We start from the raw sequence: 72,089 nt of genomic DNA, 5'->3' as shown, positions 1-72,089 counted from the left end.
CATGGTATGAAAAGCAAGATTAAAAGAATATCATAAATATCTTTGTGGCCATATGTACGACATTTCAGATGATACAGGTACATCTCTTGAAAGATACCAATAACCAAATCTGACTAAGGAAAGAATTTTAAAACTTGAGTAGGACTTTTTCTATTACAGAAGTTGAAATTGTTTTTTCTTTAATGTTTATTTATCGAGAGAGAGAGAGAGAGAGAACATGCATGAGCAGGGGAGGGGCAGAGAGAGAGAGGGAGAAAGAATCCCAAGCAGGCTCCAAACTATCAGCACAGAGCCTGATGTAGGACTCGATCTCACGAACCATGAGATCATGACCTGAGCTGAAATCAAGAGTCAGACACTTAACTAACTGAGCCACCCAGGCACCCCAGACATTGAATTTGTAATTTAAGTACCTTCCCACAAATAAAAATTGAGGACCAGATGGCTTCACTGGTGAATTATATACTACATTTAAGAAAAAAATAATATGTGTTCTACAAATATTCGTTTCAGAACAGAGAGTAAGAGGGAACAATCCTCGTTTTCTTGTTTGAGGTCAACATAATTCTGAAATTTCATAAAGACATTATTACCAAAACAGAAAAAAAAACTGCACATCAATATTCCTCATGAACATAAAGGTAGAAATTCCAGACTAGATATTATCAAATTAAATCCAGCAATATTTAAGAAACATGATATATCCTGATCAGGTAAGGTTTATTCTAGAATTCAAGGTTGATTTGGCATGTGAAAAAAACATTAATCTACCTTATCAGATTAACACAAATATGAAAAAAAGTTATATGAACCTACCAACAGATGCAGGAGTTCAACAGAATTCATCATATACTTATGGAAAAAAAAAATTCCCAACAAACTGGGACTAGAAGGGAATTTCTTTGCATAAAAGGCAGCTACAAAAACAAACAAGAAACAACAGCAATCTTTAGCATTAACATCATTCTTACTGGTGAAATACTGAACCTCTTCTTATTTTATTATACAGGATGTCCTAACTGGCACAATAACACATGGGAGAAATAAAAAAGCATAAATATTGGAAAGGACAGAACAAAAGTATTTTTATTTACAGCTGACATGATTATTTATAAAGAAATCCGAAGGTATCTACCAAAAACAAACAAAAAGTAATAAGTAAACTCAACAAGCACACAGATTTCAAAATCAGTACTCAAAAGCTATATTTCTCTGTCTGCCAATAAAAATTTGGAAAATAGTTTTAGATTCTATTAATTAATACCACCAAAAACTGAAGCTCAACTCCTATTTTACTTCATACATAAAAATTTGAAATAGATCATAAATACCAATATATAAGCTAAAACTATGAAACTTCTAGAAGAAAACAAAGGAGAATATCATTAGAAACTAAGTATAGAGAGATTCCTTAGAGACAAGATGAAAAGCATGAATCATAAGAGAGAAAATCCATCAAGCTTTATCAATATTAAAGACTTATCATCAAAAGACACTATTAAAAATACAAAGCTATAAGCCAACACCTCAGAGAACATATTTGCAACACAAATATCTGAAAAAAGGGGGCTTGTATCTATTATATATAAAGAACTCCTATAACCATCATAAAAAGACAACACAACTTTTTTTAATGGACAGGAGACTTGAATGTACACTTCACAAAGCCAGATATATGAAGTACATGAAAAGCCTAACACTTTAATCATCGGGGAAATGCAATTTAATAGCACAATGAGATATCATTTCATAGCCACTATAATGGAAAGTCTGACAATACTAAGTGTTGACAAGGATGAGGGCACTTCATAGAATTCTGGTCTGACTGTAACATCTGACAACAATGTCCTGAAACTGTTTGGCAATGTTTTTACAAAGCTACACGTAAATATTACTCAAAAATGATAGTCTTTGGTATTTATCCAAGGAAAATGAAAACATTTATTCAGAAAATATGTGTACTGGAAGTTCTCATGGCAGCTTTATTCATAGCAAATATTGAAACAACCCAAATGCCCATCTGTGGACAGATAAACATGGGATTTTTGAGATTATACATATACATGTATATATGAATAATCTATTGATATATACAACAACATAGATGAATCTCAAAAATATACATTAATTGAAGGAATACAGATACTGAATAATTTTATTATGTGAATGCCAGAACAGGCACACACAGCCCCAGCACGGTCATGATGAAGTGTAGATGTTACTGGGAAATTTCAGCCACCCAAGTCTTACTAAGTCTCTGCCAAGTTCCCCAGACAGGCTTCCTAGTCCCCGCACCACAGAATAAGTGGGTTGGGCATATGAATCCACCTGTGTAGGACAAGGCTAACAAGGTGGAATCATGCCCCAATTTGTCCTGAATGGTGGGTCCAAGAAATGCATGTCAAAACAAACGCTATACTAGCAAAGCAACTTTTTCCATTTTATTATTTTTTCTCATAATAAGTATAGTCTTTAATCCCCATCCCTGATTTCCCCCATACTCCCACTCACCTCCCCTCCAGTAACAATTCATTTGTTCTCTATAATTGAGTCCGCTTCTTGCTTTGTCTTTTTTTTTCCCTCTTTGTTCATTTTGTTTCTTAAATTCCACTTTTGAGTGAGATCATATGGTATTTGTCTTTCTCTGACTTATTTCACTTAGCATAATACTCTCTAACTCCATCCATGTCATGGCAAATGGCCAGATTTCATTCTTTTTGATTGCTGAATAATATTCTGTTATATATATATATATATATATATATATATATATATATATATATATGCATGCCACATCTTCTTTATCCATTCATCAGTTGATGGACACTTGGGCTGTTTCCATAGTTCGCTTTTGTAAGAAACACTGCTATAAACACAGGAGTGCAAATATTCTTTTGAATTAGTGTTTTTGTATTTTGGGGGTAAAGAGTAGTGTGATTCCTGGATCATAGGTTAGTTCTATTTTTATTTTCATATTTTCCATTATTATGTTTATTTATTTTGAGACAGAGAGAGACAGAGTATGAGCAGGGGAGAGAGAGACAGAGGGAGACACAGAATCTGAAGCAAGCTCCTGGTTCTGAACTGTCAGCACAGAACCCGACGTGGGGCTCGAACCCACGAGCAGCGAGATCATGACCTGGGCCGGAATCGGACACTCAACTGACTGAGCCGCCCAAGTGTCCCAAGGGTAGTTCTATTTTAATGCAAAGCATTTTTTTCAATATATGAAATTAACTGTCAAATTGGTTTCCATACAACACCCAGTGCTCATCCCAAAAGGTGCCCTCCTCACTACCCATCACCCACCCTCCCATCCCTCCCACCCCCCATCAACCCTCAGTTTGTTCTCAGTTTTTAAGAGTCTCTTATGCTTTGGCTCTCTCCCATTCTAACCTTTTTTATTTTTCCTTCCCCTCCCCCATGGGTTTCTGTTAAGTTTCTCAGGATCCACATAAGAGTGAAAACATATGGTATCTGTCTTTCTCTGTATGGCTTATTTCACTTAGCATCACACTCTCCAGTTCCATCCACGTTGCTACAAAGGGCCATATTTCGTTCTTTCTCATCGCCACGTAGTACTCCATTGTGTATATAAACCACAATTTCTTTATCCATTCATCAGTTGATGGACATTTAGGCTCTTGCCATCATTTGGCTATTGTTGAGAGTGCTGCTGTAAACATTGGGGTACAAGTGCCCCTATGCATCAGCACTCCTGTATCCCTTGGGTAAATTCCTAGCAGTGCTATTGCTGGGCCATAGGGTAGGTCTATTTTTAATTTTTTGAGGAACCTCCACACTGTTTTCCTGAGTGGCTGCACCAATTTGCATTCCCACCAACAGTGCAAGAGGGTTCCCGTTTCTCCGCATCCTCTCCAGCATCTATAGTCTCCTGATTTGTTCATTTTGCCACTCTGACTGGTGTGAGGTGGTATCTGAGTGTGATTTTTATTTGTATTTCCCTGACGAGGAGCGACGTTGAGCATCTTTTCATGTGCCTGTTGGCCATCCGGATGTCTTCTTTAGAGAAGTATCTATTCAAAAGCATTTTTTTTTTATGGAATAACTCCCAGAATTCCAGGGGAAGGTCCACCCAGTGGCTCTCACCAACATTAGACCCTGGCTAGGGACTCTAATCTCCCACGTGTCAGTGACAGGCTGGGCCAGGGGCTACAAAAGGTGTCTGATCCGTGCTACATAAGGTGCTGCCCATGAATGCAACTGTGTACAAATGTGTGATCTTGTCTGCCATTTATAATGAGGGAACGTGTATGCAGGACAGGTGTGTGCATCTGTGATGTGTGTGCGCACAGTGCGTATAAGTGTGCATGTGTGTGCTTGCATATACATGTACGTGTGCGCACACATGTGTGTTTGAAACCGATGCTCAGGACTCACAGAAGCAGATGCTGCTTATTCTAGAGTGACACTGAGTGATTCAACCACTAACACGGTGCTTGGCCTCTCTCCTACCACGATCTCCCAAAGACCTCTCGGGTGCTGTGGCCCTCCCTCCATCCTGATGCTGACATATAAGTCCCCCAAGAGCATTGTTTACAGTCTCCACAAGAGCAGTGGGCAAATTTAACCCAGATGGCAGGAAAAATGGACTATTCTCAATAGGTCTGTGGTCTCTGCGAGCTGATGAGCTGACACGCGGGGAGGGGTGGGTGGGTGTTGACTTAAAAATCAAGAGATTTTTATATTTCACGAGGTGTTTGGGTTTTATCAACGTCTCCTCACCCTCTCTGTTCTCGATGTTTCATTACTCTTGCGATCAGTTCTGACAGCCTAAACAGAACTTGATCCGGACAGTTTATTCTTTAAATGAATGATCCTCACATCTTCTGACATCCCTTTCCATCCTGCCTTCAATATGTGCCCTTCAACATCTGGCAGAACCGGTTGTAGCTGCCAGAACGTCCTTAATTCAATAATCAAAACAGGTGCCAAAGAAGTAAATCTCTGACTGTTAATTTTTCAAGTTCTGTTCTCCCTCTCCACCTACCTAAATTGTTCAGAAATGAATGTCAGCTCTCTGCTGGGCCGATTACAGGCCACGGGCAGCCTGTCGGAGACAGAGAGAAAAGGGAGGAAATGCACAGCTGATACCCAGAAGGAGTGTTTTAAAACCTCTTCCCGAAATGAAGCATGCTTTTATTTTATTCTTTGTTTAGAATGAATGAAGGTGAGGGAGGGCTCAGAGCAGGGAGTCGGATTGTCAGAGCGTGCTGAAAGAATGAATCCCCTGTGTCAGAATTACCAGAAAATCTTGCAAATTCTGTAAATTCGGGCCCCACCACAAATGGACTGATTCAAACTTTGGAGTTAGAGAGAGGGAGCAAACATGTGAAGTTAACCAGCCTCCTGGGTGAGTCTAGACCTAGTATAATTGGAGATCAACAGATCTAAAGATTTTTACCACCACCCCCCCAAAAGAAACTAATCAAACCAGGGCCACTTACAAAAGGAATTCAATCAGTCTCCTTTTGTCTCCCCCTTTGAAGAATATAAAACAGCCAAGTGACTTGCTTAAAATTAGAATTGGGGGCCATAAAAGTTTATTCAGTAAAGACAATAAATCCTGAAAAATAAATTCCAGTTTTATTTTACATCCAGTTAGGGGGTGCGTGGAAGGGAATGGAAGGGAAATAATGCAGAAGGAAAGAGAAAGAAAGAGAACAGAGAAGAATTTGCTTTTTGTGAGTAATTTCTATAGGATATTTGCTGCTCTAAACTTTCCACACAGAATAATTCATCCAAGGAAGAGAGAGAGAGGGTGGGGGGGGAAACGGGGAGGATGTGACAGATTGGGGAAGAGGGGACACAGAAAAAGACACAAACAAAAATCCAGATGAAGTCAGAGAAAGACACACAGGAATATCAAGAGAGACGGAGAGAAACCAAGAGCCATAGAGATCCGTTGAGAATGACAGTGCAGGAAAAAGTGGTATCAGTCAGCTCCAGCTGCCATAACAAATACCCCAGGCTGGCGGCTTAAACCACACAAATTAATGCCCCACCCTCCTGGAGCCTGGAAGTCTGGGATTGAGGTGTGGGCAAGAGCTTGTTTGGTTTCTTCCTCTTTCTTAGGCGTGCAGACATCCATCTTCCCCCTCTCTGGTGCCTGCCAATGTCCAAACTTCCTCTCCTTATCGGGACACCAATCATGCTGGATTAAGAACTGCACCCCCCACCCCATCACCCCGTGTGAACTTACTGACGTCTATAAAGAGGCCATTTGCAAATACAGTCACATTCTGAGCTACCAGGGTTGGAACTTTGTCATATCCATTTGGGGAGACACAATTCATGCCGTAACCAATGCTAAGAGACTAAGAGGAAAGTGTAGGATACAGTAGGAGATCCCTAAGACCACCCAAAGAGGGAAAGATGGAAAGGAAACATTTTGAAGTCATTTTTCGCTGCGGTCCCTCTCTTTTGTCTGCTTAGGCAACAGATTTCAGAGTCTTATTTAAGACACATAAAATGGTGTTTAGCTGACTAACGATGTGTTCTTTATAGATTTCCAGCAACTCTCCTCTTTGGCTCCTTGGCCCCATCAAGCTCCAACCATCTGCAATTCTATTATTCTAATTCATGCTTCGCTATTTAATTTATTAAAGGAAAACTTTGTTTATCTGACCATCAAATTCAATATAAAGAGGACATCCCTATCCCCAAGCGGCAACTCACTTAAATTGTAAGGACAGTATTTTAAGGGAATCATCTGACTGTAACCCCCCAAATTTAATATCCAATTGATTTAGCAGTTTTGCTCCAAGCGAGTCCTAAGGAACTCTCTACTATTTTGAAGTTCCCTCTGACTTGTGATATTCTTGTGATTTATAAGAGATATGCCAGAGAACCGTATACTGAGTATCGGGATATTCTTGGTCACGCTAGGCAATGGAGCCATTGATATCATATTGTTAATAATCCTCCAGGGTAGAGAAAAAGAAAACCTGTCCTGTGGTTGGAGGAAGATTAACAGTAAGTGGAAATCTAAGGAACTCTGCCAGTTCCCAGACGCCTCAGCACGGGTTGGGAATGCTAGCTGGAAGAGATCTTAACAGATAAAGTGTGCAGGGCGGGCACTCTCAAACATTAGTGTGTAGAAGGATCTCCTGGGTGGAGGGGTCCTAAAAATGCATATTCCTGGTAGAGATTTTTAATCAGTAAGTACAAAGTGGGGTGCGATCATCTTCATTTTTACTGGAAATCCAGGGGATTTGGCTCAAGTGTTTATCGAATAGTTCGTTAAGAAACACAAGGATGCTGGGAAGGTAGCCTTGGGCTCAGCCAAGCCTGGTCTCTGACCATTACATCCTGTGGCTAAGCACCTCACAATCAGCGCGGTCTGCATAGTGGGGTGTGGATACAGCTCAAAGGCATATTGCAAGGATTATACAAAACTAGGTAAAACAAAGTGTTTAACACAGAGACCTGCAATAAATACCAAGGACTCCAGAGGTGTGCTTGCCCGAATCCTTGTTCAATTAGACAGTTTATTTATTTAAAATATGTAATTGGGGCACCTGGGCGGCTCAGTCGGTTAAGCACCCGACTTCAACTTAGGTCATGATCTCATGGTTCATGAGTTCAAGTCCCGCACTGGGCTTGCTACCATCAGCAGAGAGCCACAGAGCCTGCTTCAGATCTCTCTGCCCTTCCCCACTGGTTTGTTCTCTCCCTCTCTCTCTCTCACGCACACACACACACACACACACACACACACACACACGATAAATAAACTTTCAAAATAAAATAAAACATATAATAAAAGCACATGACCTTCATGTTCAACAGACACAAAAAACTCATGGGGTATTTTCCAAGACTAGAGTCCACCCTGATAGTCTTTAAGGGCACGGCTCTGAGCCAAACACCTCCCCATAGAACTGTAGGCTGGATGCCCTCTGTTGCTCATTTAGTGCCATCTGTATACTATTTTCTTAGCATCCTCAGGAAGTCCACAGTCAGTCTCGGAGATGCCCTCCTGATCTCCACGGTGGACTATCAAGCAATATATTCGTTTTGGCCTGGCCCTCAGGGCCTTGCTGATTCTCTCCTGTGAAAGCAGCTCTACTCCAGTGAAATCACATTCAACGGTTCTCCAAACCACAGATTTCAGAGAAATCTCTTGACCCCAGGGGTCTGAGCAGAGGTATCTGAGAGAAAACGGTCTTTCAAAAAGCAATGATAGATCGGTGGTGTCTTATGTGGGTCACCAGCGGTTGGGGAAGTTCACATGTGACGCACTGCCACTCCCATCATCTTGAGCAGCTCCCGACACCAACAGGGTCATCACCACTCCCTCTACTATTGCTACTATTACTCCTGCTCCTGTAGTAAAATGATTAATATTCAACATCATCGTCACCACAAAAATAATAGCTAACATTAATATGTGCTTCCTGTATGTCAGACACTATGTTAATTGCTTTGTCTATATTCTCCCACTGAATTCTACAACTAAAACGGGGAATTGCTTATCATTCTCTCCATTTCACTGGTAAAAGATAAAAGTTTAAATTTTTTTTATGATTTTTTTATTTTTTGAGAACGAACAGAGCACAAGGAGGGGGAGGGGCAAAGAGAGAGGGAGACACAGAATCCGAAGCGGGCTCCAGCCTCCGAGCTGTCAGCACAGATCCCGACGTGGGGCTCGAACTCATGGACCGCGAGATCATGACCTGAGCCGAAGTCGGATGCTTAACCTACTGAGCCACACCCAGGCACCCCAAAGATGGGAGTTTAAAGGGGATGCGCATCTGGCCACAGGCCTGAGCCAATGCAGGGCAGCGCTGGAGACCCAGCCCGGCTGCATCTTTTGGCTCCCAACTGAATGGCGGGGTTCCCGACTTTGAGTGTGGGACTCCCTCTTTCACACTAAAGACTGAGCAGACCCCCCCACAGCAGTACCTCCATGTTTACTGTCTGCTGAGAAAAGGCACTGCGGCAGAAAGCTATGATGAATGCCACAAATGTTTCAGTGACTTTGCATATTTTGCTAATCACGGAAGCATATGCAAGCGGATAAACACGCCGCCTGTTTTGCCGGAGACGAACCAACACTGACAAGACAGCGCATTGTGGCAGACGAACTCAGGGAAATATTTCAGGAATGCCGGGGTCCCTCTGGAGGCCCGCTGCCCTCAGTCTGAAATGGGCTAACAGGTCCCCTGGCCAGAAATGGACTTTATATATTTTTAATATAATTTTTGTCAAATTGGCTCACATACAGTGTATAAAGTCAGCTCTTCATTTTTAGAGTAGATTCCCATGGTCCATCATTTACACACAACACCCAGTGCTCATCCCAACAACTGCCCATCACTCATTTCCCCCTCTCCCCCTAATCCAACGTTCATGCAAGTTAATGGCAGGCAGTCCCCAAAGGAAGTCCCAGACTTCCGTCCGCTGTCGGTATATCAGTTTACCAAATCACTAGTTCATGTCTCAGAGTCCTAACTACCCACTGTCCCCATCTATGTCTGTCCCATGAAGTTGGAGCATTGCTCTGGAAAAGCATCAGCGAATGACAGCCTGCCGGCCCACCCCAGCCCACCCACCTCCTGTTTTGTAAATAAAAGTTTCCTGGAACACAGGCACGCCCATTCATGTGCAAAATGTCTGTGTTGGCTTTCCCATCACAGTCCAGAGTTGAGTAGTTATAAAAGAGACCACAGGGGTCGACAGAGCTGGAAATATCTCATATATGGCCCCGTACAGAAAAAATATGCTGACCAGTGAAGCTAAGGTGGGTGGGAAATTTGGATTTGCATCATCTGATGTCCTACCAAACATGCTGGAACATTCTGGAGTTTTGTTGCTTTCGATACTCACAACAGTTATCCAGACCTTCCAGAAAAGTTAGGTGGGAGGGGGGCAGAAAGAAGGATAAAAGTAAACTTTCCACGAATGGAAAAGAGGCCTCTCATGCTGCCAGAAGCCTCTATAGGGAACTCTGGGCATACTGTGAAGCCATGAGCCCTTCCGGAAGAAAGCTGTTGTCTCTTCTCTGTGACTTAGAGTAACTGTGCCATGAAAGGACCGTTACATGCTCAATCAGTTGTATGACCTAAGATGACAACCAGAAGTTACATATCATCCTACAATATCAAGGTTTAGCCAGAGACCACAGGGAGGTGAGCAGTGGGAGGACAGCATATGAAAAGAGCCAGTGACTTGGGGTCAGAGACATAGTGTAGGATCTCCAGCAGACCCATCACTTAGCTGTGTGACCTGAGTGAGGGCCTCAGCCTCTCTGAGATTTTCCATTTATGTTGTCTCTTGTCTGGGACGCTCTTGCTGGAACAACAGCACTTCCTAGCTGACAGTGGCCAGCCCCTCCTCATCTTCCAAATATCATCTCAAATGTCACCTCCCTCCTCAGGGAAGTCATCACTACCTGCCACCTGCCATCACCTACCATCCACACCGTCCTTTTCACCACCTGCTCAGAGAACTTAAATACTTGCTTGTTCATGTTTTTATCATCTGCCTTCCCCTACGCAGATTTTTAACTCTGCAAGGACAAGGACCTTTTCTGTCATGTGCACTCCAGTCCCAGAACTGAAAAACATGCCTGGCAGGTGGTCAGGGCTCCAAGAATACTAGTTAAATGAGTGAGTGAATGAATGCACATATGAATGAATGACCTACCTCTCAGGGCTGGCAAGAACATCTTACAAGATAATGCTTTGTGAGGTGTTATACGGATGTAACCAACAAATGGTGATCTGCCCAGTGTCCATCTGAGAATTGAATACACCTGCCCAAGGGAAAAAAGTTCCGAACCAAAATGTTCACTAGTTCTGGAATATGACGATACAAATACTGTTCATCTGCTAGATCTGTTCCTTCCAACAATGCAGAAAGTTCTGGAAGCCCAAGTCATGCAGAGATACACCTCATTTTATTGTGCCTCTCAGATACTGTGTGTTGCATAAATTGAACCTTTGTGGCGACCTCGCGACGAGCTAACCTATCGGCACCATTTTCCCAACACCATTTCCTCACCTCGTGTCTCTGCGTCACACTTTGGGAATTCTCACGATATTTCAAACTTTGCCATTCTTCTATCTCTTATGGTGACCTGTGACCAGTGACTATGACTCACTGAAAGCTCCGTTGACAGTTAAAACTTTTAAGCAATAAGGTAATTTTTAATGAAGGTACACGCGTTGGGTTGTTTGTTTGTTTGTTTGTTTTGACATAATGCTGTTGCATGCTTAACAGACTACAGCAGAGTGTTAGACGTAACTTCTACGTGCACCCGGAAAACAAAAACATACATTGGACTCGCTTTACTGCGACATTCACTTTTTTGCAGTGATCTGTAACCAAACCTGCCATATCTCCAAGGTATACATGTATATATTCAGAGACTTGTCACCACACACACACACACACACACACACACACTAAATTACACTAAATTACCTGCCGATTATCTGTAAGAATGGAAGAGCTAATTGGGAGCAGACATCCTCTCCCAGCTTGGACACAAATGTCCTCACACATAACCTGACTTGTAGAATGGGAGAGAAGTGTGGGCCAAAGGCAAGGCTTCTGTTTCTGTGTTTATGTTCCAAGTTCCTACAATGGACCGTGCCCTTCCTCCCAGCCTGTGGAGCTATACATGTGAGCCCGCTGCTGGTCCCCCCTCCCAGCCCGGCCTTACATCACCCCACTCGTTCTCATGCACTGAGTTTCCTCCAATGGTCCAGTTGTCAGAAAGCCTTTGATGACCTCTACTCATAAAATGGGTCAGAGCCCTCATGGTACACAATTTTCCTGCTTACCAGGGTTCAACATAATAATTCATATAACCTGAACTCATATAACCTGAATGTGTCCCTGCCCCCTCACAGACTTGTTTAAATTTGGACAGATCCCCAATACTATGAGACATGCTAACCCGAATTTCTCCCCTTCGAGTTGTGTAAGTTCCAGGAACCATGCCCCATGCATCACTCTGCTTCTCCCACACCCAGTCTTGGACACTCAGAAGATGTTCTACACTGTATCCACTCTGCACAAGTGAGGGCCCCCCTCTGGTGCACACTAAGCCTCTTACGCCAGCTCCTGGTGTGCATTAGAGAAGACAGAGGGATGCACGTGGAAGCTGTGTCATCATCTCCGTTAATGGCAACAGGCACAGCCATCTCCTGTCCCCACCTGCCCTTCTCCTTTCTCCCGTCTTGTTTCTGCACAGAAATCCTCCCCTTATAGGAAGGGCAGGTCTTCCTATGAGGAAGGCCTTTCTGTCCCAAACCAGAGTCGCGCAGGAAATTGTCTTTTTTTTTTAATGTTTATTTATTTTTGAGAGAGAGAGAGAGAGAGAGAGCGTGAACAGGGGAGGGGCAGAGAGACAGGGAGACACAGAATCTGAAGGACGCTCCATGCTCTGAGCTGTCAGCATGGCTCGAGCTCATGAACCATGAGATCATGACCTGAGCCGAAGTCAGAAGTTTAACCAACTGAGCCATCCACGCGCCCCACGTGGGAAATTTTCTGAGTAAACACAGTGATCGTTAATTTTTTTTTTAATCAAAAAAACTCCTGTCAGAGTTTGCTTTGCCCGGGGACCTTGATGGTGTTGCCAGAAAATGATGGGCAAGGATGCTCCCATTTGGCAAAGAGGCAGTTAGCTGGGCAGGGTGATTGGGAAGAGCATACAGAACACCCACTTGCCTTCCAAAACCTAACGTCAATGCTAAAGGGCCTGAAGTTATCAACCCCCTGGCCTTGTCAATATCTCCAAGCCACATGGGGCAAATTAACTTCTCTTAGCCTCTAAGATTCTAACTCTGATGTCACTTCTGATCACCAACTGAGAACCTGGGACCAATTACAATGTGTGTCAGGAGGTTTCTCCCCACACCACCAACCAGTTCTCAAACGCCAGCTGGGTATCATCCTACAATTCAACTTAACTCTGACACCATCTACCTGGAGATGGCATTTGATCCCGCAGGTGAAGGGCTCGTCCTACAAGATTGCCACCCTGCCCCCACCCTCAGATGCCTGTCACAAGTCCTGGTTATTTGTCACCTGTGCTTCTGATCGACCATCTGCAGATTAGAGATTCCAACAATCCCTCTCCTTGGGTTTGATTAATTTGCCAGACTGGCTCACTCTAAAGTGAGTGGTTTATTACAAAGCCTATAACTCAGGAACAGCCAGATGGCAAGATGTGTAGGGCAAGGTACACGGCAAAGTAAGAGCCCAGAGCTTCCGATACTTTCTCGGACCAAGCCACTCTCCCCCAACCCCCATGTGCCCACCAACCCAGAAGTTGTCTGAACCCCATCTCCTTGGCTATTTCTGGAGGTTTCATCACACAGGCATGGCTGATTAAATCACTGGCCACTGGCAGTTGAACTCAACCTCCAGCCCTTCTCCCCTCCCCAGAGGTTGAGGGGTAGGACTGAATGTTCCAACCCCCCAGTGATGTGCTTTGTTCCCTGGCAACCAGCCCCCATCTTTAGGTGCAACCCCAGAGCCGCCTCATTCACATAACAGGAGACACCTTTATTTCTCTCCTCACTTAGGAAATTCCAAAAGAGCTGGCATTTCGGATAAAGACCACATATATATTTCTGTTCATAAATCACAATATCACAGCCTCTGTTTCCGCATTTGTCAAGTAGGGATAGGGATGCCAACCTTATGAGAATTACGTTCCACTTCCTTTTCCCAGACCCCTCTCCTGCTCTTCGCAAAAAAAAAACAAAAACAAACACACACACACACACACACACACACACAAAACAGATGCTAAAATCATGGAGTGGGAAAAGGCCCTAAGTGTCATGAAAGGTCAGGTGTCCCTTCGGACCTGATTTTCCTTCTCTTTAAAGATGCTTTGTCTCAGCAGAACATGGGGCACCAACTCAGAGCCCAGAAAAAGAGATCACTGCAGATGGCAAAGTGCCTTGCCCCCGCTTCCCCTACGAATTTAAGAGCTATGCCGGCTGCCGTCGTCTCTACCAGAATCCATTCACCCATCTCTGAGTCTGATATGGGCGTCCTAAACCTTCAGTTCAGGCAGCAGCTTGGTGCTTCCCTCTTGCTCCCAGAATACGACTTTCCCCACTTTTTCAAAGAGCTGAGGGAGACCGCGCTAATTGGGGCTGCCTCTCCCCCAGCCCAGCTGGAGAGCTGGGAAAGAGCGTGAGTTTCCTGCCTGTGCCCCAGTCACCTTCCAAACCCCTGGCATCAATGGGATGTGAGCGCTGTTGCTGTCCCTCAGGAAACAGTCTTCCAGCCTCAAGCATGATTTATTAATTTCACTGCTTTGGCGGGGTCATTTATCAAAATTCCCTCAACAGTTCAATTAGGAACGGCCTGCCTCCCAAATTGGGGTTGGTTTTCTCATCTCCCCTAGCCAGCTTGTGGTCTACATCACTGCCCTGACCACCCTTGGTTTGGGGAGCACCACATGAAATAAATCACACCGCCCGCATACCGACTTCACAATTTTTGCTGCACGACAGCACCACCGAGGAGATGGGGCAGATAAATATTTTCCCTGTTGTTCGGTGCCTAATTGTTGCTTCTACAGAACCCAGGGGTGAGACGTCATCCTTCCATCCATCCTACCACCCTAACAGCACCTGTTCCCCACTGCCCTTGGGAAACCAGGGGTGGTGAGACCTTTCTGCTGGCTCAAGCTCCCATCATCCCTCTTGTTGGTTTCTTGTGACTTTGCCTCTCACGTCCATCTCTCTCCCTCAGACCTGGGTTTCCATACGGCAGCAAGAGGCATGACTCCAAAATGCAAATATGATCTCACGGCAATCCTGCTTAAAACCAGCCGTGGCTCCCCACTAACCTGATGAGAAAACCCAAACTCATGGGTTTTCTCATGGCGGTCAACCCCTTGGAGTCTAAACCCACCATATCCGTAGTTCCCAGAACAGGGCATATGGCCCAGAGGACATTCATAGACTGAATAGCCTGGCCGTTGCTCTTCCCAGCCTCACCTCCTCTCTCTTATTCTCAGCAACACCAACTGTTTATATTTATAGTCTCTCCCACAAACCACACTGGTTCCCACCCACTCCCCCTTTCTCATAAAAGTAACCTCCCTGCCTGAAGCATTCCTACCCCCTCATGAGCCAGCATCTGTTCAACCCTGCATTTCCACCCATCACCTCCTTTTGGGAGCTTTCCCTCAACATCCCTCCCCCCGCAACCACCACCATATTGAACTAGAGACCCCTCCTTCCACAACACCCTGAGCAAAACCTGATGAAATAGGATCACAAGAACTGGAGGGAACCATCGTGCCTTACTCCCTTCTGTTTCCCCAGCACCTAACATGTAACCCAGATTCCCAGCACTGGCCGCCAAATCCATCCCGAGCCCCCACAGTACTTCTCCATGTTTCTTAGTTGCCACTTCAATGCTCTGCTTCTGAAGAAATGGTCAAAGACAAGAGTTTCCTCTCAAGCTCTTTCTATTTCTATTTTCCTCCAAAGGGCAGCCTGTGGCTTTCTATGTCATAGATTTCTTTCTCAGAAGAAACATGAAGCATTTCCCCAGAAAACTAAAACCCTTTAAAATGCCCCCACCCCGCCCCTCCGCTGACCACACATGGTGTCAAACATGTTTCATTACCCTCCTACCTCAGAGTGAATGCCCGTCCATTCCTTCCTACCTGTAGGATAGGTAGCCCCCTAGAAAATCTGGATGTCACCTCCAAAGTTCCCCAAACCCCTTCCCCTGGGGGTCTAGGTAAGAGTCTTACATAAACAGGTCTCTGGCTGATAAGTCCCCAAATCCCCACCATGCAAATTAAGCCCCCACTGTGACCCTCATTAGAATAACAACAATACTGAACACTCCCATGGTGTTAGATTTTTAGTTCACTCATGCTTTCAAAAACTATTGAATGTTCCCCAAGCAAGACATTGGTCTTGGCAATGGAGAATCAGCAATTAAACAAGTCAGCAGGTGTGGGCTCATGGGCTGCTATGAACTGGTTTTGAATCCTTGGTCTGGAAGTAACTCGTAACCAACCTTACCCTGACCCTTTCAATCTGTTAGCCAATTCAGATTCTTTGACCTGACCCTGTGTGCCGCCATGTAGACAAAGTTCCTGTGCTTGGATGCTAGTTCCATCCACGGTGGTTAATTTCCCCCGTGCCATCTAGACTAGCCCCATAAGCCCTACTTGACAACACTGACCCTGGCAGTAAGTGAGAAGCGAGCAAATCTCCAAGGAACTATGACATGAATTTCCCGTGATTAAGTAATCAGTTGTGCATTTTCTTTTTAAATCCCCGTGTTCTCTGCTTGAGGGCGGAGGCCACCCATGTCTGTCCTGTCTCCCATCAGAGCCCAGCGCTGCACAACTGGGTCTTCAGCAAACACGTACTGAGTGATGAATAAATAAGCAAAGAAATGCATCCCTACGTTACAGGGTCCTCAGCCCAAGCTAGACTCTGACGCAGCCCTTCTCCACTGTTTTATTCCGTTTTGACCCTGACAGCAAAGATCCCCGGAACTTTATTCATTGCAAAGCAAGCAATCGGGCTGGTGCAAGCAGCAATGGCCTGTGTGTTGGTAATGCCATTGCACGTTGATGGACTTCCACGGTAATTCAACATTATTATGTGTCAAATATAATTTATGGTTTAATACAATGCCAGTTTTATAACTGCATTATTGCTATATATTTACATCTGGAAAAAAATAAATCACACTGAAATTTTCCACTTTGAAGGACTTCATCTGGGATTAACTGCTGTGCCAACCAAGGCTGCGTTTTCTTGAGCTAAAATTTGGGGGTAGCTCCAGGCCTTGAAAAGAACCAAAGTCAGCTCATTGCTTCCAGATTGCATCCATTTTTTTGGAAACGGTTCAGCATGCTTTTGTCTTAAATTTCCCAAACGTGCACTAGACACCTACCCCTTGCTTTTAGGAACTCAGGAGCCCCCGGGAAGTCTGAAACTCTACCCAGTGAGAGAAACCGTCTCTCTTAGTGCTATAAAACATTAAAGAAATGCCCCAAACACTACATAAATGGCCTCTTATCACTTACACTTTTCCATTACCTAGGGTGATATGGTTGTTTTGCTGGTTTTTCAGCCAACAATTTAGCAGAAACTCTTCTATTGCAATAAATATAGATCTATATTATTTTAACACAGGTATTTGATTTACATACATGTTATAATTGATACAAATCCTTACCTCACTCGTAGCCATTTGAGGGTGCTTCTTATCTCTCATCATAAACAACACTGCCAAGAACATCTTCAGACAGTCATTTGCACACTCGTGCAATTTTTATGTCATTGAGGAAAATCCCTAAATAAATTACAGGATCGCAGGATTAAAAACATTTTTTTTTTAATAATGAAGAAAAATAACAACGTTCCCTCCAGCAGCCTTGATGATGGACACAAACGCTTCCACTCAGCTCCTGACACCCACTCAGACGTCACCTCTGCTGATTTCCCTTCTGCTACACCATTAGCAGAATCAAGAGAGGAGACTCACTATCACCGCTCGGCTCCCTCATTACCTTATAAACCTTTTCTGTGCCACTATTACACTACAGTGTAAATTAGACACGTATGCATCCATTCACACTAGTGGATTATAATTGTGTACGACAGGTGTTCAACCTGTCCTGTCCCATTTCTCTATATAATCCCAATGTCAGACACACGAGAGGTATTGTGCACATATGCAGTGAATCAAAATGCAGTTAGGGAATTACTGGAAAGGCTACCAACTTTTAAGTTTTTAATTCATGGTCTTATGGGCTATAGGAAAACCCTCTGAAAAGTTACAAAAGGTCTTAAATGTAGATTCCCCTCTGGAATAATTTCTGTGTGTGTGTGTGTGTGTGTGTGTGTGTGTGTGTGTGTGTGTGTTTCATTACTGGGTGAATTGTATCCTCCCTTCCTTCTCCTTCCTGTTCTCCCTTTTACCAGAGGTGCCTTTGAGAACTGGTCACCTGGCTTCTTGAAATGGGACAGCCACTCACTCTCAGAAGAGAGGAGACTCAGAAGGTTCTCTGTCTTGGAAGGGCTCCCCCCAGGTAGCCTTACACTGTAGGGGGCCCCTGAGATTGCACTTACTGAGCTGCTTGTGTGGGTGGTGGAGACACTGAACCTAGACACGAATTTGCCTTTGCTGAACCCAATGCTTCCGCCAAAACCCCGGTCCCTGGACTTACACAACAAGATCTGGTGCTCAAAGGCAGCTCGCTGGATTTTTTTTTTTAAGTTTATTTATTTATTTTGAGAGAGAGAGAGAGAGTACGTGTGTGTGTGTTTGTGTGTGTGTGTTTGTGTGTGTGTGTGTGTGCACGTGCGCGAGTAGAGCAGTGGCAGAGAGAGAGAGAGAGAGAAAGAGAAAATCCCAAGCAGGCTCCAATGTGGGGCTCGAATTCACGAACCGTGAGATCATGACCTGAGCCGAAATCAAGAGTTGGATGCTTAACTGACTGAGCCCCCACTCACCTGATATGATGATCCAGCTTAATGCTCCTTGGGCTGGACTGCACCACTGAAAAATTTCCACGTCCTGTTCTTCGCAATATCACAGACTTCCTTCTAGAAAGAAATGCACTGTGTCAGTTGGGGCAGGTTGTTATAACAAAAATGCCATAGACTGGATGGCTTGAACAACAGAAATGTATTTCTCACAAGGTGCTGGCAGACCCAGCGTCTGGTGAGAGCCCACAGCCTGGTCTGCAGTTAGCCGTCCTCTTGCTGTACCCACCCATGGTGGGGAGCCTAGAGAGGAAGCGGGCTTTCCGGTCTCTTCTTATAAGGGCACGAACTGCATCATTACCGTCCTCATGACCTGACCACCCCCAAAGGCCCCACCCCCTAATACCATCACACTGAGGGTTAGGATTTCAGCATACAAATTCTGCAGGAACATAAACCTATGGTTTGCAACATGCACTTCGCCAAATATATAATAAAAACCTTCTAGCTGTCCCTTCATGATCTCAACTAGTAAAAAAAAAAAAAAAAAAAAACCCACATCTTTGGGAAGGTAGTTGGCTTCTCCACTTTGCAATAACCATTAAGCCTTTCTTCCCTATCCCAAATGTGCCCTGTTATTATTTCTACCTGTTTTATTGTTGATGATGACCATCAATTAGATGCGATGTAAACAGACCACCTTACTTTGAAACAATATACACAAAAATCTCCCACTGGGAGAAATGCAGAACTTTACTTAGAATCCTGGAACTGGGGAGTCAGAAAAGACAAGAAACCATCTGAAGCAACATCATACGTTTTGCACAAGGAGTCAGGATCAGAGAGGGAAAAGGGTGGGTTTGGGGACACACAGCATCAGCCCAACAGAGGCTGTATCCCAAGTCCCCCTTACAAGGCAGCACTTATGATCCTTCTTTGTCTCATCTCTTTGATAGACATATAATTGCCATAACTAATTGGAAAAGGCATCAGGCTCGCTTTATGATGACACAGGGTGGAAAGGAAACTCGTTGTCACTGCACAATTTATGAGGTCGTTGTTAGATTCATTACTGGAAGATCACTGGGTGTAATTAGTGACCCAAATCCAAGTAGATAAAACAGTTTGGCCCTTGTTTAAAATCTTGTCTTAAAATTGAGTAATTTCCCCTACTCTAGACATAGTGCCTTTGAGGGTCATATTTAATGATCATACATCCCAGTGTGAAGTGACCCCAGGAGAACAAGAGACAACTTTGTAAATTGCACTCTGACTAATTTGCCCATCAGCTGGCATTTTCTCAGCCACCTTCACATTATTTTATGAGACTTTAGTATGATTATTATATTTATTCAATATTTTTCTCTAACTAAAATGTTTTTTGATATACAACTCATGCCTGGGACGTAGCATTTGATCAATAAATGTTTGTTGGAACTCTTTGAACAAAACCATCTGAGTAGTATCTACTCTAACCTTGACAGCAAGGTTGAGTGGTGGTGGATAGAGCAAACTTTAAATTCCCTATTTTGCAAGCAAACATGGATTGAGGACTCCTTGGATTCCTGGATGCTTAAATCCTCATTCTCAGACTTTCGCTCTAGCTTCTAGTCTCCTTTCCTTGTTTCCTCCTGGGTAGAGACATTGAGTTCAGGCTACTGAATCTCAGGAAGAAAAAAAAAAAAAAAAAAACACGTGAAATAGTACTTTCTCTAAAGAAAGAACTAAGATCCCTTGCAGCTGACGTCCTTCTGAACAATGGGAAACTTTCTAAAATAATTTCGATGGTCAAGCCATCTGAAATGAAAGATCCTGACATGGTCTCTCCCCAAAACAATCTACAAGAAAGACTACAAATGGTCTTCTGGAGATGTTGAGGAGACACTGGGGGTAGTCACAGACTTATAAGGTTTTAGAGATGAGGAGAGTTGAGGATCTAGAAGTAGCTCCCATCTTCTCAGGGGTTAGGTGAGAACCCTGAGGTCCAGAGAAGTTCAGCGACTTAGGAAAGTCGCACAGTGAGTTAGTGTCCGAGCCGGATTAGAACCCAGTTGTGGGACATCCTTCGTTAATACACCCTCTCCTCTTCCTCAGATGTATGTCTGGACCAGGGTTTCTCAACCTCAGCACTAATGACATCTGAGGCTGGACCATTCTTTCTTGAGAGAGACCACTCTTTGCACTACAGGATGGTTAGCAGTATCCCTGGCTTGCACCCACTAGATGCCAATGGCACTAGTACCTCAAGCTGTGGCAAGAAAAATGGCCTCCAGACAACACCAAGAGTCCTTTGGCATAGGGGAGAGGGGCAGGTGTTGCAAAACTGCCCCCAGTTGAAAACCACTGGGGCAGCTCCAGATAGGGCTGGACTCCCTAGGGCACTCCCCTTGTCTCTGGCCACCACCTTTCCTTAAGGCCATTCTTCCAAGAGGCCATTGTCTAAGAGTTGCAAAGTAAATCTACTCTGGTTGGTTCCATTGGACTCTTCTAGAAATAACAGAGCTGGTTCACAATAGAGAAATAGCCTGACTACTCACCCAAACAGGGCCTGGTATTTTCAGGTCCAAAACTCACCTGGGAGGGGACCCAAAGGCACCTAAGTCTCCCCATGACCAGATTCTTAAAGGTTCAATGTAGAAGCCAGACGTCAGTGTATTCTTGCATAAGGACAAATAAAAGCCTTCCATGCCTCACCCCTGAATGCTGATTAATGAGTAAAATACTAAATCAGACATTTATTCAACAAACATGGAATCCAAGAGGGACTGATTTCTTAAAGTAATCTTAGATGTTATTTTAGTTTTTTTTTTTTTTTTTAACATTTATTCATTTATGAGAGACAGAGAACACAAGCAGGATAGGGGCAGAGAGAGAAGGAGACACAGAATTAAAGCAGGCTTCAGGCTCCAAGCTGTCAGCACAGAGCCCATTGAGGGGCTCAAACTCACAAGCTGTGAGATCATGACCTGAGCCAAAGTCAGACGCTTAACTGACTGAGCCACCCAGGTGCCCCTCTTAGATGTTATTTTTAAATAACATCTTAGTGATATTGAACTATGACAGCTTGCTATCTCCGTCTTCAGTCTAAAGATCTCCCAATGCATGGCCCCAACATCCCTCCTTTCATTTCTTTACTACATGTGTGTTGAACTCTTATTGGATACAGTAAAGCAATATGGTCATCCACAAGACAGCCATGTTCTTTGACCTCGTGATTCAATCAACTTCGGTCAATGTGACCAGCAAAAGTTCTCAGATCCTCTCATCTTCCCCATCCCCACTGTCTTTATCCTTAACAGCATCATCTCTCACCTGGTATAGATGCCTCCACTCTCCTTCTCCAATCTCCCCTCAAGCCAGGCCCTAAAGAACCAGCACAAAGATTTTTCTGCAGTGTGTTCCTGGAAACATCATTGTTTCCAACCAACAGGTGGCTTCTCGTTGCTTCTATAAAGGCCTGACTTCTAAGATTTAGTACACTTTGTTCCACCATCCTCAAACACCTTTCCCTGCTCTCTGACTCACAACCTTCTAGACTTTGAGGCCGTTTGGCATCACTTGCCCCTCCACTAGTTTCATGAACCCTTCAGGCTTGCTTATGTGTCTTTCCAAATACGGTACCTGGGGCTCACCTCTAATATAACATGCATCACACAGACACATATTCCCCAGGCTGAACACAATGAGTGGCTCTTCCCAAGAAAGCAGATCTATACAGAATCTTTGGTAAAGAACCATGAATTGGTCATCTAAAATAAAGTCCGGGAAATATGAGTTTGTTTTACAAGTGTCCACACCCACCTTTCTATTTCTTCTTTGTTGGGCCCAAGATTTGTCCCTTTCTTAGAAGACCCGACTAGTGAGGCTCTTTGCAGAAGTCAATGTGGAAGGACTTAGCACTCGTTACTACCACTGTCTCCGTCAGGAATTCACCACACGTCAGATGTGGGCCGTTGCTTGCAAGCCATGGTTCCATTCAGGGAAACGAGAGAGCCTAAAAATAGGAAAAGAGGGACCAACTCAGGTTCGAACAAGAATCTCTTGAGCGTCCATTTAGAGCAACAGAGTAGACAGTGTTCTAGTTACCTACATGGGGAAAACCAAAAGGGGGGTGGACTTGAGAGCAGGCGTTAGTCTCCATACACTTTAGCTCTGGCTTATATATATTTTTAAGTGTGTTGTGTTAAATCGCTGATATATGCCTCTGCTGGCTGCCCAAAAGTCTCTGACCAACTGAAGGGTGGAACTCGCAATCCATTCTCCAACCTCACATCCAGTCGTGATGCATCCGTAGTAGTACCCAGACCCAGTGTGCACCGAGGTTTGGAAATAAATTCATTAGGATGCCATGCTCACACATGTCTACTCCACTGTAGTTGGGTCTGGGTTTGCCTGTGGGGACCTCGTATTTATTGTACTCGTCGTTCTGTTTCAGTCTGAGAAATGTCACCCCGGAATGCCTCTTACAAGTTCCTCTTCATAGAATGATAGTCTTTACAAGGGCTCACACTGTACCAGGTGATTATACTTCACAGGAATGCTCATCAATAATATGCTACAGTTCCTTCCCGAACACAGATGTCTGGTAAATATTACATGTTTATCCATACTGAGGGAGGGGAGTAAACAATGAGGGTCCTCATGAGGAGCTCTCCTTGAGAATCACATTCATTTTGGGGCGCTGGGACTAGGGTGCTCAGCAGAGGGGAAGTAGGGAGGAAGAGGTCCATGGCATGGCAGCTCGAGTCCGGTTGGATTCTGACTGCCACTTACTAGCTATATGACATGAAATGAATACACTTATGAACCTTCATTTTCTCATCTATAAATTGGGGATAACAATAGTACCTAGCACACAGTAAGTGCTCAAATGCTAGTTGTGCTTTTCATTAGGAGAGAGGACACGGACTGTCATCTAAGACACTGGGTCTCCTCACTGCATTTTCTGAAGTAAAGATTTCTATGTTTCCCAATTTTGACTTACAGCATGAAGAGGAGAGAGAGAAAGCACCAAAAAGAAATGGCTAATGAGGCCTTCTCTTTATGGAAAAAGGATGAAGATTGGCAAAACACCCTCCCTTTAAAAAAAAAAAAAAAAAAAAAGATGGTGAATCCTAGCTACTCTATTTACTGTGTGGCCTTAGTAAGGATACTGGACCTCTCTTATCTCTAGTTTCCTTGCTTTTAAATGGAGGATGAAAATATCTACTTCACAGGAATGAGATGGAGATTCAACAAGAGCACAGATTCAACACAATGCAGGCACAGAATAGTGTGCAAATAAATTGTAGAGAAAATGTAGGATTCTACAATCCTGACCCACGGTAGCCCTGTCTGCTATGTGATAAAAGAGAAAGCAAATATACATTCTGTAAAAGAGGAAGGATGGATGGATGGATGGATGGATAGATAGACAGACAGACAGATTCTTATCAGGTAGAGATGCTTTCCCTTCCCCTCCCTCTCTCTCTCTAAATACACACACACACACAGGATGGATGGATGGATGAAGAGATGGATAGACAGAGAGAGAGAGACAATAGAAGGGTGAGGAGAGATGTTATCTGTATCTGCATAACAAATTATCCTAAAACGTAGTGGCTTAACACAACAATCATTTGTTTTCTCCATCTTTGTCAGTCAGGAATCAGAGTGCGATTCACCTGGGTGCCTCTGCCTCAAGATCTCTCACGAGGCTTCAATCAATGTGTTGGCTTGGGCTGCAATCTCATCCGAAGGCCCAACCAAGGGAGGATCCACTCCCAAACTCTCTAACATGGTTGCTGCCAGGACTCGGTCTGTTATGGATTGTTGGACTGAGGCCATGAGCTCCTTGTTGGCTGTTAGCTAGGCCCACCACCAGTTCCTAGCCACCCGGCCCTCTCCACAGAGCAGCTGAGAGCCTGGCAGGCTGTCTCCATCCCAGTGGACAAGGGACAGACTATGAAAAAACATGGGATGGAAGCCAGTCTGTGTGTAAACTGTTCTTAGCAGTAACAGTCCCTCCCTTCTGCCCTATTCCACTGGTGAGTCACAAGGTCCAGTACATACTCAAGGAGAGGGAGATCAGTGGGGAACAACTTAATGGCTGCTCACTACTATCCCAGGGAATATGAAAAAGCCTCCATTACTCTATCAAAGCCCCTGGACCCACCTGTTGACAGGGGGCAGCTCATTCTTCTGTATCTTCCCATTTTAAATGCATATTTGACTTTTTCCCACCCATGCTCATTTCCTGTGCTTTTGGGTGAGGTCTGTGAGGCAGGATCGGGACGGTGTGCTTGGCGGAAAATAAAGGAAGGGAGTGAGCTTTGAATGATTAGCAAGGGAGAGGCAAGCCCTTAGCTGTCCTTATAATACCTGAGCATTTCACATTGCACATTTTCTCCATGCACAGCTGCAAGACAGAGTTACCACTTTGGAAAATTAAATTTCATAGAAAGTTGGCCATGGTTCCACTTCTCTCTCCCTATGGAAGCAAAAGATGGAAAGATCTCTGACTTGTCACAACTGCCAAATCATTTTGGGGCAATATTCTGAAGGAGTCCGAGTCCCTTCTCTGGAGAGATTCCCTAATAGAAGGCCTTAAAAGCAGCTGAAATGAGGTTAAAAGCTTTTGAGAGTAAGTGATAAAATATCCACGTGATCTGTATAAGACGGAAATAAAGACACACACAGAGAGACACAAACAAATAGACAGAAATTAGATGCTTCTCAGAAATTAGGGAGGATGCATTCTAGAGGAAACAGTCTCCTGCTGAAGAGAGGATTTAGTATCCTGACCTGCCAGCAGCCGTGTTGGATGGATTACTCCATTAGTTTATTGGAATGCTCATAAAATAAAGGTTAGCCCCATCCTAAGGATATCTTCCACCTTTTCCAAACCATACTATCAAGTTGTATTAGCTCCTTGGGTTAAGCCACCATAACAAAGAGAATGTGTGCTAATGTGACTTGCCCGGAGTTAAGCTCATTTAAAAATCTAGAATACCATGGAGAAAGTTCCCCAGGCTAAGATAAGTTTAATGAGTCTAAATCCCAGCAATGAACTCACCTCCAAAGTTTCTGAAATACTTAGCCCTGGGAAGGGCATCATTTGTTTATTCGATGCAGAAAGTCCAGCCTCCACCACCATCTCAGTAATTTGGGTGCTTGAGAATTAAAAGACAGAAAGAAGAATTTGTATTAACTTTCTCAGTGCTGTGTGATTGGAAGGTGAGCCTCCATATACACTCAAAGATACTTATACACCCATTCCGCCCAATGCAGAGGGTTGGAGAGCTTTGTCTTTCAGCTTCGTGTACAGCCAGTGTTCTGATCAGCCCATCGTCACTCCCTCCCTTTTGTAACAGTGCCCAAATCTTTCAGGAACCACACTTTGGATATCCCACATTGTCCTTGGGAAGTTGTTAATCATGGCATCCTTTCCTGCCCTTCCCCAACTAAAGGGTGGTCATGTGACTCAGGCTGACCAGTTGGAGGACTCCTTCATCCAGATAGGGTTTGGATCCAGAAAGAGCATAACTCAGATCAATTAGTCTTCTTTAAATTTTGATGTGTGGGTAGTGTGGGCAGAAAGTTCTTTCCTTTTGGATTTTGAGCCAAGAGAATGTAATATTATGGCTATCAGCAACCCTTTTTACTGCCATGTGAGGAGGGGAAGCCTGAAAAAATAGCCACAGAACACTGAAATGAAAAAATCAGAGCCCCGAGGAATATTGTCTAAGCCACCGTACAGCCCCAGACTTCCCAAATAATGGTCAGAGATTTGTGTCACTAGCCATGAAAAGCATCCTGACCAAGGCTATGATAAATACTGGAGCCATTATAAAGCGTTAAGCACTGACGATACCAAGAAAAAGGCCATAGTATTTTGTCCTGAACGTGTCCTCAGTCAAGGATTTATGGTGAGTGGTTCAAAACATGAACACCAGAATCAAACAGACCTGCATTTGAATTCCAGTTTCACCATTTCCTACTTCTGTGTCAGTGGTAGGCAGAATTCTAAGGTAGCCTGGAGATTTATCCTGCACTCACCCTGGGTACATGCTTTGCATTAGACCCTTCCCCTTTATGTGGGCAGGGCACGTGAATATGAGGAGGTCTCGCTCCAATGATTAGGTCACATTATATGGCAGAGGTGAGGGGATTTTGAAGGTTCAGTTGAGATTCTAAGTCAATTGGCTTTGAGCTCATCAAAAGGGATTGTCCTGGTGAGCCTGGCCTAATCAGGTGAGGTTGTCTTAAAAAGAGATTGGACCCTTCTGTAGAGAGAGGCATTCTCTTGCCTGCCTTAAACAATCAAGAGCTATGCTTTGAACTGCTTACAAGGAGAGGCTGCCTCTGGGAGGCCTAGACCCAGACTATAAAGAACAAGATTCTTCCAACATTTCAGTAGAGTTTGGAAGGGAACCCTGAGACACAGATACAAGAATGCAGCCCTGATCAACACTTCAATGGCAAACTTCTAAAACCCTACTTGGAGAACCCAGCTAAGCCTTTCCCAGATTCTTGACCCACAGAAACTGTAAAATAATAAATGTGTGTTGTGTTAAACCATGAAATTTGTAATGTGTGTTATGCGGCAGTAGAAAAGCAATACAATGCCTGCTCAAAATGAAGCTTTCTGACCCTGAATTTCTTGGTCTAATAAATGATAATTGTAGAAACACCTACTTTTATTGGCTCTTGTCAATATTAATTGGCAATTCCTATGTAATTCACTGCTTGATCTATGGTTCAATACCTATTAATTGCTAGCTTACCTCCTCACATGTTAAGTGTGTGTGCCCATAAGGGGTACTTCCATCACCAAACACCCAAACATCAGGAAGGTCATCAATCTGTAAGGTCATCCTATCTATCTTCTTGCTTTTATAGCAAGGGAAGCAAGGTCCAGAAAGGGACAGTGACTGGCCCCAGACCACAAACCTTGTTAGTACCTTCAATAAGGACTTCTGGCTCTCAGCCAGGTTCTGCCTGAGTTGCCCCCCTTCCAAAAAAGGAGGCTCTTTTGCCATACTTGACACAAACATTCCTATAAGGTCAAATTGTTTGAAGGACCCAAAGCTTTTATCTCCTGTATTTTGTTATCTATTGCTATGCAACAAGTTATCCTAAAACTTAGAACTGAAGAATGGAAACATTTATTTTGACTTATTTAAATTTTAGCTATTTAACATACAGGACAATACTGGATTCAGGAGTAGAATTCAGTGATTCATCACTTACATTCAACACCCAGTGCTCATCACAACAAGTGCCCTCCTTAGTACCCATCACCCACTGAACACATCTCCCACCCACCTCCTTCCATCAGCCCTCATTAAGAGTCCCTTGTGGTTTCTTTGCCCCCCACCCCATCCCATATGTTCCTCTGCTTTGTGTCTTAAATTCCACATAGGAGTGAAATCATATGGTATCTTTCTTTCTCTGGCTGACTTATTTTGCTTAGCATAATACATTCTAGCTCCATCCACATGATGGCAAATGGCAAGATGTCATTCTTTTCGGTGACTGGTAATACTCTATAACATTCCACGGAGTAATATTTGACTGATGAACGGATAAAGAGGATGTGGTGTATGTATAGACAGTAAACACATATTATCTCATTGTTTCTGAGGGTCAAGAAGCTTGGTGTAGCTTACCTGGCTGCCTCTAGTTGAGATGTCACATGGGGTTGCCCCTAACCCGTGGACAGGGGCGACACTCATCCGAAGGCCTGACTGAGGCTGGTGTCCATGTCAAGCTCACTCACCTGCTGGAAAGGGGCTCCAGTTCCTTGCCACATGGGTCTCTTCAGGAAGCTGCTTGCAAGCCAGAAGCCAGTTTCTCTCTGAGCGAGGGATCTGAGACAGAGAGCATTACCACGATGAAAGCTGAGACATCTTTTAGAAATTAACGTTGAAGTAACGCATCATCACCTCCGCTGAGTGCCACTGGCCACAAAGATCAACCGTAGTACAAAGTGAGAGGGCGCTCCACCAGCGTGTCATTGCAGGAGATGCCATCAATGGGGGCCGTCTCAGGGGCTGGCTTCACGTCTCTCTGTAATGCCTAAATAGCCACACCACTGCCGGGGGAGATGGGATGACTTCGTCCCAGCCCTTGTGGTTAATGGAAATATAAATACCGTGACAGTGGAACCCCTGCCAAATAGCACATGAAAATGGCATTTGAAAAGTGCAATTAGTACTCTTTTTTCCCGAGAAGGTCTGCTCTGTTTAATGATCTACATATCAGTGCGTTCCAAGCAGAGGTATTAAATGTCTTAGAATACATTACAACATTACAGCATCTTCAAAAGATATCAGCAAAATGACCATTACTTGAATTGGCTATAAGCAAAGCTTCAGAAGGTCCAGGTGGCCTTGAAATGCAGAGCCGCACTGTGGCAAGAGGGAAGGGCTATGGAAGTCTAGCTTCTAGAAGTCTACATCCCTTGTTATTAACAGGCTCTGCACTCACGTTGTGACCACAGCCCAGCTCCCAGGCTCCCCCAGCGGACGCCTGTGCGCTGTACAGATGAAACGTTGTTTTGCAAGAACGGAATGATCACAGGTGGGGTATGGGCAGGCTTGCCCCAATATGGTGACCTCGGTGTGGACATTTCATCACATCCCTGACTTTGTCCCCCTGTCTGTTCTGCAAACTGGCCAGGTAAATTGTCCTGAAATGTAAATCTACTCATGTCACCTCCCTGCTTTTTAAAAAGATTTTGGAGGTGTCTCCTGGCTTCTGGGGAGGGGGACGTATGAAATACGTAGCTAAAAAAAACAAATTCTGGCTCTAATGCTTCTCTCCATCCTTCTCTGGGTGACAGTTACCCTGAAGTCTCTCGATGTCCACGCTCCTTTTGCCTCTGGACCTTCCCCACTACTCCTGCTTGGTGGCCCACTCCACCCTGCTCCCCACCCCACCTTCACCTTCCTGAACCCCACACCTCCCCTTACTCAGTCCCATGACAGCTTACACTCTCCCTCAGAGAACTTGCAACAATAGCAGATAAGCATTTAATTGTATTGTTAGTTATTTGTTATCTGTTCCCTGCTTTTAAACTACAGCCGCCCTGAGAGGGGGAATAGTATCTGTCTTGCCCCACTGCTGTATCCCCAGTGCCCAGGACAGTGCCTGGCACATGTAGATGCCCCAAAATATTTGTTAAATGAATAAAAATGGAGAAACACAAGCTAGATCAGTTATTACCAACTACCGCCCATGGACAAAACCCAGTCTACCACCATTTTTACAAATAAAATTTTATTAGAACACAGCCATACCCACTTGTGTTTGCCCATCTTCTGTGGCTGCTTGCTTTTCCTTCCTTGCTTTTCCTTCCTTCCTTCCTTCCTTCCTTCCTTCCTTCCTTCCTTCCTCCCTCCCTCCCTCTTTCTTTCTTTCTTTCTTTCTTTCTTTCTTTCTTTCTTTCTCTTTCTTTCTTTCTTTCTTTCTTTTGAGAGCTCAAGCAGGGGAGGGGCAGAGGGAGAGGAAGAGAGAGAATCCAAAGTAGGCTCACGCTGTCAGCACAGAGCCCGACATGGGACTCGGACCCATGACTGTGAGAACATGACCTGAGCCGAAAACAAGAGTCAGATGCTTAACCGACTGAGCCACCCATTCATTCTGTGGCTGCTTTCGTGCTACAAAGGCAGAGATGAGGAACTGCCCCAAAATCATCTGGTCCGTGAGGCAAAAATATTTACAATCTCACCCTCTGCAGAAAAGTCTGCTGACTGCCAGACTAGATTCCAATCTCTCAAGAGGTAACAAGAAAACCGGAAAGTTTTATGAGGAATAAATGCAATTTCCTCCCAGGCCCATCCTCCATCCAACAAGATGGTGTAGATGGGAATGGAGCTGTGTTTTGGAAACTTCAGGAACTCAAGGTGTGGAGTGCCTGAAAGGAAGCTCTTGGACAGGGCCCGGGAGGCACTACTGATCATGCTGCAGTTAGAACCGAACATAATGAGCCAAGGCATTGATTGAGGCATAAGTGACGGCAAATACAAACGTGATGACCAGAGGTGACAGTGTTCATGGTCAAAGTCAGAGGCTGAGCTCTGGCGTTGTCACAAGCACCATGGAGGAGGAAGGGCCTTGGCTTCTTGTCATTCTTGGTCTTAATCGGCTGTAATGGATGTGTCACCTTCCAGGGCCAGGTGGACCCACGGCACGCTGTGATTGATCATCGGTGCCATCTGAGTTTCTCAGCAACCTCGGCCTATTCGTTCTGTACTAAATGGACAAGGGCTCATTGACATCCATGAATGAATTCATCGATGTGCGGAGCAAAGTGTCAACCCAATGGGGCAAGGTAGACCAAGAGGCATTTGAGAGCTCAGGTAAGCAGCTGGGGTCTGGGCAATGGCATGGAGAGTCCAGCCTGGGCTGGAAACTACTGGCAGGGACTATAATGTGCACAAATACATTGTGGAGGGGCAAAGACCATGAGAACAGTACCAGGGAAGAGTTGGCACTTGGGGCAAGGCCTCTAAAAACAAGGTCTGTGGAATGTCAGCCTTAGGCTCACAGAGCTTATAAAAACTGAGACTTCTGGAACCATTCCATATCCACTGAACCAGAATCTCTTGGGGGAATCTGGAAATCTATATTTTTAACAAAGATCCCAGGTGATTTTTGTGCCCCTGAGAATTTGAAATCTACTGAACTAAGACGGTAAGATTCCTGTCTACTTTGGTTCATACTACCTAGACTCATAGCCAATGGGTGAGGAAGGAGGAGGAGGTAAGTAAACACTTCTCGTTGGAACAAAAGGGGTAATTCTGGGATCTTACACTAAAGAACACAAGTTTTCTTATGTACTCCTCTTGCAAAGCCATGATGTGCTTGAATGAGCTGATCTGGCCATCTTTGGTCCACTCAAAAGCATTACCTTACTTAACTATTGCACCAACCCTGAGTCAGTGATAGTCTTTCCTGAGAAGGCTAGACTAAAGCAGGGAAATAATATGCAAGAATCAATAGCTGGTAATGACAGAGCTGGCCTCCCCTCTTCCCTTCCTCCCTCCTTCCCTTCCTCCCTCTTCTCCTTCTTTCCTTCCTTCATCAGAGTGGGTCAACAGAATGTCTTAGGTCTGATCACTAGGAGGCAGACTGTGAACCAAGGATTCAAGTGCAAGTAATTCCTCAAGGAAGGGGTCCAGGAGCAACCAATAAGGAAGTGGAGACGTTAGCACAGGGAAGAGAAAACAGGTAACCAAGGGCAGTTACAGGTGAAGCTCCAAATGCACCCTGAACCCACGGCCATCTCTGGGCTGAAAATTATCTCCAGGCCTTGATGCAAAGCCACCAGACTTTTGTACTTGCCCACCAGTCATTGGCAGCTGCCGTTGGGGTGAGAGGCAAAACTCCCAGACATCTCCAGCTTTCAGAATAAAATCTTAAGAAATACCAGCATCCAAGGACATTGTTCCAGAAGTCAACCATTTTGGAGCAATTTCACACTTCCCAGCCTGAAGCTCCGTCCCAGCCCTTGTCTGTGTTCATGTTGGTGTCAGGGCCCCCAGAATGACATCTATCATAGGACTTGTAATGACATTAAAGTAGAGAAAACTTATGGGCCAACAAGGGCATCTTTTATCACCCCACATCCTTTCTCTTCCTTTTGCCAAGGCTGTGTTTTTTTTCCTGTAAGCAGGAAGGTTTGAATGCCCACCAGCTGCATACAAATTCTCCCTGTGTTCCTTGCTTAATCTACCTTCAGCTCAATTTTTTTTTAGGAACTTCCTGCTGACTCCCCATCACCTTCTTGCTTCAAGTTTTTTAGGGCCTTGATGGAAACTCTGGTCTGCAAAAATTATTCACCTTGGGGTTGTCAAATACAAAATGCACCAGACAATTAACGAGAAGATTTCATGTAGGCTACTACAATAGGAAGATAATTCAGTAATAAGGATGTCTCAGTGGAAAGGAAGAGCGTTTGAGGTGGGTTTGGAAGTCATTTGGCGGGAGGGTTGGAAGGCATTTCACAAGTCTTGGGGGAATCATGAAAAGGTATAGAGACCCTCATATCTGGGTCACTGAGGAAAGCGGAGGTGGGTCTTATGTTGGAATATGTAAGAGGGAGGGCGGTACTTTGTGATAAGCCATTTCCCTGGAAAACAAAAACATAAGGATGTTTTTTTTTCTAATTTTTTTTTATGTTTATTTATTTTTGAGACAGAGGGAGAGACAGTGCGCGAGCAGGGTAGGGGCAGAGAGAGAGGGAGACACAGAATCCGAAGCGGGCTCCAGGCTCTGAGCTGTCAGCACAGAGCCCGACACGGGGCTTGAACTCACAGACTGCAAGATCATGACCTGAGACGGTCAGACGCTCAGCCGACTGAGCCACCCAGGCGCCCCAAGATAAGGATGTTTCTTAAGCCTCACTGTTTTGGGGCACCTGGGTGGCTCAGTCAGTTAAGCTAACTCAGCTCAGTTAGTTTAGCTAACTCAGCCAGCTAAATCTCCAAGGCATGTTGAAGAGAGGGAGTTTCTGTGATTCACGGACACCTGAGCCAAAGCTCTGTCCTTTGAGAGGAGCTGGGGTCATCACTTGATATTTTCCCCCAGACTCCTGTCTTTGTGAGGATGACCTCCCCAAAGTTCAATAGCTTTGGGCTTGGTTACTACTGGTCTACCTCACAGCTACAGAAGACCGTGGCTAAAGGGAAAGTAACCCAGCACAGGAAGAGAGAAAGCACATGCACAAAGTCAAGCGCGGCCACCGTGCAGAACAGCTGCTGAAATCAGGCGGCCACGAGCTTGGACTCTGACTTCCCTAAGCAGAAACCGTGACTTCTCACATATGGCGGGTCCGTGCCCTCTTACAACTTCTCAGCAATTCCTCTTACAATTCCTTTGCAAGGAATGCCTCTGTTATCTGTAGGGTAAAATGGTAGGAAAAGAATGAACGCTGGACCCAACTTAGTGTAACAGGCATACAGCCACCCTCCACTTGCCAGGGAATGGGTGCCGTTGACCTGCTCCTGCGGCCCGGTCTTCATCATCCTATTGTTTGTCTCCTGCCCATTCAGGGTCACAAACTCAGCTTCCTAATCCAACAGCATGGACTTGTATAGCAGTCTAGATTTTACCCCACATTTCATCACACTTGATCCTCACAGTGAGGGAGGGAGCATCTATCCCACTGTACCTATTTTTTTGAAGTTTGCTTATCTTGAGAGAGAGCGTGCAAGTGGGGGAGGGGCAGAGAAAAAGAGAGAGGGAAAGAGAGAGAGAGAGAGAGAGAGAGAGAGAGAGAGAGAGAGAGAATCCCAAGCAGTTCCGCACCATCAGTGCGGAGCCTGACGCAGGGCTCAAACCCACAAACTGTGAGACCACTACCCCAGCCAAAATCGGACGCTCAACAGACCAAGCCACCCAGAAGCCCCTCCACTACATCTATTTTTAAAGAAGAAGCCAAGAATGGAAAACGACTTGCCCAGTGTCACACTGCTGGTAAGTAGCAGAGTTAGAGAAACCCTAGTCTCCTGGGTGACATTCCCGACATCGTTTCTCATCTCTGCCAAGTTCCTCCCCTGCGTTATTTGCATTAATAAGTGGGACTTGGAGACAGAAACAATCTTTTCCCTAATCGTGGACTTCAGCTACTCCTCGAGAGATGTATTCTATGTTTCCCCAATTACTTCACCTCTGGAGACAAAGAATATGCTCCATTGGGGTTTTTCTAACCAGGATGATGCTCTTATCTGGCAAGGATACTGCCCACGGAGAGATCTTTCCATTTCCCCCAAAGGTTAGAGAGACGGAGAGAGAGAGAGAGAGAGAGAGAAGCCTTTTAATTCTGTTTTCATTTAAATAGCCACGGGAATTGGGAACTCAAGATAACCAATCAGTTATTTGCTAGTGGAATTTTCCTGGTAAGGAGAGAGAGCACTTAGACCCAAAATGTATACATTTCTTCCAAAATGTCATTCAACATCTATCTCTTTCCCAGATAGTGACAAACGTTCCGTGTTCCTGTCAAAATGCCAGCTTTCAGCACCAGCCTTAATAATAAAAGCCAGATCCAAAATCCAACAGAGAAATTGCAACTTTGCCAGCAAAGAGTTTATCATCCCATTTTATTTTAAGGTGCCAGGGTTACTTTTTTTTTTTTTTTTAATTTCCTTTCTGTTTTCTCTTAATTAAAAAAAAATCATCAGTCTATTCCTTTCATTTCATGTCCTTCCTGAGAACCTTTCACTAATACATGTTTTTTTTTCCCTAAAATATGATTGTGGGATGTCTCAAAATAATTTGCTTAAAAAATACCCACACAGACATCACTCGCGGTTCTAATTTGGCTAAAGCTGTTAACAACTGTGTGACACTAAATAATAAACAGTATGTAAAAACAGAGAATTGCCCTTATTTATTTTGCAAGACTGATTTTCCCCTGATTTTTCTTTCCTCTCCTTCACCAGCAGCCCCACACCGAACACACACACATCCATCTGAGGAGACAGGGGGAACTTATAGCCCAGAAGCATGGCCAGGTTATCCTGTAAGTAGGTATCCTGTGAATAAGATACAGATTTTTCCACCTTGTACTTGCACATCTCTGCAGACACTCTGGGGATCACAGTAATGAGATGCACTAGCCTGAATCCAAGGGAGGGCCTCAGGATACAGTGAGGACCCAGAAAGGTCAGGAACACTAACCGTAGGGGCTGAGATGTTGGGGGAAAGAGACCTCTACAGAGGACTTACTACGGGATTGTTATGTCCTATGCACCATCCTGAATGCTTTACACAAATTCACCCATTATAGCCCCCCACAAACCACCATGAGATGGCTATTAATGTTATCCCCATTCTACAGATAGGAAAACTGAGGCTGATGGAGGGCAAGGGACTTTCCAAAGTCATCCAGCCATAGGTGACAGAGCCAGGAATTCATCTGGGGTAATCTGACTCCACAGTGCAAGCTCTGAAGGGTCCAGAAGGCTCCAGAACATTCTGTGCACATTGCATTGTCATTCAGAGACCTCTGCTCTCTCCCTGTCATCCTGAGGCAGCCTCCTAGCCCCACCAGGACTCCAGAAATCCAGAAATCGTGCTCTGGAGAGACATCTGAGCCATGGTCGGGGCTGCCTCACCCCTCCTTCTTCCCCCATCAGACATCAATGACGAAGGGCTGTCTCTGGGACTGGGGCCACAACTCTCTTCCTGTGGCTCCTTTTGGTCACCGAGCCCTGCTGTCCTGTTTCTTGGCAACTTTGCCTCTTTGTAGTGTCCAAGTGTTAATTGCTTAACACCAGAGATTGTGCAGCTGTTGTCATGGTACCTCCTTGGCCCCTTCCCACCATCATCTAAGACACACACAGCAATTCCGGCCTCCAGAAATCTCCCACCTGGGCCCATCTGTGGTTCCTTTGGCCCAGCCCCAAACTCACTCTTTGGCCATCTTTCCTACCAAACACGGCCCCACCTAGGGTCGGAAACATGTTTATGATGCCTGGGCCAGGAACCACACTCTGCAATTTGTAAGCAGTGCGCTCAGTTGCCCCCAACCACCCTTTGATGTGAGGACTGTCATTATCCCTCCTCTACAGATGGAGAAATGGACCGGAGGTAAGTGACAGAGCAAGGACCTGACCCCAGCAGTAACAGACTAACGAGCCCATGTTCTTACCACGATGCTAAACAAATAGTTACAGCAGTGTTAATAATAACAGGGACAAAATAAGCTTCTGAAAAAGAGGGAAAAATCCACAAAATTCATTCAACTCTCTGCGAGCAGGTAAACTCCAAGAGGGAAGGGGACTTGTCTCAGATACCAGAACAGGATTCAGCGCACGGCAGATGTTTCGTCAAGAGCTTTGAATAAATGCATGAATGAATGGTGTGTGGACTCACCTGGTTCCTTTGTTCTTTCAACACACAGACCACGTGTCAGGCTGGAGGCTAGAAGCTGGGGTTACAGAGATGAGCAGAGTATGTTTCCATCCCGCAAAGAGCTCAGGGTCCAATGTCGGGGACAGGCACATCTGGTACAGGTTCCTGGGCGAGAAGGAAGCCCAGAGAGATATTCACCTTATATATCTACGTCACCACACCAGGCTCTTTGCAATCACAACAGGCCAGGTCTCCCACTCAAGCTGTGGGTAGCAAAGGTCGTCATTCCCCTGAGGAAGTTTATCCTTCCTGTCATCACGGACTGAGGGGCAAAGACGGACTCCAGGAACCCCAAAGCACAGGGTCCCGCATCCGAGGATGCTGTACCGGGTTCATCTGTAGGGCGAATAGCTGTATGCGTCAGATGTAATGAATCTGGTAGACTGCTGCTTACAGGCAGCCCAAAATTATTCAATGGCTAGCGCAGGGAGCAGCTGATAAACAGCCAGACTGTGAGAGTATGTCAGGGCTTTGCCACCTTACAAATTACATAAGAATGGGCAAATTAGCATAGATGAGGAATCGACACACACAGTCCCTGGATCTTTCTTTTCCTGCAAGTACCTGCACGGGAAGAACTTAGAATAGGCAACAGGCCATCCTCTTCTGGAATATGCTGGAATACGGAGGAAGGTGGCTGAAAGCGGGCACCTCCAGTTTACAAATTATTGGAAAGGGGAGATGCTGCCTGGGTTGGAGGTGGGGCGGTGGGGGCAAAAGAGGTACTCGGTGCCGTGAGCCCCAACATAGCCCTTATCATTAGCCTTGGACTCAGACATCTCTTCACTGAGATGTCTGCTCACTCACCTGTTCAACACATAGTTATGTTTTCTGAGCACTTCCTGGGTCCCATGCACTGTTCTCCATGTCTGGGGCACAGGAGTAAATGCCTCTGGGGACTTACATTCTGCTGGGGGAGACAGATAATAAAAATAAAAATAAACAGGGGAGCCTGGGTGGCTGAGTCGGTTAGGGGTACGACTTTGGCTCAGGTCATGATCTCGCGGTTCATGAGTTTAAGCCCCGGGTCGGGCCCTGTGTTGACAGCTCAGACTGGAGCCTGCTTCGGATTCTGTGTCTCCCTCGCTCTGCCCCTCCCTGACTTGTGCATGTGATCGCTCTCTTGCTCTCTCTCTCAAAAAATGAATAAACATTTAAAAATTTTTTTAAATAATGAAACAAAACAAAAATAAACATATAACAAAAGCAAGACCAGCAGGGGGCGATACACACTGTGTAGAAAGCTAAAAAGGATGCTGGGATAGAAGTCACAGGACGGAGGTGGGATGCCATTCTGATTAGAGGGTTCAGGGAAGTGACTTGTGGGGGTGACGTGTGAGCTGAGAGCTCACCCTCCCGACCTGCACTGTCCACACGGGTAGCCACTGAGCGCTTGAACTATGGCCAGTCCGAAGAGAGCTTGCCATCAGCATAGAGTCCACACCAGACTTCAAAGACCTAGTACAAAAGAAAGAGGTAAAATATGTAATTAATCCTTTTTACAATATTGATCAGATGTTATGATGATAATATTTGGGGCAATGGGGATTAAAGAAAATTAATTTCCTATTTCTTTTTATTTTTTAACATGGCTACCAAAAAATTTAAAATTTCCCACGGGGCATCCATTCATGGATGGCACTGCATTTCCAATGGATGGCTCTGCTCCCGACAGAAAGAAAGGAAAAACAAGAGCAAAGGTTCTAAGCGTTGGGGCAGTGGGACATGTCTTTGTCCTCGATCTACCACTCGTTGGCTATGTGAACTTGGGAGGTTCAGAGCATCCTTGGTGCTGAAAGGCGTGTTAATCACACTTTCCTCCTGTGGGCAATGGCAGGAATGCATGAGATAAGGAGTTTACATTAAGGATTTCTTCTCGACTGCCTGCCATGTGGGAATGGAACAGAGCAGGTATGTTGGTGGCCCATGTGGCCATGGACATAACCCTTCCCTTCTGGAGATTCAGGAGAGCAAGGCTGAAATAATCTACTGGGCTTTCCTGGCTGTCAGCCTTCCTCTGCCTCCACCATCTGTCTGTCCCGAGACCCCAGCACAGGCCCTGGGCCTCGCCTCCAATCCCAGCACCCCCTTTTTCAGCCACTGTGGTTCTTTCTAGGTGTGAGCTCACTGGAAAAAACAAGAGCCAATTTTCATCACAGAAACTTGGGAGATTTTACTATCATATCGATGTCTGGCTAGGAGCAGAATGAGCTTGTCCAGCCTCACTTGAAATTGGCTTTTCTGAAGCAGGCTTCTAAGGAAGAAAGGATCATTCCACCGGATGGACTTCAGGATACCTCTCCAGCAGGGGCGGAGGTGGGGGCAGGGGACGGGGGACAGTGGCCTTCCAGAACCTCCCCTCCCGGGTTTCTCCCCAGCTCGCTCTGTTGGAGGGCTCCCGCTGTGGATGGCAAGTGGTGATGTGGCGACATGGGGCTAAGAACCAATGGTTGAGGCGGACGGGGTTGTTGGGAGCTTTCAGTGAGGTTATTGAAGCTGCTTTAATGCACAGCAGGTACTCAACACATTCTGTTTCTCTGTTCTTTTACCACTCTCTTCTCCATTTCCTGTGGCTTGGGAAGAAGGGGAGGCCCATCCCATGTCTCCGCTTCTGTCCTGAGAGAATCAACGTAATTCTCCACAGCCTAGTGGGCTCTTGGAATTGAAGACAGCATGGTGGGCTCTTACCCAAACCCACTTCTGGTCTCCAGTGGTCATCTATGGGCAACACACTCTATCCTGTGCTTTGTAGACATTATCTATTTCTCCATTTGACAGGAGAGGAAAGTAAGTCTCAGACTTCATGAGACTTGACAAGGCCCCATGAACAGCTAACTGGCAAAACCAGGACTCCAAAGCCAGCATTCCCAATACTCCATTCCCCCTCCCAGGATCATCCCAGAATCACCCCAGAACAGCAGGTGGTCTGTCCTCTGCTTAAAACCTCCAGCGATGGTAAGCTCACTACCTCACAAGACACATACCAGCTAGCACTTACTGTGCATGAATTGGATGCCACACTCTGTTCCAAGGGCCCCGGTTACTCAACTTATCCTGATTCTACTCCTGTGAGGCAGGTACTGTTGCTTCCTTCTTTCCAAGGGGAAGATATCGAAGTTTCCTCTGTTCACTGACTTGTCCACAAGATAATAAATGACAGACCAAGAGCTAACAAATACCAAAGCCCAGACCCTCCGTCCTTCTGAGGAATTTCATGACCTATATGCCTAGGGGGACCCAGGAGAGTCCAGTGGGTCCAGTGGGCACGGCAACTGGGCGTCTCCACCACTCACTAGAGACCATCACCAATGCCTACAGATGGGAGGGCATGTTTCCAATGGCCGTCATCCTAAAGACGCCTCAGACCCTCTGTACACAAGACAAACCCCCGCCTAGAATGAAAGCTGTCTGTGAATGACCCATCAGCATTCCTTAAGAAGGCCATGCTGCTCTATTCACGATCGCCTCCTACCGTATGTGATAAGCTGTGACGTATGGTGTTCATTTACTCTACTGCTCCCGCAGAAATATGGCGGGCACAATCAATTTCCTTGTTTGTTCTCTGACCCACTGTTCTTGGGTTAAGCAGACTGCTTTGTCTACATTTGTCAGTTGATACAAGCTTCTCCCTGCCATAGGCACTGCTATTGATGAACATCGTCAGAATACGGAGCCTTGAATAATGTATAAAGGATTCAACATGCAAAGTGTCCCTAGGAAAGGGAGGGGGTTTGGGGGTGGGGAGAGAGAGTGTTATATGTTTTCTCTGTTGGAGCGCCTTCATTTACAAAGCATATTTGTCAAGTCTTTTGCTAAGAGTAATGCCACGGAACAGCCTCCCATCATTCTTGTTAATGGGACTGTCTGTGTGTTACAGTAAACAGCTATAACTCTTCTGCTAGAGCCATTGTACAAAAGGCAGAGTTTTTCAGCATCCAATTAAGGGTGTCTCCAATTTGCCAGCCAGCATCATGAGTGCTGTGGCTCAGCCATCAGGCAACCTGGGCATTGTGAGGCTTCTGAGAGGACAGAGGGAGCTGGGAGGGCTGGGCTGCCCTGCCTACACTCAGCCAAGGGGTCTGGAACTCAGCTCTCGTCCTGGACAACCCCTGCTATCCTTCAAAGGCTACCACGTCATACCAGATGAGTGTTCAAAGATGTCGGCCTGGTATGCCAGGTCTTTCCCAGACTCTTACAAAGACAGGAGAACATACGAGCTCTGGGACACATCCACATGCGTTCCAATCTCAGCTCAGCTACACGCTAGCTGTGGGACCTTGGGCAAGTTACTTGACTTCTCTGAGCCTGGGTCTCCCATGTGTAAAAGGGGACAAATCACAACACTTGCTTTAGAGGGTTGTTTTGAGAATCAAGTGAGGTGATGCACAGTCACAAGGTCATTGTCAATCATCATCATCATCCCTAGACTCGGACACGGCTTTTTCCTCACCTCTCTGTGCCTAGTAGATCAGTATGCATCTTTCATGTTTCACCTCCTGACAACTGCACTCAACAGACACTCGTCTCCATTAAGATTCCCAGTAGGGAGGGAACTGCCAAGAACCAGGTCCACACATCTCTCCCCTAACTACCTTCTGGGGTAGGTTCTACAGCCCCATTTCACAGATGAGAACACTGAAGCTTGGAGAGTTGCAATCACTCACTGAAGGGTTCATGGCTCTCAGGTGACAGAGTAAGAGCTAGACACCCAGCCTTCCCGGATCCAGAGTCCTGTGCTCCCCACTTGTCTCAGGTCTAGCCATGATCCCAGCCCAGGGTCAGGCCTCCCCACCTGGCCCTAATTACAACCTTTTCGGACCGTATTCCCACATGTGTGGGTCTCAAGGAAGCGTCTAAAGTCCTTAGAACCACAGAATGTCTCAGTTTTATTCTTGCATGTATTTATTTTTTAAATGTGTGAGATGCTAAGAACCTAAGGTTGTCATTCATTTCACGTGCCTGCATTTTGTGGTCTGAGAAGCAAGGGTCTGGTTTCAGGAGCTCACCCAAGGCCACGCATAGAGTGTGTGGCAAAATCAGGGTTAGAACCCGGATCCCCTGATCTGTAATCCACCCCAACCAGGCAAACACATGATCTTTCCAAGATGTCTATTCACTGACTCTGGTTTTCATGCCTTGCGGGAGGAGGATGGAAGGGTCTTCAGTCACCTGCCTCCCGTCCTGGTCTGCATCCCTCCCCCTACAGTCCTGCCGCCTCCTCGGTGTCACTTTGTCCAGAGAGATGGAGAGTGGCTTAAGCCTTCCTCCAAGAGGAAAGCTTTCATATCCACTCACTCGGTCCCCAGCAAACCATCTGAGCATCAGCTGTGCTCCCCATCTCATGCTGGGAGCTGGGGAGCTGGGGAGCTGGTAATGGGCAAGACACAGACTCCATTTGCAAGGTTCTCCCTCAACACTGGGGAAGAAGGAACAGTAACCAGGTGCACACAGAGGGGCTGAGGGACGCGTGGTGCAATCATGACTCGGTGGCATGCGTCCAGTGCTCGGTTTTGCATGGTGCTCTTCTAAGTGTTATGAAAACGTTAACCCATTTACTCCCCCAAACCACAGACAAGTGGTTTACCATTTCTTTGATCACCTAAAGCACAGAAAGGCTCTTAAAGTGTTCCCTAGTTGATGGAAGCACATGCAAAGGGCAATAGGACCATAAAGAGCATCCAAATTTGGGAGAGATTTCCAGACAAGACCTGGTCGTGGAGGAGATGATTCTTCTTAAAAGGGAAGTGGTTCCCCCAAAGATGGTTGCACATTGTGAGCAGAAGCCCAGATGAGGACGTGCAGGCACAGGTCTAAGACAGTGGGGCACGAGAGAGCGTGACTTGTTTGCGGAACCAAAGTAAGGCTCTTGTGCTCTAGGGGAGGCCTCTTCCGAGGCAGGAACAGACCGAGGACATCTCTCAATGTCCCCTTCCTCAAGGCCGTTTGTCCCTTAAGCAATTTTACTGAGCACTCACCGTGCGCCAGGTTGTGAGACGACAGAGGTAAATAAGACCCAGCATGTACCCACAAAGGGCTCCCCGTTCAGAGGGACAGGCAGACTATTTTAAGGATTGCATTGCAAAGACAATGCTTGACACTCGCCTGGGGCACTACGGAGTGTGGGTGACAAGCGCTGAACCAGGGACATCCAGAGAACGTGGTGCCTGTGCTGCATCTCACAGTGTGATGAGGAAGAAGCCAGGTGTTCCCTGCGTTTGAGGTCAAGGGGCAGCAGCAGCAGAAGACACGTCAAAGGAGCACACAGCGTGAGCAAACGTACGCGGACAGGAAGTTAGCTGTCGTGTGCAGCATCCTTGGCTGTTACAACAGCCATCCTTCCCTGGGCGCGTGTCCAGGCATCAGCCCGCCAGGTGTTCTGGGAAGATAGTCCCCGCCCTTGGAAATGAACCATAATCTGTCTGGACCAATCACGGTCACGTCAGTGATTGGTGTAGGCACGTGGTCCAGTGGTAACCAATGCGGGAGCTTCTGAGGAAGATATTTCACCCACAGTAAGAAACAGACAAGGAGGGGCGCCTGGGTGGCTCCGTTGGTTGAGCGTCAAACTCTTGATTTCAGCTCAGGTTATCATCTCATGGTTCATGGGATCGAATCCCTCAGCAGGCTCCACACTGACGGTGCAGAACCTGCTTGGGGTTCTCTCTCTCTCTCTCTCAACCTCCCCTACTCAAGCATGCTCTCTCTTAAAATTAATAATAAAAAAAAAAACTTTAAAAAAAAAAGAAATAGACAAGGAAAAAAACTCCCCTTCCTTCCTGAGGATGCAGGAAGGCAGGACACCTCTCTCCAGGTTTCTTACAAGGATGAGGCTGGAAGGCAAATGATTTATATTCCACGGGCAGAACAAAGAATAAACAGAAGTTGTATCCTTATTGAGATCATAGCGCCTCCAAACCAACCAGCCCTGGGACTGTCCACCTCTGGATGTTTTATTATGTAAGACATTAAAGACCTGTATATTCTAAGCCTCTTATTGGTTTGTTTTTGTTTGTTTTGTTTTTTTAATGTTTATTTTTTGAGAGAGACAGAGCATAAGTGGGGGAGGAGCAGAGAGAGAGCAGACACAGAATCCGAAGGCTCCAGGCTCTGAGCTATCAGCACAGAGCCCGACACAGGGCTTGAACTCACGAACTGTGAAATCATGACCTGAGCCAAAGTCAGACGCTTAACTGACTGAGGTGCCCCAAGGCTCTGTCGGTTTGAATTCTCTTTCTTATAACGCAAAGTATCATCATGGCCAAGGAGAAGCTACCAGCAGCAAAGTGTGGCTAATGCAAAAGGCAGCAGTGGTCAGTGGGGATGGGAAGGTAGGTTTGGGATAAGGAAAGCCCGCACATTAAAGGAAAGTTTCATTCCAAGGTCAGCAGAGAGAAGGAGAGCCAGGGAGGTGTGGGGCTGCAGGAAATGGAGGTTTAATGTTTGTGTAAATTGAAAGAAGGAATCTACTTGGAAATGAGAAAAAGCAAGATTAAAATGGAAAACACAGCCCCAAAGCTATTAATACCCAACAGATCCAAATTGAAAAATAAAAGCAATGGGTGAAGCATATAGTTCTCAAAATGAATTCGTGTCATAAACCATTAACATCAGCTCTACCTTATTACCTGTAATTCCAGGGAGAGGGGCTGCAAGCCACACAGGGCACATGTCTGATTGGAGGTGTGCCAGAACCCTGCTCCCAGGCCAACCCTCCTCCCTCCTCTTGAGACCACCCTGCTCTCAGCATTCTCTCTCACTCTTTCAGAGGCCAGGGAAAACCCAAGCTGCCCTTGTCCTGGGGAGGATCTCAAGCATCAGCAAATGTGGTTGCCAAGAGGTTCTGAAGGTGTGCAAGCTCCTGGTGAGGTCACCCCTTCTTTCCTCCGTTAGGCATCCCTCCCTATATAGATCTCCAAGACCAACCTGTCCATGTTAATGCCCATTAGTATTGAGCAGTGTCAGCCCTGACCAGTAAATGTCACCTAAACCTGGGCCTCATTCAGGGGAAAAGGGGGCCTGGTAGGGGGCTGTAATGTCCCTGAGGATCCTCAAGGCCCCCCACTGTAGCACCCACACACATTACCGCTTCAGAACCCTTAGCTCTGGCATATGACAGCACGTTGTTATAACGGCTTGTGCTTTGAACCCAGACTCCGATTCAGATCTTAGCTCTGCCATGTCCCTGCCACATGACCTTAGAATCGTCAAGCATCAGCTTCCTGATCCACAAAATCAGGCTAAGTATGCCAGAGTCTCATGTGGACCGTGAGGATTAAATCAGAAGTCGTACAGGAGTGCCGAGAGCAGGAGGAGCTCGGGCAATGTTTACTTCCCCCCACTGGTCTCCTAAGCTCTCATGGCCTCTTCTGAGGTTGTTCTTCCTGTTCCAGAAAGGGTTTGGGGTCTGCAGCGTGCTGGAGAAGAGACAGGATACTCGCATGTGGCCCATTCTTCCATCCTTGAAAGTTTAGGTCCTCTGTAGGCTGAGAGGCTCCGCTGCAGAGAAGCATCTCCTGGGAGACTGAAGGCCACGTGTCCTCTGCACAGGAGACTCAGGGTGGACCCACAACACCTGAGTGTCTGGCCACCAAAGGCTGACCCACTCTCAGCACCCACATCAGCCAGTGAATAAGTCCAGAATGGCCTTCAGTCAGGAAGGATCTGCCACAAGCTGTCTGTCTGCAGAATGCATCAGAAACCCCTTCCCTGCAAACAAGCTGGCCCAAGCCACGCTGTGGCTTCGTGTGGAACGCTAAACAGCTCTTTGTTCTCCCTCTCTCTGCTCTGCCCCTCTCTGTGTCATTACCACACAGCAGCCAGAGCTATGCAGAGCCACTGAGCTCTTCCCCGCCGCCCCGAGCAGGAAATGCAAAGCCGTTAATTGGCCCTAAAGTTCTTCTATGATCTCACTCGTCTTCTCTCTCACTACTCCCCCGGAGTCCCTTCCCCAGCCCAAACTTCAGTCTCCTCACCTGTGAAATAAAGACGATGCTGGTTAAGGGTGACGGGGGACTAAGCAGGAGAAAACACAGAAGACGTGTTGCACCAGGCTAGATGGCTCCCGGATGCTACAGAATTTCCAAAAAGTGGTTCCTCACCCAGCAGACGGGCTTCATCTTGTCTAAGTAAGTACCCTCTCCTCTCTTCACAGGAGACTCTGCTGGCACCCCATTTCTCCTGGTCTCTGCCAACCGTGCTGCTCAATACACACACACACACACACACACACACACACACACACACACACACACACGTGCGCGCACCCCTAATAGACAGCCAGCCATGGAAGATTAGCTCCAGGAGAGCTGAGAGGAGCTGATGCACCATGCCGCTAGCAGCAAACGAGTGCTCCTTTGCACAGAGCTGCAGGGCACAGCAAAAGGCTGCCACAGCCCCCAAAGTGCCCACATGTCTCCCCAAGGCTCCCCACCTTCTTCCACGAGCCCAGCCCCAGTAGCCAGCTCAAGACCATGCTCCCCTCCCCGGCTGGCCCCACCTTCTCCTCCACGATGCACACTCTGGCTGTCTGGGCTCCATAGAGTCAGCACTAAGAAGGCCCGTGCACGTCTCTGCCCTCGACCTGAGTCTCACTGCCCGGGGTCCAAGGAGTGCCTCACGTGAGCCACAGTTAACTGATCATCAGTCTCCACGGGGGACAGGCCCTTCAGCTCTTCCTAGGGCCCCCCAGCAAATGTGAGGCGCAGTCTAGTCTTTCAGGGGACTCTTCCTGTCTCACGCATCCACTCCAGCTTTAGGGGTGTCTTTCTGTTAGGCAATTCTTCATAATCACCTAAAATATAGCTCTCACTGGGGCAACAGAATGCATCTAAGACCGAGATGGAATGCCCTCCACCTGGGCATCTGTACGACCTGGGCATCTCCGTACAGCACTCTGTACGACCCTCGTGGGTTCGGGTCCCTTGCATGGTCCCACATTATGTTTTCTCGTCATCTTTTCATGCTTATGTCTTCAAGCAAGTGTGGAGCTCCTTGAGGACAGCGGCCAGGTCTTCATCCGTTGCTCCATTGAATTGTTTTGTTAATTATTTTTTAATGTTTATTTATTTTTGAGAGAGAGAAAGAAAGAGTGCAAGCAGGGGAGGGGCAGAGAGAGAGGGAGACACAGAATGTGAAGCCGGCTCCAGGCTGTGAGCTGTCAGCATGGCTCGAACTCATGGACCACAAGTTCATGACCTGAGCCGAAGTCGGATGCTTAACCAACTGAGCCACACAGGTGCCCCCCACTCAATTGTTTTTTTTTTTTTTTTAAGGCAAAACAAAGCAAACAAACAAAAAAACAGACTGTGGAGCCTCACAGACATGAATTCAAATTCTAGATCTTCTCTGCACCAGCTAGGCAACCCGATGAGACACTTAATTTCTTTGAGTCTCCTGCTCTTGTGTATAAAATAAAGACGAGAATCCCTGCTATGTAATGTTATGGTGTTGAATAAAGTGAATATAAAGACAGACACGAATGAGAGAAAGAAGAGAAACCAACCATTGCTGAGTATGTACCATTACTCCGGATGCGGAGCAGATGCAAAATCCGAGTTCATCCTCTGCCATGTTTCTCACACACGCCCTCCCTCCGCCCTGCATGCCCTCCTTCCGCCCTGCACGCGCCCTCCACCCGCTCAGCACCCCATCCACTCTCTGTGCCCCTATCCGATGTCAGCATTGCACTGAGTGCCGGCGGTGTGACCACAAAGCAGGTGCACTCCCCATCATCAAGGATTTTGCACTTTAGTGCAGGATAAAGCAAAGGAAACAGAGAAGTTACATTGTCATGAGACAAGAGGACGGCTGTGCAAAGACTGGCAGGACCCCACCAGAGGAAACATCTCAGGGACAGAATAGCAAAGTAATCCCTGAAAGCCGAGCTAGACGTGGCAGGATGAAGGAAAGGCCTGAGGCACGTTCAGGGCACTGGAAGGGGGAGGGGATAAGAACGCAATAATGGGCAGAAAGCTAATCATGCCCAGCCTCATCAGCCAGGACTAAGGGCCAGGCATGTTTCGATGGCAAATGACAAAAACTAAGCTCAAACTAGGTATACCCAAAAAGGAGAAGACAGTCATCCACCTAGCCTGGTAAGGTACCTGCGTAGCCACAAAACTGGAAGATTCAGGAAGCAGGGCCTCAAAAGCCCCATCCATCCTTCCTCCACTTAACATCGCTCTTCAGACAAGGCGCAGTCAAGTGCTTGGAGAGGAGAGTCCATATTCCCCTGGTTTTATCAGTCCCAGCAGAAAAAACAACGATTTTTCAACATCCCTATATGTTGCCCAGGCTGGGGTGCTTCTGGCTCTGCTTGGGTGACACGTCCTCACACTGAGCCACTTATAGTGGCCCTTGGAGGGGCCACTCTGATCGGTCAGCTCCAGCTCCTATACTCAGTGCTACACAGACAGTCACAGGGCCATCACACCACGGTCAGGAGTATGGACAGCACTGGGTGGCCGAGTAAAACATTTAAAATCTCTGGCAGCTCAAGAACTCACGGCTGGATAACACAGTCTTAAGAGGAAAGGAGAGATGGGCAGCTCGGGGCCTTTCTGAGGTCTACAAACAAAACATGCCCAAAGAGTTTACTTTATTTTCAATTTTTCCGAAGACCTTTTCCCCCAGGGCATCCAGGGCTGGCTCTCTGACCTTGGAAAACAGACCTTTCTGGAGATTTCAGCTCCTATCACTCAGAAAATGGGAGGGGTGGGGCAAACAAGCTTTTCTCCAGACCCCAGATATCAGGAAACCAAGACCTGAGTTCAGTGACTGTCAAAGTCGGGGAACGGCTGGTCAGTCACCTTTACCGGTGTCCTACCCTGAGTAGACCGCAGCTCTCCCTCTCTCCCTTTGCCTTTGCCAAGAGAAGAAAAGGCAGCTATGTTTTCCCTGCCGTGTGGCCGAATTCCAAGGGCCGCTTGTGACTTCTATAAATTTTCCTTTATTTATTTATTTTTTCCTTCAAGCCATCTGGGACTCTGGAAAGCAGTCTCATTCAGTTTCGGGTGTTTTTCCTTAAGGCAAAGGATGAGTACCCTGGGGAAGAAGCTTGCCTGACTCTCAGGGTCGTGGAAGTTTGGGAATCTAGGCTCCTGTGGCCTCATCAGTCGGGGGGGTAGTGGACTGTTCCTGGCGCCTGCTGGGGAGTTGGGCAGGCTGCTGTGTAGACTGCAGAATCCCATCCTCCGAGTCCTCAACAACACCCCTAACATCTTCTCTGCACTCCCTCCTACGCAAGATCATTTTGGCCGAAAAGTCCAGAAGCATAAATCCCAGCATAGTGTTGAACCGTATCAGTTCCTTCTCGTGACCTTAGATGAGCCACCTGATGTCTTTGAGCCTATGTCCAGGTCTGGAAAACGAGGATGTGATCTGATTGTCTTCTTCTGTCATCATGTCTACAAGCAAACACCTCATGCAAACCTCACTTGCCTCTCATTTTGTGGCAGAAATGGCACTAAGAGGGGCAGCCAATTGAGTTGAGGTGTAGGACATTTTGGCCCTATGGTGCTAAGGGCTGAATCGTCAAGTCCCCATCGTCAACCCAGTGGTGAACATCCTGGCCCAAGCCTCATTTTACAGACGAGGAAACTGGAGCACAGAGTGGCCAAGCAAGCTGCCCGGGATAACACAGCTAGTAAGCGGCAGAGCAGGGATTTAAGCACAGACTGTCTGATTCTGCAGCCCATGATCACACACCATTATAAATACCAAAGTGCCTCTCAGCGGGGCTTATGGACAAATAACACAGCTTCTACCCCTGAGCTGCTCTCCATCCAGAAGGCAGGAAGTCTTTCATGATGTTGCTGTTATATTTATTTTTCCACCTGCAATGTTTGCGTTTGAGGTGGCTCTCTGAATTACCTTTTCTCCTGCCATTGCATGGGATCGAATAAATATTGGTTGGAATTATCAACTTTGATCCCGACAACTACGCCACGGTGTAGTCGTTATCAGCCCATCTCACAGATGGCAGAATCATGGTCTCAAGTCCCAAAGTCGATTAAGAGCTTAGATCCTTGGCCTATCAGACTCCACATCTTGTCGATTAACCCCCAGGCTGCAGAGTCTGTGTGGGGTCCTCTCCCCCACGTGCTCCTGCCTGCCTGCCTGCCTGCCGTGGCTGCTCACCTCTCAACTTTCGGAGATCTGAATCTACATCTGTTACGTGGAGACCTGAGGGCTTTTTTATCCTGGTTCAGATTTCACAGATGGTGGGGTGACAGGGGAGATCATTTACCAGAGCCTCGGTTTGGAGTAGGGATACCATGGAAACAGGCAAGAACTGCATGATTTGTTCTGTTTTGACCCTATTTTCATTTGGATGGCTGGATATAAATCAGCGCTTCATATCCGACATCAACCACAGCTGTCTGGGACAACCACTAGATATTCAGGGAGGTGAGGCACCTGTTCAAGGCCACCAGCCTGGACACGGGCTGACCAAGGAATTGAACTCAGGTATTCCTGACTGCAAAGCTCCCCTGTTTCCTGCATTTTATATGTTGTCACCAACATTACACTATCACTTATATCAGTAGCTCTCAAGGTGGCAGGTCACAAACCAGCTGCACCAGAATCACATGGGAAGCTTTTAAAAGTCCAGATCCCTTTGGCCCATGACCCGTCTGTAAGACTGATTCTGTGTGTCCCGATCAATGTCTGGGAATACGAAGGGGGTTTCTGGTATGTGCTTGTTCTGTTTTTGCTTTAAGCTTCCTGGGTGATTACAAAGACCAGCCAGGCTTGGGAAACACAGCCAGGAGTGCAACACACAGCTGCCTGCCCTCCACCTCCGTATCGAACACAGTCCATGGACCTCTTCTCAGAAGGTCCGTAAGGACAGCCCATCCCTGCGACAGATGATGTCAATGACTCACGTGAAGGAGCTATGGAATCCAGAATGGCCATGGTGGCGAGATGTTCTCAACACATTCTCCTTTCCAGAAACTTCTGTAGGAAGAAGTGTAAGTAGAAGGTCTTTACCCAGGGCAGAAACACTCAGTCATATCCCTTAAAACTATACATCCTCAAAACTTAAAAGTTCGACAATACCAAGTATTGGTGAATCGTCGGAAATAGGTATTTTTTAAAAATGTTTTTAAATAAATAAATATTTATTTTGAGAGAGAGAGAGCATGCAAGCTAGGGACGGGCAGAGAGAGAGGGAGAGAGAAAATCCCAAGCAGGCTCCACGCTGTGAGCACAGAGCCCAACGTAGGGCTCAATCTCACAAACCGTGAGATCATGACCTGAGCCAAAATCAAGAGTCGGATGCTTAACCGACTAAGTCACCCCAATGCCCTGGAAATAGGTATTAGTAGTACTGGGAGGAGGAAGGTAGAAATTGGTCATCCCATTGGAGAGGAAATTTCAGATTCTATATACAGTACGTAAAAACCTTAGTATGTCCATATCTAAATTAGTTTCTATATTCCACCTTAGAGAAAAACTCACGTTAACTGCAAAAATAAAAAGCACATTCGATGAAGATCGATTCTAAAAATTGCAAACAGCCTAGATATCCATCAAGAGAGGGTGGTTAGATAAAGTCCATCTCTCCGATACTACAGGGCCATGTAACTGAACGTGATAGGTCTGGACGCACTGACATAAAAAGATGCTCAGACATACCATCAAGGGGAAAAGCAAACTGGAAACTAATTCAAGCAGCAGTACGCTTTGGGCTGTGTGTATAAAGAACACTGTATACACACAAAAAGACATAACTCTACGTGTGCATACTGAAGTGAAATGAAAAGACAAATTTTGAAATGGTGCCCTTCAACCCAGTCACAGTCTTTGCCTCTGGGAAGCAGACTCTGGACCTGCAGACAGGGGTGGAACTGTGTCCACAGGGCATGAATTCTCTACTATAATAATATAGTCGTGTGCACGGTTGTGACCCGTCAGCTCGTTGTCTTTGGAGCCATTCATCTCTTGGAAGAATCAGAGTCTTGAGTTTATTTTGTCAATAGTCACAGCCTGTGTTAATGGAGGAAAATTTCTGTTATTGACTCAAGGGTACGGAGAATGACAGCACTCTCGGGTACCAGGTCCCTACCATACAATGAAGGCTTGACTTCAGGAGATGTGTGGGGCTCCCCGTGGGAGCTGAGAGACGATTTGCAACATGGTTGGACAGGGACAAGGGTGGTCCCATCCCTTGACACCTTCTTCCTCCTCCCTCCCCACCATTCTCATCTGGAGCTTGATGGAGGAACCATGGCTTGATGAACTGGTTCCGACCACCCAGCCACGGACCAGTTGCATGAAACGGTTTACCCACGGTCATCATCCTCGGGATCCGATGGGATGCTGTGTGTTCAGAGAATGTCATTTTGTGTTCTTTCAAGTCTCAGACTTTGTCCTCTGACTTCCAGAACAGGAACCCAGCCCCGAGACTACCCCCGCTCGGGTCATCTTTCCTACCACCTCCCCATTTGCAATCCGGAAAGTCAAACTTGTTGCGTTTGAGAAGCAGGCATCCCTGAGCCCAGTGCCATGCAGCCCAGCTATTTCTGTGGGCTGTGTGCCAGCCCGGCCCCCAGCAACCTGCCTCGGCTGTCGGCACAACTCCGACGTGTCAAAACTTTCGGAGAAGAGTCATTAGTCTCAGAGAGACGGGGAAGGAAGGATGTTTTGCCTGGGGCATCTCTTTGAAAAGGTCTAACTTTCTAAAATGGTAAATAAGCCAGACTTCTTTTGTGGGGGTGCACCGAGGGGCAGAAGTGGCTCCGTCAGGGTATGACCTCCGGGAGCCAGCTGGTGTGTGAGACATCATTACTTCCCGAAGTTTCATCCCTTCCTCCGCCGCGTTTCTGCAGCGCAGCCTGGGAAGCCAGCTCCGAGAACAGCCTGCAGAGCTCCGATTACACAGGCAAGCACCGCACTGAGGATTTTATTAGGTGGAGAGAGTTAAAAAAAAAAAAAAAAAAAAAAGCCAGAACACTAGCTGGGGGGAGAAAAGCCCTTCTGCCTTTAGATAAAGGCGAAAATTATTTTATAAGCGTCTGGAGCAGCAAAGCTTGTGAAAGGTGAATATGCCATTCAGCCGGGCTCCTAATCTTCAGCTTGCAGGGCCCACATTTCTGAGTCAGCTCGTGGAGACTCCAGTGTGATCAGGGAAAGGAAGATTAGGCCTAACAAGATATGACTGAAAGTCTCAGGTCGCCTGTGACAGCCTCCAAGTTCGGATTCCCTGCCTCTGCTCTGAGGTCTAAATTTTAGGGTCTAGTTACCTCTTACTTAAATCCCATAAACTCATGTTCCCTGGGTATTCATCTTTTATCCTCCTGTTCTCCTGGAATAAACTGCTCCAGAGCTAAACACCTTCACCAGCAGTGGCTTTGGAAGAACCACCAGTAGGCAATCATTTCTCATTTTAAAGAAGGGAGGGGGGAAGGAGGGCAGGGAGCGGGGAGGAGGGGTGTGTGCCTCTCTGAAACTGTGCAAGCTGCAAGCAGAGCCCTGCTGTGAACTCGGGCCTCGGGGGCAGGTGACGTGCCCCAACTGCTCAGGTACATGGGCGGAGGTGCAGCGAGCAGGGCAGTTCCCCTGTCCCTACAGTCTCTCTCAAACCCACATTCTTCCCTGGTCCCCACGGCCACTTCCCCCATCCATTCCATTGTCACGTCTCCTCTCTGTAACCATCACCACTGTCTCCCTGCCTCTGTCCCCCTCTCCCAACCTAGCTTAGAGCTGCTGTGGTGGCATCTCTGTCTTCCTCACATAGAGTAAAACCTTGGCTTGTGAGCATAATTCGTCCCGGAAACACGCTTGTCCTCCAAAGCACTCGTGTTCCAAAGCGAATTTCAAAAAGCATTGGCTCAGCTGTGATCAGGTGACGTTCGGCGTCCCGTGCTGCTCGCATGGCAAGACGTCCCTCGTTCATCAAGTTAAAAGTTATGAGAAATGTTTGCTCATCTTGCAGAATGCTTGCACAAGTTACTCTCAGTCCAAGGTTTTACTGGGTTTATGGAGCACCTACTATGTGCCAGGCAGTATGCTTACCACTGGGAGAAGAAAATGCAAAAAAAAAAAAAAAAAAGGACAGACACCATCCGTTATGAGCTAAATTATGTTCCCTGCCCGCCCACATTCCTACGTAGGAGAGCTAGCCAGCCTCCATATTTCAGAATGTGACTGTGTTCACAGACAGGGTCTTTAAAGAGGTGATTAGGTTAAGATGAGATCATGAGGGCAGGAGCTCATCCAACGTGACTGGGGTCCTTATCAGAAGAGGAGATTAGGGGGGTGCCTGAGTGGCTCAGTTAAGCATCTGACTCTTGATTTTGGCTCAGGTCATGATCTCATGGTTCGTGAGATCGAGCCCCTCATCTGGCTCTGTGCTGACAGCACAGAGCCTTCTTGGGATTCTCTCTCTCTGTCTCTGCCTCTCTCTCTCTCTCTGTCTCTCTGTCTCTCTCTCTGTCTGGCTCTCTCTCTGTCCGGCTCTCTCTCTCAAAATAAATAAATAACTTTAAAAAAAGGAGAGGAGATTAGGGTACAGACACATAAGATGATGTGAGGTCACACCCACAGGCCAGGGAGGGGGGAGTCAACCCTGTGACAGCTTGATCTCAGACTCCCAGCTTCCATGACTTGGGAAAATAAATTTCTCTTCTTTAAGCCACACAGACTATGGTACGTCCTTATGGCAGCCCCAGCGGCCTAACACCCTCCAGGGAGATAAGGGTTTAGTGGGGGAGACAATAATTAGCCAGATGACTATCCACCCACGTGTACAAGTAAGTGCAAGAGTGAGTGATAAGTGTCACGGGGACAACGAACAGTGAGATGTGGGTGTCAACGTGGGCACCGAGGCAGATAAATACTGAAAACAGAGATAAGAACAGAGATTGAGATGTGGACGTACATAGATCCAGGATATGGATACAGATGCAGATACAGATACAGGTGTGATGTGCATGTGGGTACTGATGTGGATATAAATAGCAACATAAATAGCACTGCTCTGGTCTCAGGTGAGCTCAGGGATTCCCGCCCCCCCCCCACCCCGAAAAAGCAACATTAGAGTCAGGATCTAAAGGAGAATGTGGTCAGGGCGCCTGGATGGCTCAGTTAAGCGTCTGACTTCGGCTCAGGTCATGATCTCGCGGTTCGTGGGTTGGAACCCCGCGTCGAGCTCTGTGCTGACAGCTCAGAGCCTGGAGCCTGCTTCTGATTCTGCGTCTCCCTCTCTCTCTCTTCCCCTCCCGGCTCATGCTCTGTCTCTCTCTGAAAAATAAACAACTAAAAAAAATTTGAAGGAGATTGTGGTCAACTAAAAAAATGTGTATATTTGGATATATAAGTTTTATGATGTATGTGGAGAGAAATTTTCAAGTAGAGAAAAAGTGTATGAGAAGTATCAAGAGTTGGAAGCAATGTGACCCTTCACAAAAGCCCATCTGAGGCTGGACGGGAGGGAGTGATGGTGGAGGGCAGCCTGGGAGAGTCTGAAGGAGTCAGGGGCGGCCCCCACACAGCCTGGACACGGCTGACAGGGACCTTTGGGACCTGGCTCCAGGCCCTTCTGTCTTACATCTCTCCCTGTGGCATCCCCTGGAGACAAACCAAGCTACACATGGGTCTTCAAATGCTCTGTGCCCTCTCTTGCAGTCAAGCCTTTGGCAAGAATGTTCCCTGGGCCAGAGCACCCGCTCACTCTTGTGTTCCATCTTACTGATCCCTTAAGACTCGGTTCGGAACTCAACTCTTTAGGGGAAGACTTTCTGAGTCCAGCAGGGGAGGCCCACCCTTTGTTTCTTCAACCAAAGTTTGTAGGGCTTCTGTCCTATGCAGAGAGACCTACAGTTTCTCAGGACAAGGGCCCTCGTGACGTCCAAAGTGCAATCCCTTCCCGTGAGGTCTCCCACTCTGGGGCCCCCGTTCCTGCCCTCATGCCAGTAACAGCAGTGGCACATCCTTGCAGACGGTCGTACACGCTGGCTGCTGCACTGGGCTGTCATGTTTACTTTGCAAACTCCTTCAGGAGCTCCTGACATTCAACAGGTGCCCAATGAACGTTTGATAAGTTGATGGGTAAACGTATTTCAATAATCACTCTTCACATGGAAGGTACTATTCCCCTCCTTCTTCAGTTTTGTTTTTTTGTTGTTGTTGTATTTTGGGGGGGGGGGGGCTTATTTATTTTTGAGAGACAGAGCATGAGCAGGAGAGGGGCAGAGAGAGAGGGAGACACAGAATCCGGAGCAGGCTGCAGGCTCCGAGCTGTGAGCACAGAGCCCGACGCGGGGCTCGAACTCACGGACCATGAGATCATGACCTGAGCTGAGGTCGGATGCTCGACCGACTGAGCCACCCAGAAGCCCCCTCTTCTTCAGAACAAGTGTTGGCAAACTTTTGAAAGAAGTCCCATAGGAAACCAAAAAAAAGCTGTTAACTAAACCATTTAAAATACAACCACCATTCCTGGTCCCCAGGCCATAGTTTATCAACCCTTCTTTGGAGTCCCACAGCCAGTAGGCAATCAATCAACCAATCGATCACCATTTATAGATGATATGATCAGGTCCCAGAGATGTTAAGTGACCTTAACATACGTGCACCACGTGTTTATACCTTCAGTTTCCCTGGATCCTAGGAATCCCCTGTGAGCCACACAGCCTGGTTTCAGTCACCGGATGTCTTGCCTTTCAGCTGTGTGACTGTGTAATTGCCTAACCTCTCTGTGCCTGAATTTGTACTTTAGTAAACTTAGGATGATGACAATTGTATTTGTTTACCTAGAGCCGCCATAATAAATTTTCACAAATGGGGGAGCTTAAAACAGCAGAAATGTACTCTCTCACAGTTCCAGACGCCAGAAATCCGAAATCAAGGCATTTGTAGGGTGATGCTCCCTCGGAAGGCCCTAGGGAAGAATCCCCAATTGCTTCTTGGAGTTTCTCAAGGCCCCTGGCATTCCTTGCTTGGAGCTGCGTCCCTCCAGCCTCTGTCTCTACACGGTGTCTCTTCCGCATGTCTTCTCCTTTCTGCCTGTGCCTTCACCTCTTGTTGTAAGGACACCTGTCCTTGGATTTAGGGCCCACCCAGAAAATCCAGGACGATGTCATCTGGAGACACTGAACTTCATTGTATCTGCGAGGATTCTTTTTCCGAATGAAGTTGCATCCATAGGTATTGTGTGGACGTATCTTACGGGAGCCAACCATGCAATGTACTATAATAATTGTATACAGATATAGATACAGATGTACATAAATATCTCAGAGGGCTGATACAAGGATTCAGTTGGTTCACTGGGCTCAGCACAGTGTCTGACACATTGCAAGCAATTCACAGCACTGGGTGTCATTAATCAAAAGCATTCATTCACTGAGCACTGACCAGCATTTACCATCAGCTAGCACTGGGCATTCTCTGCACATTCTCTCATGCATCCTCAGGATAAGCTCGTGGACAGGGATGCCATGAGCTCCAGCTTACAAGAAGCAAACCTGGAACGTTCTGCTATGCCCAGCTTCCTCCTATTGTCTTTGACCCATTCTTCTCTCTCTCTGCATTGTCCTCCCTGGAATGTACTCACTTTGAGCCTGTGAGACACTGCTTCTGGGGTGGGCATTTTATCTCCTGGACACTTTGCAGGACAGGCTGAGGGGAGTTAAAACTCGGCCCATCTCTCTCTCTCTCTCTCTCATTTGCATGGTTTCCTGCATGCGGTGAGGGAAGGGGAAGAAAGGAGAAACTCTTAAAAAGGTTTAATTGTACCAAGATGCCATTGCCGCCAGCATTCCCAGTCTGACTTCTGTCATGCATTTTTCATGCAGCCTCGGGAGAGGGAGTGTGGAAAACTTTCCCTTCTACGTGAAAGTCGATGAGCCTCGTGGAGCCCTGCACCCAGCAGCCCTTCACACAAGAATATTAATTTAATTAAGCTCCTAATGGCAGATTTTACAATGAGTTCTGGGGACCTGCAGATACCTCTCCTGGATCTCGGCACCCAGCCTAGAAAAGGTAAAGAGATACGGCCTCTACCCATGTCCCTGCCCCACGAATTCTAGCGGGTTATTAAAGACAGAGTCTTGAGATGTAGGGACCCATGGGGGAAAGGTGGGAGATTTATTCTCAAACCCTAAATGAGGTAGAGGAAAAAGCACAGAAGACCCAGGTTCAAGTCCTAGGCATTTGCTGGCTACGAGTCAGTGGCTTAGCTCATCGGAGCCTCATTCTCTCATCTGTGAAATGGGAATAACAATACTGAACTCGTGGACAGGTTGTGAGGACTTAACGGGATGATGTATAAGAAAATAACGTGCAACACAAGTGTTTACTCCTCTTTGTATGCTTCTCCTATGTTTTAGTCCCCTCTGTGTTTTCTTGCTTTCTCATCTGAAAGATGAGGGACCTACCTGGACCTGTGCCACTCCGACTCCTTCCAAATGTCATTCCTCTGGAATATGCAACAGGTCCCTTCCTCTTAATCCACAGTTTGCCCAGAAAAGGAAGGTCCAAGGCGTGAATGCAGAAAACCACTCTCCCCCTTTCCCCTCTGTCTTCTGGACACTCCAGAGCTCTCTGCTTCCTATTCCCCACCCAAGCAGAGCAAAGAGGTTGCTTTTAGTCAGACATTTTCAGAAGGACTTCTCCATTTGCACCTGGAGCGCAAAGGAATGTGGGGGGTAAGATCATCTCACACCATTTGAAGGGATAAGAAAGATAATCACATCAAACTGTGGCACACTGTCAACTCTAACAGGAGAAAATCTTGAAATGGGGCAAATTGACAAGGATTAGGACAATCCTGGAAGGCTTCCAAGAGGAAGGAAACTTGAAATTGTGTAAAAAAGGTAATTAATTAATTACGCAGTCATTTGCTGTGTACCCACTACATGCCAGAAACTGCTCTAGACATGAGGGATGTGGTGATAAAAAAAACAACCCATAAAGTCCTAGATCTTACGGAGCTTACATTCTGGTGGAAGAGAGAGAAATGTACACATTAATAGGATGAGATCATTTCACAGAGTAAGAAAATGAAATCGGCCGGAGCACTATCTGAGAGCAGCAGCTTGGGGTAACGGGAGTAACATTAGACTGAGAAGGAACTTTTTTATGAGATCTAAGGATCAAAAGAACCACCCAGGCAAAAACCTGAAGAAGAGTATGCCAGAAGCGAGAAAAGCATGCTCAAAGGTCCTGGGGCAAGATGTAACAAGGGATGTTTAACAACACTCTTTGAAAGCATGGTTGGAGCAGGGAGAAAAAGAGAGAGCAGTGCAAGGAAATACAGATTCTGGGATTCAGTGGACAAAAAGACAATAGAAGATCCTTAAGTATGAGCTCCTTACTACTGATAACTCCCCAACCCCTTCAAAGCTCCCTTAGTGTTGTTCATCAAAGGACCAAATCAGTAGACTGGATCAAAGCATAGAAAAACTCAAAGAGTTGGTTCCTGCTTTAAATAATCCTACAACCAAATTAAAAAAAAAAAAAAAAAAAAAAAAGGGGGCGCCTGGGTGGCTGGGTCGGTTAAGCGTCCGACTTCGGCTCAGGTCACGACCTCACGGTCCGTGAGTTCAAGCCCCACGTCGGGCTCTATGCTGACAGCTCAGAGCCTGGAGCCTGTTTCAGATTCTGTGTCTCCCTCTCTCTCTGCCCCTCCCCTGTTCATGCTCTGTCTCTCTGTCTCAAAAATAAATAAACGTTAGGGGCGCCTGGGTGGCGCAGTCGGTTAAGCGTCCGACTTCAGCCAGGTCACGATCTCGCGGTCCGTGAGTTCGAGCCCCGCGTCGGGCTCTGGGCTGATGGCTCAGAGCCTGGAGCCTGTTTCCGATTCTGTGTCTCCCTCTCTCTCTGCCCCTCCCCCGTTCATGCTCTGTCTCTCTCTGTCCCAAAAATAAATAAACGTTGAAAAAAAAAATTTTTTTAATAAATAAATAAATAAATAAACGTTAAAAAAAATTAAAAAAATAAATAAATAATCCTACAACCTAGATAGAAGGCCATTTGTCAATAAAGAGGAGGGAATATAGCAGCAGTGGATGCTATATAATAGTATACATAATATATATAAAATATGTAATATATAATATATAATAATATAATAATATAATAGAAGGGCATATAACTCCTTCTATGTGTAACACATTTTTAAAGACTCTGAATGCTTGCCCGTCTGTTAACTCCTCTAAACCTAACCATGCTGGGAGGCGGGTGGTGATGCCTTCACCATTTCACAGGTGGAGAAAGCCAGGAGATGATCTGACTGGTGCAAAGTCAGGTAATCCAAATCGGGACTAGAACTCAATCTCTTTACTGCCCTAAGCTAAGCATCGAGCACGTGAGACAGAGGGCAGGTAAGTTTGAGAGAAAGAGGGAGCTCAAAGTGAGCCCGAGCAGACAGAGGTGGCTTTTAGAAAGTGGAGATTCAGTTGGACATTTATAGAGCGCCTACTGTTTGCCAGGCACCTCGCTAAATGCTTTAATCTCCAGGCCAATGAATTTCATGTTTCTAAGAGATCTGGATGCAAGTACCAGTGGCTCTGTCCTAGAGAGAACCTTCACCTAGCACATGAGAAGCAGAGTGTATGCGAAACCTTAAATCTAGCATCCTTCCCACAGTCTCTGACTGCTTTTATGAGACTACAAGATGAGCTTCCTCTCATAACGCATGGATGGGCTTCCTTGGGCTGATGAATGTTGGAAACCCACACTATCCTTCCTCCTGGCTCTGGAAAAGGACATATAGTGAGCGGTCCCCCAGTCACGCATCCCGGGGCTCCCGAGAAAGCACGCTGCCCGCTTCCCACCCACCCCCTTCCCTCTGCCCACAGTGGAAAACCGGGGGCTCTCCTCTTGCAAACCTCGGCCTGAACCATCTCCAAAACAACAATTCAGACTCGTCAAAGGTAGAGACAAAAGACAGGCTGCATATAACCCCTCCGTCTGTTTGCTGGTTTGCTGTAAAGTCAAACAGCTGCTCAGGAATGACAGGGATTTATTGAAATAAATTCCACATTTATAATCAATTGCCATAGCCCTGTCGGAAAACTGCTGCTTGATTTAAGAACGAGCTGAAGAGGCAGGGTTTCATCTCCCTTTTATCCCCTCCAAGAACTTGCTCACTCCCTTCCCGGGTTTCTCGGTAAAAAATGGTTTCTCAGGAAGGGTGTGATGTTTTTTTTTTCCTTCTTCTTCTTCCTTCTTAAATGTTGCCTCAAATCCAGCTGTTTGACCCTCAGGAATGCAGTCGAGTGGTTGTGTTTGCTCCAAAGGCCTTTCCGGACACAAGGTCTTACAACAAAGCCCGTAGGTTTTCCTCGGCACAGGCTTGCCATCATCTCTGCTGCGAGGCTCAGCGGGCAGGGTGGGGGTGGCTCAGCGGGCAGGGTGGGGGTGGCTCAGCGGGCAGGGTGGGGGTGGCTCAGCGGGCAGGGTGGGGGTGGCTCAGCGGGCAGGGTGGGGGTGGCTCAGCGGGCAGGGTGGGGGTGCACATCGGAAGGAGCAGCAGCCCCCGGCCCGACTCTACAGCTCTGGTTGTCCTGTCTCTCCACTGCAGACATGACACGACCTTTCGTTTTCTTGTTTTGTTTTCATTTCATTTTATTTTATTTTATTATTTTAATTTTATTGTCACTTCATTTTATTTTATATGTGATTATATTTTACTTTATTTTCACTTCAGTTTTATCTTATTTTACTTTATTTTATTTTATTTTATTTTACTTTGTTTTCACTTCACTTCATTTTATTTTATTTTACTTTATTTTCACTTCATTTCACTTTTATTTTACTTTATTTTCATTTCACTTCACTTTATTTTCACTTCATTTTATTTTATTTTACCTTATTTTCACTTCACTCTTATTTTATTTTATTTATTTTATTTATTTTACTTTACCGTGGAAAGAACTCTTCACATGAGATGCACCCTCTTCACACACCGTCAGCTGCACAATACAGGATTGCTAACTGCAGGGGGGATGCTGTCCAGGGGTCGGGAGTTCCTTCCTCTTGCTCAGCTGAAACTCTACACCCAACGGCTAGCAACTCCCCCTCTTCCCTTCCGCCAGCCCCCCTCAACCAGCCTTTTCTACTCCTTGAGTCTGTGAGGTGACTGTTTAGATCCCTCATGCAGGTGGAATCATGCACTGCTTGCCCTGCTGTAGACTGGCTTATTTTTGCTTAACATAACGTCCCCAAAGCTCATCCCTGTTGCATTGTATTGCAGAATCTCCCACGTTTTCCAGACTGAATAGTATTCCACTGTACGTATCCACCACATTCTCCTTATCCATTCATCCGTCAGTGGACATTGAGGTTGTTTCCAGACACACACATCTCAGCACCTGCTCTGCCTGCTCCTCCTGGGACGGACCCAAGGCCTTCCTGGCTAGAATTCTTCCACAGTCCTATAAGCGTAAACTCTTTGGAGAGAGGAAAACAGCTTAAAAGAAAAACTTAAATTTTTTTCTTCCTTTAAGTCACGTAAAAAAGTCAAAGTCATTGGAACAAGATATGAAATAATCATAGTGATGACAAAAAGAAACACTGAGCGCTTACTAAGTTCCAGGCCCCAGGCAGGGTAATATGCAAGTGACAGAGATTATCTCATTTTATCCTCCCAAAAATGTGGGGTCTAAGTCCCTATGTGATCTGGTCTGGGTCACCATCTCACCTCCACTGTTCCCCTCAACCTGAGTCACTAATCCTAGCCATACAGGTCTTTTCCTTTTAGACCCCTGGATACTCCAAGCTTATTCCCACCTTAGACTCCTTGCCCTCCTAATTCCCTCCTTCTGGAATTTTCCATCACACCACCACTAACATCTTCACCAATACCCCATCTCTAATTCTTTCTCACCCCTTTGGTTTCAAGATAGCCCCTCTGAAAGGCTTTGAGGATCTTTTTTTTTTTTTTTAATGTTTATTTTTGAGAGAGACACAGAGTATGAGTGGGGGAGGAGCAGAGAGAGAGGGAGACACAGAACCCGAAGCAGACCCCAGGCTCTGAGCTGTCAGCACAGAACCCAACAAAGGGCTTAAACTCATGGACTGCGAGATCAAGACCCGAGCTAAAGTCGGACGCTCAACCCACTCAGCCACCCAGGCGCCCCACCCCAGGACCATTTTATACGAAAAATCCCCACTTACTCTCCCCGTCATTATGGCCAACCTCTTTGTTCATTTGCAAGACGCCATAATTTTACAGTATTTGTGTGTGTGTGTGTAGGTGTGTGTATTTTTTTTTATTTGTCTCTGTAGTGGAGAGTCAACAGCTCTACTTTTTTGGTATGTACGTGTGTTTGTTGTCTGCCTTCTTCCCCTCAGTAGGGAAGCAATTCCAGAGCAGGGACTGTGTTTGACTCCTTCATCAGATTGCCTGGATTTGCATCCTGCCTGTTTCACATCTAAATGCATGACCTTGGTCTCCAGTGTCTTCACCTGTCAAAAGGCGTGGGTGGCTCAGTCATTCAAGCGTCTGGCTCTTGATTTTGGCTCAGGTCATGATCTCAAGGTCTGTGGGTTTGAGCCCCGTGTCGGGCTTCAGGCTGATAGTGAGGAGCCTGCTTGGGGTTCTCTCTCTCTCCCTCTCTGTCTGCCCCTCACCCACATTTGTGCGCTCTCTCTCTCTCTCAGAATAAATAAACTTAAAAACAAAAGGCAATAATGACAGTACCTTCCTCCTAGGCCTGTGCCCAGATTCCACAAATTCTTAGATGAGAACTTGGCACAAAGTAAGTGCTTTATACATGTTTTTCATGGTTCTTGGTACATTTGTGGCTGTTTCTTCTTCTTTTTTTTTTTTTTTTTAATTTTTTTTCAACGTTTATTTATTTTTGGGACAGAGAGAGACAGAGCATGAACGGGGGAGGGGCAGAGAGAGAGGGAGACACAGAATCGGAAACAGGCTCCAGGCTCTGAGCCATCAGCCCAGAGCCCGACGCGGGGCTCGAACTCACGGACCGCGAGATCGTGACCTGGCTGAAGTCGGACGCTTAACCGACTGCGCCACCCAGGCGCCCCTGTGGCTGTTTCTTCTTAATCCCAGCCCCTGGCCTAGTATCTGGCACATAGTAGTCCCTCAGTAAGTGTTTATGGGGTCAATTCTACTCTTTCATACATACTATCTATATTAGAAATTGCAGTAAAGTGAAACTTTCTTCATCGGCATGAGTAGGGATGGCTGGTAGAACATGGCCAATGCAAACTAATATAAACACAGAATAATTGCCTCTTGGGGAGCCTGCTTCAATGAAGAGATAAAGGCACCCTGTAACTCCCTTGCTTTCCTCCTTTTGTATAGGAAAGAATGAATCCCAGGTGCTTCAGAATAATTTGTTCTCTTAAATAGTGTAAACATCACCGGGACCATCTGTGTGCATTATTGATTTTCCCATTTAGCTCATTCTTTTTAGGCATTGCACATGAGCCTTGAGCTAAAACATCCCCAACATTAAAAAAAGAAATTAAAAAAAATTGGGGCGCCTGAGTGGCTCAGTCGGTTGGGCGTCCAACTTCGGCTCAGGTCATGATCTCACGGTCCGTGAGTTCAAGCCCCGCGTTGGGCTCTGTGCCGACAGCTCAGAGCCTGGATCCTGCTTCGGATTCTGTGTCTCCCTCTCTCGCTGCCCGTCTCCTGCTTGCACTCTGTCTCTGTCTCTCTCTCTCTCTCTCTCAAGAACAAACAAACATTGAAAAATTTTTTTTTTAAAAATACCCAACTCCCAGAATAAAGGAATCTGAGGGACCACTGCCTTATTATACCCTTTCTGGGACTCCCTTAACCAGACATGCTGACCGCCTTCAGATGGCAGCTTTGTGGACTGCAAGAAGAAGGCTGCTTTCCCACCCGAGCCTCAAATCTGACAAGATGGTGACTGTCTCCTAAGAGCATGGTCCTGGCGTTTCATGCTGGGCATGAATCCAGCCTCTACTATTTACGAGCTGTACTATCTTGGGACAAGTTACTGAATCCCTGGGCACCTCTGCCTTCTTATCTATAAAACCTTACAGGGTGGGTCTAAGTTAATGCACAGAAAGTACCTGTCACAATGCCTACCCTGTGGTAAGTATTCAAGATACGTCAGCTGTTACTACATCTCAAAGAATGTTAGCAATACCTGACCTTGTGGATAAAAGGAGACTTTGGAGAAAAGGTCCAACCCCAGCTCTGACACATCCTTGCTGGATAGGAGACTTTGTGCAAATTATTCAACACTCCTGGAACTCAGGACCCTTTGTTTGCACAGTGATCGGAGTGGCACCGACCAGGAAGGGTGGTCAGAAGAATTAAGGCCCGTGGCCACGATACACCCACTGGGAATCACCAGGAGTAGCAAAACACGGAGTTCGCAGATTGCATTAAGGTGGATATTTCTGACATTTCACAAAGGAACCACCCCACCCCCCAAATAAGTGGTATAAACATTCAACAGAAGACAACGTGTGACTAGGTAAGCACCATGTGCACACACGACCAAGCTTTTGCCTCTATTTTTTCCCACCAGTGAGTCGGGGAAGCCAGCCTTTCTGAGGTGGGTGAGCAGGAGACAGGATGGCACAGAGGCTGGAAAGTGTGAGGAACCCATGGGGGAAAGTGAGCCACGGAGTTCAGCTGGAGCACTGAGCAGGAAAGGGTAGGAGAAAAGACTGCCAAGGAAGGTCAAGACTAGTCCTTATGGGAACTTGTGAGGAAGACCACCACAATGTTTATACAAGCCTTAACAGATCTTATCCTGATTTTTCAGGCAGGGCAACAGAGGTGCAGACATGCAAAGGACCCCCATAGCCACGCACAGAGCAAAAGCCTGAATCCGGAGCAATCCGCTTTCATGTGGATTTCCAGCCATACTGCCTTCTTTCTGTCTCTTCTGAACATCACCTTTATTCCTACCTCAGGGCCTTTGCACATGTTGTCTCCACCACCTTCAACACTTCTCCTTATCTCCCCATGCTCGTTGCTTAAACTCTGGCACCGCCTTCGCAAGGATGTGAGCCCCCAAGCAAGCCAAACACCCTCTAACATACACTCAAAGCCACAGTCCTTTTTTTATAGCTTTTCTCCCAGCTGCAATTTTCCATGCATCCATATGCTTCTCTGATTAATGTGTCTTCCCCACCAGGTGGCAAGCTCGTGAAGGCTAGAACACTGCCAACTCTCAGCACAGTGCCTGGCCCATAAAATGCATTAAATAAATTGAGTATGGAATGAACAAGTGAATAAATAGAGAAATGAATGAATGAATGACTATGGACATATATACTACACCTGTGCAAGGGACGAGGGGAAAGAAACGAGAAACCAAGACACTGGACCCACCCCAGAGATCTCCCCTCTTTGACAATGCTCAGTATATGTGTGGGGTTACCATTGACTGTTTCCTGGAACTTGGGGGTTCATGCTGGGCCACGCCAGGGGCAGGAAAGAAATGCATCTGACAGCTCCCTCCTCTGGGAAAAGAGGGCCGGTGGGGTGGAGGGTAGGGGGGAGAGGGAAGTCACAAACAATTTCTGCTTTAATTAGAGCTCTGTCGGCTTCAGTTAGCCTGGGTGTTTGTTCCCTTGTGTGCGTCAGGGAATTTGGAACTGACCCCAAGCTTGTGAAATAATTAGTACAATAGTGCCGATCTAGCCATTTCTGAAAAGAGTAATTTACTCCCAGCGTAGCCTCCCGGCAGAGCCGCTCATTAATCAAACCAGGCTGCGAACATCAAAGCAGGTCCCCCTTTCCATCGCGGCATCCATCATCTGGCCGTTAGGAGCTATAGAAGCCGGAACCGATATACTGCCTTTGTTGAGCTGAGCCCACCTCCCGTTGTCACCCACTGCCCGGAGGAGAAGTGTGCAGCCGCCACCACTGGGGTAGGAGGGCAGGGCCCCTGCCCCCACCCCACCCCCCCCCCGGGTTTGTGGAAATCTCACTTGTTTGGGTTGCGAGCCAAAGATGGCTTCCAGCATTCACGGCCTCCTCAGTGAGATGTCCTCCTTGACCACCAGAAACAAAGAGCCCACCTGGTGTTACTGAGCCCCCTTTATCTCTTTCCCTCCTACTACCTGTGTCTACCAAAATTTTCCTTCATGTGCTTATTTACTCTTCATTTTCTGTCTCTGTTCCTAGAGGGCAAGCATCAAGAGGAAAAAAAAGAAATAAAATGTTGGCATCTTCATCACATTAGACCCCCAAGCACAGCATGGTGCCCAGCACACGGGAAAAGTTTAATCGTTCCTGAATAAGCAGGTGTGTGCCTGCTCAGATTTCTGAACACCCTTAGGTGGAAGTGCCTTTCCAGCCCAAGAATCCCATAGCCCTTTCCCTCAAACTGGTCGTCCTAATAACAGCCTGCCTTGCAGTAGACTTATTGGTTTGCTTCTCAGTCAACAGTCCTGTTGAACTGTTAGTTGCTTGTATTAGTTATCTGTTGCTAAGTAACAAGTTATGCCTACACAGAGGGGCATTCAATCATAAACAGTTATTACCTAGCAGTTTCTGTGGCTCTGGAATCTGGATTCTGTGCTACATGGTTGTGCATAGGTGCCTGGGTGACTCAGTGGGTTGAGGGTCTGACTTTTGATTTCGGCCCAGGTCATGGGCATGAGTTTGAGCTCCAAGTTGGGCTCTGCGCTGATAGCTTGGAGCCTGCTGAGGATTCTCCCTCTCCTTCTCTCTCTGACCCTCCCCGTGCACACATAGGCTCTCTCTCAAAAATAAATAAGCAAACAAACAAACACAAAATTTTTTAAGCAGCAAAGTGTTGGCCAGGGCAAGGGTGTCATCTGAAAGCTTGACTGGGGAGAGATCCATTCCAAAGTCACTCAGCAGTTGTCAGTGTTCATTTCCTTGAGAGCTATCAGTTCCCTGCCATGTGGTCCTTTGCAGTGGCACCATGCTTCAACAAAGCATGCAAACTGAGAAGGCAATGGAAAGAGCTTTCTGGAAAGAAAGAAGTCATTATCTTTTGTAATGTACTAACAGAAGCGACAATCCTCCACACTGCCACGTTCTAGGGTTAAAGGCAGGATACTCAAGAGAAGAATACACAAAGCCTTGACTACCAAGTGCGAGGATCATTGGGGGTCATCTAGAGTTTTGCCTCTCATAAAATAATAAAGATATATATACATGAAGGTTCAGTACTTGCTGCCTGTATTAACCCCAGACTGGAAATAATCCAAGGGCCTCTTCAATTACCTCATAATTGAAAAGTAAATTATGGAACTAGCATCATAAGAGAATGTCATGCATGGACTGTCCCTTAATGCATATTAACCCAAACTATGTAAGCATTTAAACATAAAAAATAAAATTGGGGTGCCTGGTTGGCTCAGTCGGTCAAAGTCTGACTCTGGATTTCAGCTCAAGTCATGATCTAACAGTTCATGAGATTCAGCCCTGCACCAGGCTCTGTGTTGACACTACAGGGACTGCTTGGGATTCTCTCCCTCCCCTGCTCTCTGCCCCTCCCCTGCTCACATGAATGTGCGCGCTCTCTCTCTCTAAGTAAATAAATATTTAAAAAATAAAAATAAGATAAAAAATAAACTGAATGGTGAGATGTTTCCAATCCAGGCATAAACATTAAAAAAAAAAAAAGATTTCTTAGAATATTACAAATGGCCAGGGCGCCTGTGTGGCTCAGTCGGTTAAGCGTCAGACTTCCGCTCAGGTCATGATCTCGCAGTTTGTGAGTTCAAGCCCTGCGTCGGGCTCTGTGCTGGCAGCTCGGAGCCTGGAGCCTGCTTCGGATTCTGTGTCTCCTCCTCTCTCTCTGTCCTTCCCGTGCTCATGCTCTGTCTCTGTCTCTCAATAATGAATAAACGTTAAAAAAAATTTTTTTAATAAAAAATTAAAAAAAAAGAATATTACAAATGGCCTACTCTTGGGGGGGGCGGAGGTGCTCAGCAAGGAGAGACTTGAGCCCCTTGCCCAAACTGGAAACATCCCACCATTAAGTTTGTTAATCCCCTTACTTTCATTCATACTCTCAGCCCAGCTGGGATTTAAAACACATTCTGTATTTTTCTGTTTATGTTGTTTAACCAGGAAGAATAAAAAGGGAGATTCATAAATTATACAGAATCACTTTTCCCTGTGAAATAATTCTGTTTGGTTTCTGAACGGATGGCTGTTTTTTCTCCCTGGTTGGATTCTAGCTTATTCCAAGAATCAATTTAACTTTGTCCTCCTGCGTCCTCTCCTTCGGCTTTCACCGTCCTTCCGTACGGATGTCTGATGACCATAATGGTGACTTATTTCTTCCTCTTATCTCCCCGCAGTATATATAGTACAGACTCTGTCACAACGTGGTGAGTTGGAGCGCGCACAGCCTCAGTCAGCCGTAACGTCACCCCCCGAGTTTTTAACTACACTGTCCATAGCCGAGTTGGAACTAAAGTTTACGGTGGTATTTGATTTGAATACTTAATGGGGGCCTACCATGTATTTTTTTTTTTTACCTTTTTTAATTAAATGAGTATGTGATAGTATCGGCCTTAAAGGGGGGAAAGAGAAGGTACAGAAATTATTAATCACTTACTGCATACTGCGCCTTGCATTAAGTATGTAGGTACCTCCTCTCATTAATGCTCACACAGGCCCACTGAGACAAGTATTGACATACCCCACTGTGCAGATGAGAAAAAGTGAAGTTCAGAGAGATTAAGCAACTTGTCCAAAGAGGCTCAGCCGGTGAGGGCAGAGCAAGAACTTTCTTTTCCGACTCCAAGGCCCAAGTCACTGTGTGCCTATCATTCGGTATTTTAATGGTAAGAAAACTGATTCCATGTTATGAAAAGAAAATCCTGTATGAAGACTAAGATGCTATGTTCAGTACTGAGACTACCATAGATGCCCTGACACCAGGGTTTCTTACCGAATGGCATCAGTGACATTTGAGGCTAACTGGATGGGAAGCTGCCCTGTGGACTGCAGGAGGCCTAGCAGCATCCCTGGCCTGCCCCCACTCGATAACATCCCCAGTTGTGACAACCAAAAATGTCTCCACACATTGTCAAATGTCCCTTGTTTGGGGAGGTAGGGGAGAAACAAAATCACCCCCAGTTGACAACCACTAGATGCAAGAAAAAAATACTTTTTTTCAGTAATACTGAGCATGAGCTTTAAAAAAACAAACAAACAAACAAAACAAAACAAAAAAAGGTGCTTGGGTGGCTCAGTCAGTTAAGCATCCAACTTGAGCTCAGGTCATGATCTCACGGTTCGTGAGTTCAAGCCCCACGTCAGGCTCTGTGCTAACAGCTCAGAGCCTAGAGCCTGCTTCAGATTCGCTGTCTCCCTCTCACTCTGCCCCTACCCAGCTCATGCTCTGTCTCTCTCTCAAAAGTAAATATACATTTAAAAAATTTTTAAAACACTGAAGATACCAGAATGTTTATATATTGCTGCATTCACCAGTCTACAGAATAGTAAGATAAAGCTTTCATCTATACTTAATGATTGATCTAGGTTAGTTCATTCAAGGAGAACTCTACCTGGAACCAAAATTATCCGGTGTTGATAACTATTCCTAACTGCCCGGGATAACATAGACAGAGTCAGCTTTAAATCTTATTCCAGTCACTCGAGTGACTATCTGAACTTGAGCAAACCATATCAACTCTCTTGAGCCTGAGCTGTCTCACCTAAAATGGGAATCATGGCACCTGTCACAGACCGTGGTGTTGTGTGAATTCCACAGGATCTTGTAGGGAAAAGTGCTTCACTGAGTTCTCAATACATGAGCTATCTTGCTCTCCATTCCTTTCCCTTCCACTCCCTCCTTGGACTATGCAGTAGATTTTTGACTGCCACTTGGTAGCAGTGTACTTATCCTCAAAGAACGGTTACCAAATAGAACAACTTAACTATGCTGGCAGCCATGGGATGGCGACCAGTAACCTTTAGTGGGTGCTCTAGCCAATGGGTTGACCAATTTGCCAGGAGTCTCAAGCTTGTCTACTAGCCTGTTTGATAGTACATTGTGGGGCCAGTTTAGTTTTGAAGGGATGAAGTGCAGCATGAAAATAAATGAAGACCATCTAAGTGAGAATGAGAAAAAAACACTCTTTAGTTAGAGCCTACTATATAACAAAGGAGCCAGCCAGCATCCCTTACATCTGGCAGAGACTCAAAGGCAGGCAGAGGAGCCGGAAAAGCTTTATTGTGGAGAATAGGGAAGCCTTTGGGTATGGAGACTGTTGGCATGGAGAATCTAGAGACAAGCTAACCAGAAGGAGGACATCCTGTATGATTGGTTAGGGGGCATATTTGACTTTTTCCAGTTTGTCCTAAGTTGGAAATAAGAACAAAAATTAGGGAAACCATCAGTAATTGATAAAATCCTGGCCATTGTGAGCCAATGGCTGAAGAAGCTATCATTTGGCTTCCCAGGTTGGTTGCTGCAGGCTGTGGGTCCGAGTTCTAATCTTACATATGGTCCGGTCATCATACCTTTGTTCATCAAAGAGACATCCGGGGCCTTGTAATCAGTTCCCTTCTTTCCTTTATAAATTCCCCAAGCTTCATGGGGTTCCTTCCTATTGGAAGGAGGTTCGATACTCTGGACAGAAACGAGAAATCTGGCCTTGGAATCAGGAGACTCTGGTCAGTATTAAGAATCTGATTTGTGAGGTGACTTTGAGCAAGTTTCTTTACCTCTGGGGGTGCCAGTTGTTACTTTGGGGTCTCATCGGAAAATTGGGGCTTAGAGTAATTGCCCCAATTATCTCAAAGGGCCAGCATCAGGCAGGGTCCCAAGCAGACATCACAAACTAGATAATGTTTAATGAATATATAGTTACAGAAGGAGTAGGATTTATGGAAACCAGTAAAGCAGAGTCCGGTAGCCTGGGGTAGCTATAGAAGTAGACAATACTAGCCTTAATTCTAAAGAAGCAAGTGAGGGAGGGTCTAACAGGGTTGCCTCATAGGACCTGTGGCCTTCATTATTAGGGGAACAATGCCAACTCACAGTGTCCCGGCAGGCGGAGAACTTGGCAGGGAATAAATACCCCAAGCCTACTCCCTTCCAGGTCTCAGCTCGCCTTCCATTGCCTCCCATTGGTCAAGCCCAATTAGAAGCTAGAGGCCAAGGGAGCCAGCCAGTTAATATAACCCCTGCAGTCAGCCTCCAGGTCTCGGAGTTGGGTGCAGAGTAGAATGGGAATGGAGGTGGGAGGGGGAAGACACAGGGGCCCATCTTTAGTAAAATTATTTGAAATACTTTGTTCAGAAAAAGGCAGCTTGCAAGTGCTTTCTCCATCATGTTTTCATTCCTAAACCATTATATAATGAGACATTATGCTCCATTACAGAGATGACAAAACTGAGGTCAAAGCAGTTAAATGAGCTGCCCAAGGTTACAGTGAGGAAGTGGCAGAATCTGCATTCAATGGCATTTTCAATTCTTTGTATTACCAGTGACCTCGTCCAAGCAAAAGTTCCATCTGGGTTTACTACACAGAACCTCCCCAGGAGAGGCTGTGTGGTGCAAGGGACTGACAATCCAGAGACATCACTTGGATTCACCAACTTGCTCAATGACATTGGCAAGGTCATTTAACTGTTTTAGACTTTCAAGTTTCCCCAGTATACAACGAGCTTATAACACCTATGTATTGAATGTCAAAAGACTGCCATGGTGCCCAAACAAGGGAAAGCAAGGAATCACCTGGTTTTCGATGGCCAGTGAATCCCTCCCACTCCATGGGAACCTTCATCAGACGCTATGACACAGCCACCCTTCC

General features: G+C 46.2%; 1 long non-coding RNA gene across 2 annotated transcripts; it reads right to left on the bottom strand.

Moving 5' to 3' along the window:
* Positions 1 to 17,219: 17,219 nt before the first annotated feature.
* Positions 17,220 to 50,333, bottom strand: LOC123589375. 2 transcript variants are annotated; one of them, XR_006708288.1, is made up of 8 exons: positions 50,254 to 50,333; positions 37,758 to 37,819; positions 37,179 to 37,281; positions 36,333 to 36,476; positions 28,228 to 28,318; positions 22,269 to 22,461; positions 18,495 to 18,587; positions 17,220 to 17,331 (listed from the first exon to the last, which is right to left on the bottom strand). It is a non-coding gene; the product is annotated as an uncharacterized LOC123589375 (long non-coding RNA). The 2 variants fall into 2 exon arrangements; XR_006708289.1 differs by having other exon boundaries at positions 37,179 to 37,278.
* Between the last annotated feature and the right edge of the window lie 21,756 nt (positions 50,334 to 72,089).

The sequence above is a fragment of the Leopardus geoffroyi genome, chromosome E3 (genome assembly GCF_018350155.1).
Source record: "Leopardus geoffroyi isolate Oge1 chromosome E3, O.geoffroyi_Oge1_pat1.0, whole genome shotgun sequence".
Taxonomy (NCBI): domain Eukaryota; kingdom Metazoa; phylum Chordata; class Mammalia; order Carnivora; family Felidae; genus Leopardus; species Leopardus geoffroyi.
The sequence above is the reverse complement of the archived record's forward strand: the minus strand, read 5'-3'. Positions and strand labels throughout refer to the sequence as shown.